The sequence below is a fragment of the Juglans microcarpa x Juglans regia genome, chromosome 1D (genome assembly GCF_004785595.1).
Source record: "Juglans microcarpa x Juglans regia isolate MS1-56 chromosome 1D, Jm3101_v1.0, whole genome shotgun sequence".
NCBI classification, from domain to species: Eukaryota; Viridiplantae; Streptophyta; class Magnoliopsida; order Fagales; family Juglandaceae; genus Juglans; species Juglans microcarpa x Juglans regia.
Window position 1 is genome coordinate 17,656,904 of NC_054594.1, and position 58,602 is coordinate 17,715,505.

The 58,602-nt window shown below is 37.2% G+C and overlaps 4 protein-coding genes across 5 annotated transcripts; 3 read left to right on the plus strand and 1 right to left on the minus strand.

Annotated features, from left to right (window-relative positions):
* Window positions 1–26,570: 26,570 nt before the first annotated feature.
* On the plus strand, window positions 26,571–31,326 carry LOC121237712 (CBL-interacting serine/threonine-protein kinase 1-like). Of its 2 annotated transcripts, XM_041134569.1 has the most exons (12): window positions 26,571–27,194; window positions 27,438–27,500; window positions 28,806–28,877; window positions 28,987–29,094; window positions 29,243–29,323; window positions 29,440–29,619; window positions 29,746–29,955; window positions 30,065–30,172; window positions 30,279–30,395; window positions 30,559–30,621; window positions 30,711–30,785; window positions 31,046–31,326. In XM_041134569.1, exons 1-12 carry the CDS (start codon window positions 27,015–27,017, stop codon window positions 31,112–31,114), a joined length of 1,326 nt encoding a protein of 441 aa, XP_040990503.1. In that variant the 5' UTR covers window positions 26,571–27,014; the 3' UTR covers window positions 31,115–31,326. The 2 variants fall into 2 exon arrangements, with proteins under 2 accessions (XP_040990503.1, XP_040990511.1); XM_041134577.1 differs by lacking the exons at window positions 30,711–30,785; window positions 31,046–31,326 and having other exon boundaries at window positions 30,483–30,623.
* Window positions 31,327–37,836: 6,510 nt separating this feature from the next.
* On the minus strand, window positions 37,837–41,056 carry LOC121237640 (probable GTP diphosphokinase CRSH, chloroplastic). The gene is made up of 4 exons (XM_041134484.1): window positions 40,624–41,056; window positions 39,614–40,543; window positions 38,698–38,982; window positions 37,837–38,136 (listed from the first exon to the last, which is right to left on the minus strand). The coding sequence occupies exons 1-4, from the start codon at window positions 41,020–41,022 to the stop codon at window positions 38,002–38,004; spliced, it is 1,749 nt and encodes a 582-aa protein (XP_040990418.1). The 5' UTR covers window positions 41,023–41,056; the 3' UTR covers window positions 37,837–38,001.
* Window positions 41,057–41,095: 39 nt separating this feature from the next.
* LOC121237865 (50S ribosomal protein L3-2, mitochondrial-like) lies at window positions 41,096–44,817 on the plus strand. Its single transcript, XM_041134775.1, has 5 exons — window positions 41,096–41,556; window positions 41,913–42,122; window positions 42,229–42,333; window positions 43,819–43,932; window positions 44,454–44,817. The coding sequence occupies exons 1-5, from the start codon at window positions 41,206–41,208 to the stop codon at window positions 44,625–44,627; spliced, it is 954 nt and encodes a 317-aa protein (XP_040990709.1). The 5' UTR covers window positions 41,096–41,205; the 3' UTR covers window positions 44,628–44,817.
* A 911-nt stretch (window positions 44,818–45,728) lies between these two features.
* LOC121237949 lies at window positions 45,729–46,815 on the plus strand. The gene has a single exon (XM_041134889.1). The coding sequence runs from the start codon at window positions 45,863–45,865 to the stop codon at window positions 46,571–46,573; it is 711 nt and encodes a 236-aa protein (XP_040990823.1). The 5' UTR covers window positions 45,729–45,862; the 3' UTR covers window positions 46,574–46,815.
* The last annotated feature ends 11,787 nt before the right edge of the window (window positions 46,816–58,602 follow it).

Below are 58,602 nucleotides of genomic sequence, written 5' to 3' on the forward strand. Positions count from 1 at the left end.
TAGTTATATATATATATATATATATGAATTAATAAATCACTACAAAAAAAACGGGCTTTTGTGATTAATTTATTACAAATAAAAAATTATTCGTAATTAATTTTAGTTACAAATAGTCATTTCGTTAGAATTAACTGGTCGTAAATAGGCAATTTTCTTGTAATGAATTAAAGAAAAATTTCCAAATCCAAACTATTCAAGCTGGTAATTAATTATATCTACTTATATAAGGATAATATTGCATGTAAGCCGGCCATGTATATATGTATTTACACATACATGCATGGTCCACAAATTATTTCTAGAAAACAACGGAAAATAGCTGGCTAGGACCTTCCAAGTTCCGCGGCCACTAGGTAATTAGGGGCATGCATGCAATTGAATTCATTACATTCTACGTCATTATACAAATATATAAGATGAGATGGCTTGAATAAGTTAATATATGTGTGTGTGTGGGCCCACTAGCCTTAATTTATGATGTTTTAATAAATACGAAATTACCGATTTCAGGAAACTACTGTAAGGATGTGTTGGGATAGTGAGAGTACGTTATTATTTTTTATTTTATTATTATTTTTTATCTATTTTTTTATTATTTATTATTTTTTACCTACTTTTTAGTACTATTTAATATTTTATTATTAATTTTTTATTACTTTTTTATAGTTATTTATAAATATTCTCAATACTTCTCAGATATTTTCACTATCCAAATCAGACTCATTCAAAAAGAAAGTGAAGAACCAGAATCAATATTTTATTCTATCCAATCAAAATGAAATGACAGGATACACTAATTACTTTACATAAATTAAAGTTATTTTATCCATTTTGTTTGTCTTTCATTTTAATACTTAATTTCTTTTAATTTTTTTTATTTAATAATTAAGAAAATAGCTATTAATATATTAATATTTTTTTATACTTTTTAATAATATTTTAAAATGATAAAAAAATATAAATTAAAAAATTGAACAACAGTAAAAATTAAAAATTAAACTAACGGTAAGATAAGGCAGTATACTGCTCATATATATATATATATATATATATAATATAGATCTTTGGTAAATATTCATAAAATCTGTTAATAATAATATATAATAAAAAAAGCGAATGAGAGTATGCATTAATAAATGGAAAAATAAGGACCACATGGTGATAAAGTTATACATACACGATGTGATATATACAACGTGGATCCCATGCATGCGTACAATGATTGGTGCACATTAATTGTCAAAGAAGGTAAATAAAAAAGAGGATCATGTAGTACCATTAATGCGCGCGCGTGACTAATATCGAAGGAACACACACACATATATCTATATAGCTATGCATCTCATAATATACAAAATAACATCGAATGAGTATGCATTAAAAATGGAAAAATAAGGACCACATGATGATAAAGTTATCCACAAACGATATGATACAACGTGGATCCCATGCATGCGGGCAATGATTGCTGCACATCAACGGTTAAAGAAGGTAATTAATAAAATATGAAAAAAAAAATATTTATTGAATTGTACATGGCATAATTATTTTAAAATAAATAAATAAAATATGAAATTCACATTAAAAAAATTAATTTTTTTAATAATAGACTTTGCTCTTTTTAAAATAATTATGTAATATTTATATATTTTACAGTTATATATAGAATTATTCAAAAAATATATACACTTACATTAACTCTTTTTATAACTTTTATACGATTATATTATGTTAAATGAATGATATTTTTATAAAATAACAACACTTTATATAAATATCTTCAATTTAGCATATGGCTATATAAAAATTGTAAAAATAAAAAAGTTGTAAGTGTCACACCAAATTAATGAGCATCCCAAATTATATGCACATTAGTGCAAATGAGTTTTTTTTTTCTATTTTTTAAGTATTTTTTAATCATCATTAACCATTAAAAAAAATATATATAAATTCATTATTAGCCAATTCCTTAACTATTAAGAAAAATAAAAAATAAAATAAAATAAAAATATATGAGTGGACACATTTGGGATGAGTCACATTATCATTTTCCTAAAAAAATGCTATGAAGAAGCCTTATATCATACAACTCATTTATCATTTTTATCATTCTATTTAAACACATATATATTTAAATATTTAAATAAAAAAATAAAAATAACAAATCATATATCATAATTAAGCGAATTTGTGTGACGTAAGACTTGCATAAAACACGTGAACGTAGACGTAAGAGGGTACTATTGAGGGCGAGAAAGGTAAATATGCATGCGTAGTAGTTGATATAGGGTACGTATCATCGGCTAATTAATTAAAATTATGTCCCCAGCCCCAGTCCAGAGGCCGAAGTCATCGGCTACATACTAATTTGTGGGATTTACTAGACGAAGACAACAACCGGCCTACGGGCAAATTTGGCGGGATGCAGCATGGGCACCTTTTAAATTATTTCCATCCACACCTACCTCCCCACCTACCACCCTCTGCCCATCGTTTTCCTTTAAATTAAGGCAGCGTGAAATCAAATGTTAATGCATATAGACATATTTACAGAACGTGAGAAAATTAAAGCCCACAACCATATATATATATATATATATATATAATATTGAAGCAATAATATTGGTATTTATTATCTATTTTTTTCATCATCATTTTATAATATAACATCAATAATTAATAATTATTTATTATATTTTATTTATAAATTTATTATTTAATATTACGTTATAAATGATAAAAAAATAAATAATAAATATCACGTCATGGGAGTCAGTTCATATGTTGGGTTAGGTTGGTACTGAATGTGATCAGCATTGAATGATTATTAGACTCTCTGACGAAGACACATGAGATATCAATGTATTTTGTTTTAATATGTATTACGGAACAATATATTTCAAGTGTATTTTATAATTCTTAATCAAGATAATAAGATCTTTTGCAACTTTTTAAATATAGGAACGTTGTCGAATTACATAAATCTTTATATCGTGTAATTGAAATATTTTTTATTTATTTACTTTTCTATATACATGACCCGAAGCCAAGTTGGTTTAGCCAAATGTGAATGAAATCTAAAATTTAATTAATAATACTTTAAAATCGTCTGCATTAGATCAGAAGGCAAAAGGCATATTAATATGAAGATATAAATTAAACTGTTAGAATGCACAGTAGAAAAGTACCTCAAACTCAGCTGAAAGAATTGCTCCACAAGTTTTTTCAGATTGATAAACTCCAAGCGTTTCCTCTTAGTGGCGAAAGTGTACTACGTAGTATGGAACTAGAGTAACACTTAACAAATCCACAGCCTAAGTATTTTATCAAGAGAGAACAAAATGAGAGAGAGTCTTTTTTTACTTTTCAGATGGTACCAAAAACACAATTGAGGAGGACTATATATAGTCCTCCTATGCACAGCTGGCCTTAAAGGCCAGCCTTCAATTGGATGGAAACGGCAGTAACGCATGGCATAATGCCATGCGTTACAAGTAACAGCAGGAGGGGTCAGCCCCACGTGGACCCCCTCCATCTGACATCTCCCACTCGCACACAGTGGGCATGACCCCAGGTCAGCATCTCTCTAATGTTCTCAATCTTGTTCATACAAATAAATAGGCCGTGCGACCACCAAGCACATCTGTAGAAAAGGAGGGAGTACATATACCAAATCTCTCCCAGAAAAGACCAGCATAGTAACATCCCTAAAGTGTCTAGTCATGTCCTAGATTGATTCGATTGCATCAAAATCAAGCATTTTCGAACCCTCTTGAGTTTAAAAAACTCAAAACAATGCTTGACTACCTCCAAATATTTCAATGTGTTCACAACCTTTAGCCGCTACCAAGATGTAGCGTCATTCGTATGACGTCAGCAAACACTATCGAAGATACGATATCGAATAGTCTTCCCTCTACACTCATATCACTCAATTTTGGTCAAACTGCTTTCCCAACAATGCCTCTTTAGACCGTATCTATCATGGCCATAGACAGCATACCAAAGTAGCAAACATCACAACCTCCATCTCGTGACATAGTCAAAAGTAAATGATATTTTTTTAATAAATGAGACTCACACAGTGAGAAAGAGGGAAACATTTTACTCACTTACTCATATGGTCGTATAAGCACATATAGTATGAAACACATGCTACGGTGGATTTCTCTTTCTTAAAGAGCATATGTCTATATCAACACCGTACAGATCTTAGTCTAGCCGCTCCTTAAACGTATAACCCGAATTCCTCTATTTGCACGTCTCTAAAGCGTCAAAGAGGAACTCGCATCTGGCTTACTACAGGCTACATGGATGGTGGGGTAACCCATGCATAGTCCTATCAATAGACCTCATCTTAGCTCCCACTAAGGCGACATAATTTTGTGTCAACCTACTTATCCCTTTGGACAAGTACCTAGGGATACAATGTCTCATCTCTACTCGCTACTTAAGCGCTAGAGGCGATCGCTCGTGTGAGTGAGCCGATCTAAGCCTGTTGACATATCTTGTGTGTGTGTATTAAAAACAATACGATAAAGACAAAAACTGAATCATATTGTATTAATATCCCAAAGGAAATGTTACATCTTTATGTCATTTGAAACACAAATTATATTTATAGTCTACGCAGTCCTAGATTCCTAACATGAGCCTCGAAGACATCTCTTGCTATAGGCTTCGTTAAGGGATCAGCAACCATGCGACTCATAGAAAGATGTTTCAGAGCCACTTCCTTTTGCGTTATCATGTCTCTGATGTAGTGATATCTGATATCTATGTGTTTGGTTCTTCCATGATACTTTGAGTCCTTAGCATATGCGAGGGCTGCCATGCTATCGCAGAATATTGTCACCGGATCTGATGTATCCGTGCCAATTTCTAAATGCTTGAGGAACCTCCGTAACCAAACAACTTCTTGAACTGCTGTGGAACAAGCTATGTATTCTGCCTCCATGGTGGATAAAGCTATACAGGGTTGTTTCTTGCTGCTCCATGTAATGGCGCCTTGGTTGAGCAGAAAGACATACCCAGTGGTTGATTTGCGCTCATCTACGTCGCTGCCCCAATCGGCATCACTGTAACCTCTTAGCAGCGAATCTGAACCCTGATAGCACATCACATAGTCCGCAGTTCCCTTGAGATATCGCATAATCCTTTTGACCGCTTTCCAGTGAGCTAGTCCGGGGTTTGATTGGAATCTACTCACTAAGCCAACTGCATAGCATATGTCAGGTCGAGTACACATCATTGCGTACATCAAACTACCCACAGCATTAGCATAAGGGACACGGGCCATCTTTTCCTTTTCTTTTTGAGTCTTAGGACACATCACTTTAGACAAGTTCTCGCTCCTTGCAACAGGAGTGTCAATGGGTTTACATCCATTCATTAGGAAGCGTTCAAGGACTTTCTTTATGTAAGTCTGTTGAGACAAACACAAAAGTCTCTTTGAGCGATCTCTGTAGATCTTAACTCCCAAAATGTATTCTGCCTCACCTATATCCTTCATCTCAAAATTGAAGGATAACCACTCTTTTGTGGCGACTATCAACCCTTTATTATTTCCAGCTAGTAGTATGTCGTCAACATATAATGACAACATAATGAAACTCTTTCTAGACCTTTTGACATAAACACAATGATCCTCTGTGATCATCGTAAACCCATTCGAGAGAATGGCTCGAATGGAATCTGAGGTACCATTGTCTAGATGATTGCTTTAGGCCATATATAGAGATCGTTTGAGCTTGCACACTTTGCGCTCTTGACCTTTGACCACAAAACCCGTTGGTTGATCCATATAGATCTCCTCATCTAGTTCTCCATTGAGAAATGCCGTCTTAACTTCCATTTGATAGAGTTCCAAATCCATATTTGCTACTATAGCTAGAATCAGGCGAATTGAGGCAAACCTCACCACTGGTGAAAAAGTTTCCTCATAGTCTATACCCTCCTGTTGGGTATATCCTTTCGCCACTAAGCGAGCTTTGTACTTATCTATTGATCCATCCGACTTGCATTTGACCTTAAGAACCCATTTGTTCCTAATAGTCTTACGCCCTGTCGGTAGATCAACTAGATCTCAGACCTGGTTTGTCTTCATAGACTCAATCTCATCATTAAGAGCTTTCATCTACTCATCTTTAGTAGAAGATGAGAGAGCTTCATGAATCGTCCGAGGCTCATCATCATCATGCGGAGCTACCATAAAAGCTTCCCCTTCAATCTCAAAACAACGATGGGGAATCCTTTCACGTGTGCTTCTACGCGGCTGAGGTTGTTGTGATTGATTGACAAGTGATGTGCTCTCACTTAGATTCAAATCCTTTTTATAATTTGTAGGAGCTTGAAGAATTTCTTCCTCATTCTCAACTAAATTCCTTGGAGCACTTTCTGCTTGTTCTACAATCTCATGAAGTTCTAAATTCCTATCAACCTCACCTCTACTTAGAAACTCATCTTCAATGAAATCCACATCTCGTGACTCAATCTCAGTCACACACTCATCAGATTGTTCACCTATTAACACATACCCTTTAGAGTGTTCTGAGTACCTTATAAAGATACACTTCTTCCCTCTAAGGCCTAACTTCCCATAATTATGAGAAAGATCGTGAACAAAACCCGTTGAACCCCATGGCCACAAGTTACTCAAACTGGGTTTCTTGCCAGTCCATAGCTCATATGGGGTGAAAGTTACTGATTTGGAAGGCACTCGGTTAAGAATGTAGGCAGCAGTCAAAAGTGCATCCCCCCAAAAAGAAATTGGTAGGTTTGCTTGCGCTATCATTGACCTGACCATCTCAAGCAGTGTTCGATTTCTCCTTTCCACCACGCCATTTTGCTGCGGCGTACTTGGCATCGTCAACTGTCTTTTGATTCCTTTTTCATCACAAAGCCTTTTAAATTGCTCAGAGAGATATTCTCGTCCTCGGTCAGTTCTTAGAGTTTTTAAACTCTTGTCTAACTGATTCTCAACCATTCTTAAATATCGCCTAAAGCATTCCAATGCTTCAGATTTGTGGGAGATTAAGTAGACATGACCGTAACATGAAAAATCATCTATAAATGTGATGAAGTAGACACCTCCGTGTCTTGCCCTCACACTCATTGGACCACAGATGTCAGAGTGGACTAATTGCAGTGGAAAATATGCCCTAGTGGCACTTTTCCAAACGGTTTTCTCTTAGCTTTTCCCATTAGACAATGTTCACATGTGGGCAAGATAACCTTAGCGAGATTGCCTATAAGGCCTTCTCTAGCTAACCTAGTCATTCTATCTTGCCCTATATGGCCAAGCCTAGCATGCCATTTATATGAATCCAAATTATCAGATGTAGAAAGAAAAGCAATTGACTCATTTATATTTGAATAATCTAAATTCAATATCATAAAACCGTCTTGTAAAAAAGCATTATCATAAAACACATGGCCCAAATAAAAGGAAACATAATTGTTTTCAAATACAATACGAAAACCAAGTCTTAATAGAGTGACTACAGAAAGTAAGTTTCGTCGGATCTCTGGAGCGTATAGCACATTGTGAAGGAAAAGAGTGCGGCCACCCCGCAAGTCCAGCTTGTAGGTACCAAGTCCCAGTACCTCAACGCTAGCTCCATTCCCCACCTTGATATCACGGCTCCCAGCTGGAATCCGGCGATACTCCACAAATCCAACTCTATCTCGCGCTATGTGTTCGGTCGCTCCTGAATCAACGGTCCACACATGATAGGAGTGAGCAACCATCACATGGCTAGTTACAAAAATAATGCGAGAAAAGTCAGAGTGTACCTTCTTCGGCTCAGTGCAGTCACGAGCGAAGTGGCCATTCTCTCCACAGTTGAAGCACTCTAATTTTGATTTGTTCTTCCCGCGCTTGCCCCTCTTGCTGCGCTGAGAAGTTCCTGACACCTTCTTAATTTGTCCAGCAGCTACGCCATTCTTGGACTTCTTGCGTTTAGGCCTTGATGCCTTACGCGAACCAGAATCAGCCACATAGGCCGTATGATTGGGCTTAGCAGCCTCTAGGCGCTCAGCCTCCAATTCCAAGTGACGCGAGACATCATCAAAGTCTTTGATATTCTCGTTATGCGTCAGGTTCTGGCTCATATTCTCCCAAGAATTTGGCAGTGATTTAATCACTGCTTGGACTTGCTGTTCATCAGTCAGGTTGTTTCCTACCTACTTAAGTTCGCGGATCATGGTCGACATAGCCCTAAGATGCTGCTTCATCGTGTGGTCAAAGCGCATCTTATAGGAGTCAAACCTCATGGTTAACCCATACAACCTAGTGGCTGAAGTTCCACCAAACTTCAACTTCAAAGCCTCCCACATGCTTTGGGCAGTGTCATAGATCTCGAACTCACACATTAGATCATTGTGCATGCTGCTTAACATTATTATGCGCGCGCACCGACTCTTTTTAGCCCATTGAGTATAGGCTAGTTGATCTATCTTGTATTGTTCCGAGGTTCCTTCCCCGGGCTCAGTAAGGGAGTGAGATAAGGCCTCCAAGACCTCTTGCTCATCTAAGACATATTGGATCTTCCGATGCCAAATGTCGTAGTTCTCCCCATCCAATTTCTCCCCTTTGTTTAAATCGGTAACTATACTCTTGGATGCCATTTCACTACAATACGCATAGAAATGATATAACACACCTAAGAAATCTGCCGCGTCCATCCAAGCTAGAAAAAGAATAATTTAGACATGTCGCAAGATCGAAAAATCGCTAGGCTTCAGAATCATCTCTTGCGCCACAATATCCAATTATTAAAATTTTAACCTAATTCCCGCGCAAATTTAAAAAAATATGGGAGAATTAATCATCATAAATCTCAACTATACTCCCACTATTTTAAGTAGTCATCTAGTCCTAGTCACATGTAAAGACATAACCTACTAAAATCGCAGTAACCTTTTGGGCCAGTCTACAAGGACAGCTACTCCAACCACAACAACCTGTTGGGCCAGTCTACAAAGATGGTTCATATAAGACCATTACAGTCCATTTTTCTTGTTCCATCAGTGCATTTACAGTTCTTACTGGGGTCACTGTGGTCTTTTGGCTATACAGTGCATTTACAGTTCTTACTGGGGTCACTGCAATTTTTTCAGCCTATCATTTACACTGACAATTCTAACTAAGACTACTTAGTGGAAACTTTTTCTATTTTATCATTAAAGATTAATGTATAAACATTCAAGCCTAACATTCATAGATGATAAAATAATCACATATCCACATGTTCAATTCACATATACATGTAATCACATTTAATCTAAACAATAAAAGATCACATGTAATATTAACATAATGGAATAAAACAAATAGCATGAATATAACTATATATTCACATGTGATCAAATTTAATCAAAAACATTAAATAAAAAATCACATGTAATATAACAATATATCATAGCATATATTAAGTCATGCAAATTTCATCCCCTCCTTTTATTTTCTGTTAAAAAAAAATGGGCTTGATAAAGTTGGGCTTTTAAAAAAAAATTGCCCAGTTTTTTTTTTTTTTTAATTAAACCCTAAAGGGCCGAATGGCCCAAAAACAAATTGGGCCAAGCCCAGCCCGAGTCATCAGAAAAAAAAAACAAAAACGTTTGAGCTGGGCCGTGAGGCCCAAGCCCATGGAAGTCAAATGACCTAACGGTCATCTTCTTCCTCCATCGGCTACTGTTCACGTGAACAGTAGCCGTTCCACAGCAGCACGCCGCTGCACCTCTGTGGTGAGCGCAGCACCTCTCTGGTGCACGCAGCACCTCGCTGGTGCGCACTGCACCGCAATGGTGCGAGCTGCACCATGCGGTGGTGCGCGTAGCACCACTGCATTGGTGCTTGCAGCACCACCTGGTGCGCGCAGCACCTTGCGATGGTGCTCGCAGCACAACCTGGTGGGCATTTTTTTTTTAAACAGATAAAAAAAAGAGAGGATAAAAAAAAAACACCATACAATCTCAAGCATATGCGAGAAAATATTATAAACTGGAAGCAATTTAAAAAATAGCTCTGATACCAATGTTAGAATGCCCAGCGGAAAAGTACCTCAAACTCAGCTTAAAGAATTGCTCCACAAGTTTTTCCAGATTGATAAACTCCAAGCGTTTCCTCTTAGTGGCGAAAGTGTACTACGTAGTATGGAACTAGAGTAACACTTAACAAATCCACAGCCTAAGTATTTTATCAAGAGAGAACAAAAAGAGAGAGTCTTTTTTCTACTTTTCAGATGGTACCAAAAACACAATTGAGGAGGACTATATATAGTCCTCCTCTGCACGGCTGGCCTTAAAGGCCAGCCTTCAATTGGATGGAAACGGCAGTAACGCATGGTATTAAGCCATGCGTTACATGCATTACAAGTAACAGCAGGAGGGGTCAGCCCCACGTGGGCGCCCCTCCATCTAACATAAACCAAGCATGAAAATTTAATAACAAACAAATCATGTCTGAAGAGATCTTATGTTATGATCATTGCTTACAATTATCAGGGGTGGTGACTTAGGTTAGGTTTGGATAGTGAGTTGAGATGGAAGTTAAAAGTTAAATAAAATATTATTAGAATATTATTTTTTAATATTATTATTATTTTAAGATTTAAAAAAGTTGAATTGTTTATTGTATTTTATGTAAAAATTTGTAAAAATTATAATGATAAGATGAAACGAGATGAGATGAAATTAGTTGAGAGTATTTTTCAATCCAAATTGAGCCAATTGGTTCTTGGACTGCTCCTAACTGATTTAACAATTACTGGAATTTGAGTTCAAATCCAAATATAGAGTCACCTTAGACTAGTGTTGGTAATAGACTACTAGCCACTTAGAAATATCCTTAGTGAAGCTGAGATCAAAAGTATGACTCAACTTCGACTTGAGAAATTGCCTGCGACTTCGGCCTATTGTCAAGGTCTCTCTGGTTCGATTTCTATCTGGTAGCTAGCTAGGTGCTATTATGGTCATGCCCAGGTATGAAGGGTGTTCGTTTACACCCTCCTACCATTTTTTTTTTTCTTTTTCATAAAAAAGTTATTGCTAACTATTAGACTAAAGTTCTTTCATAAATATGAATAAAGAGAAAAAAAAATGTTTCGATTTCTTTATGCATTCTAGATTCTAATTATAAAGAAACACATGAGATATCAATGGTTTTTAACAGTGTTTTCATTTGGCTCCGTTTGGATTTAAAGTTGATCTCAACTCATCTTATCTAATCATTATAATTTTTCTAAATTTCTACACAAAATATAATAAACAATTCAACTTTTTCAAATCTCTAAACAATAATAATATTAATAAATAATATTTTAATAATAATTTATTCAACTTTTAACTTTTATATCAACTTATCTTATCTCATCTCAACTTATGACCTCATCTCAAATTTCCAACCCCTTGTTATTTCTTTTTCTAAATTGGAGGCGTCAACATGAATTAATTACAAAGGAAATTAGAGGAGAAATTTCTTTTAATTAGTAACTTGTGACTTTAAGAAAATTCCTCTATTAGCCTTTTTGTAAAAAAGAAAGAGGTGAGAGTTAAAGTTTTGTTAGTGGGGAAACTTTGTGGGTGTCATTTGGGGTGAGGAGAAAAATTGTGTGATTGTAATAATTTTTCACATAATGTTTTTTCTCCTCTGAGTCTGGTGGTTTTTCTCCTATTTTTGAGAGTTTCTACGTAAATTCTTGTGTTGTTATTATTTCTCTATTTTTCTTTATATTTGACCAAAAAGTAGATCCTGTGGGTCAATTTGGGAGGTTCAAATTCCTAACAAGTGGTATCAGAGCCACTAGGTTCTTTTTTGTGGGTGGAGCTTTGGTGTGGTAGTGTGGATACGTACGATCTAATGAGGTTCTATCTAGGAGATTAGTATTTAAGTGGTCCAGTGTGACCCTCCAATTTTTCCTGAGAACCTTGAAGTTCTGTCTAAAAAAGAATAATCTTTCCTGAAAACTTACTTAGTGAGTACCATTCATTTCTACGGTAAAATTCATCGAGGCAATGTCAGGAAGTAAGGATTCAAATCCTATAAGATATGAGGTGGAGAAATTTGATGAGAGAATCAATTTTAGCTTGTGGCAAGTTCAAGTCAATGATGTTTTGATTCAATCAGGATTACACAAGGCGTTGAAGGGAAGACCAATCCCTGAAGTCAGCAGTGATACTAGCGTGATTGGTGAAATAAAGAGCATATCTGTAATGAGCGATGAAGATTAGGAAGATCTGGATTTGAGAGCGGCAAGTGTGATACGTCTGTGCTTGGCCAATAATGTTCTTGCAAATGTACATAGAATATCTACGACAAATGAACTCTTGGAAAAGATCGAAAAGTTGTATCAGAGAAAGAGCATCTCAAATCGGGTGTACCTGAAGGAGCAATTTCATACACTATAGATGAGTGAAGGTACGACTATTTCAGATCATTTAAGTGCTCTCAATGGCATTGTTTCTGACCTAGAATCTATTGGAGTTAAAATTGATGATGAAGATCAAGCCTTGAGGCTCATCTGATCTCTTCCACCTTCCTATGAGCATATGAAGCTTATTTTGATACATGGGAATGAGAAAATAATTTTTTCAGAGGTTACCAGTAAACTCTTTTCTGAAGAAAGAAGGCTATGTGGTGGAAGAAATGGTCTACCAGGAAACTTAGCACTGCTAGTAACTGGTAATGGGAAGAAGAAGAACTCTATGAAGATGAAAGTAGTCTGCTGGGGGTGTGGACAATCTGGGCACGTCAAAAAAAATTGTCCAGGAGCAGATTCGGCAAGTGGCTCCAAGTCAGTAAATGGAGATACTAGTAATGAAACTAATGTTGTATCTCTCTCCATGGAAGACGATGTCTGTTAAAGGGACATGTACATCCTCATGGCATGCCGATAATTCCCAAAGTTGCCATGATAGAGGATGTTGCTCACAAGTTTGCACACAAGCATTGGTTTGACATTAATGCAGGGTGTGTGGTGAAAATTCATGTTGATGATTGATAAATTTTCAGGAAAGTCAAACGTAGAAGTTGCACCATAATTTTCAGCAATGTTATTTTCAACAAGGGCCAAAATTGAAATGTTTGGAATTTGTTTATTTTGAGTGGGTATGCTTTTATAGTGGAGCATGATAGCAGAAGTTATGAAGATCTTTATTGCTGTGGAGCGTGGCTGTGGGACCAGCCAAAGTCGCAAGGTGAAGATTGTTGGGTTTACTCCTTTGGAGTCCCACATCGGTGGGAGAGAATTGAAGAGCAGGCCTCAAGGCCTATAAATAAGGTGCTTGGCCTCTTAGTTAATTACATCAAGTCATAAGCTTAATTAGTAACTTTTGACTCTAAGAAAATTCCTCTATTAGCTTTTTTGTAAAAAGGAAAGAGGTGAGAGTTAAAGTTTTGTTAGTGGGGAAGGTTTGTGTGTGTCATTTGGGGTAAGGAGAAAAATTGTGTGATTGTAATAATTTTTTACAGTGTATTTTCTTCTCTGAGTCTGATGGTTTTTCTCCTGTTTTTAGGAGTCTCCATGTAAATTATTGTGTTATTATTTCTCTGTTTTTCTTCATATTCAAAAAATAGATCCTGAGAGTGAATTTAAGAGATCCAAATTCCTAACAAAATAGATACGGTATATAGACTAACTCTTTCTTTTAACTACTGCAAATACTATAATATGGCGTTTGTTCAAGGTCTTATACCTCTGTTTTTAATTTAATATAATTTGCTTATAAAGAAAATTAAACACTTTTGGAATATTGTGAAGACCAGATCATCATGATATCATACTTCATGATGATGTATCTTAATAATTACGATCGAATTGATCATGATATATTTTAGAATTTCGATTGGAATGAAAAGATAAATGGATCGATATGGGTCTACATGATAATCCTTATTGTAGTAGTAGTAGTTATCCACGCGAGTAGTGTGAATATATATTAAATATTCATTAAACTCCAAAAATACATAGGTGGACTCCAATTAAAGAGGAGGTTATACGTATCACTAGTCATGATCAGATTTGAAACATCATATTATTTAATGGAGTTGGTAGGTATCATTTAAGTTTGTCTATTTTTAAGTTATATATGATGTAATATTATTTGACCTCCACATGCATGTAGATCAGTCGTTTGTGCATATTATATGCTCTGATATCCACTCAATCAATCAAAATCACGATAAATATAACAACTATATATATCACAATTAGTCATTATTTATAATTAAGCATTAAAAACTTACTATTTTTTTTTTTTTATCTATTTTAAACTCATGTTACTACGACAGTATTTTCGAATTAAAGTAAAAAAAAATTAAATTAAATTAAATATAAAAGTGTAGATAAGTTGCGGCTCAGTAGTACTTATTTACACTACAATAGAAATGGTCTTTTGAAACGAAAATTTTCGTCCCAAAAGACCCCAATTTCGTTCCAAAAAAATTTTTGGGACGAAAAAAATTCGTCCCAAAGTCGTTCCAATATCACTGTGCCAAAAGGTATTTTGGGACGAAAATCACCATTTCGTCCCAAAAAATTTCTTTTGGGACGAAATTGAAGGAAACCGTTCGAACACGTTCGAACGAAAATTTTTTTTGTCACGGTTTAAATTCGTCCTAGAAAATAGTTCGAATGGAAAAAATTTTAAGTTCGAACAGTAGTGACGTGTTTGAACGATTTCAAAATATGTTCGAACACACATGAATTCGTTCGAACGTTATGAATTATTTATATTATGTATATTTACACACCTAAGTATATTATGTATAATTAGCTGCTTTAATATTTTGATCAATGCATGCATGCATGCTAGGGACATATGCATGAACGTCGAGACTCAGTAAAAAATATTATTCACATTAGATAGAGGTATGTGTATATGACACATGCATGAGCAAGTCACAACTAATTTGGACCCACTACCTCACATGGAATAGGTGGAAATTATTTTTTAATATATATATATATATATTCTTGATCTTCTTATATATAGCTAGCTCCAAAGATTTGATCTGATCCCAAATAACATTTCATATTTTATATTTACTTAGTTTTTCATCTTCTCGATCTCATTATTTCGTTCTTAATTTGTATTTTTTCGTTTTGTTAAAATAGAACATTAATGTTGCATCTTCTTATATATAAACTTCAAATTTTCGATCTATAAATTCAAGAAAAAAGTAAAACCTATGAATTATATATATAAGCTACATAGGTGGACTCCACATAACGAGTCTTCTCTCTATCGTCCCTCCCGAGTGGCGATTCTGGTGAAGTGTGAGATTCTGCTCTACTCCCTGAGTAGGAACGAGTGCGGTTTTCGTCAGAAGGACGTGGCAGTGATGGATGACATTGAAGAGATCTGTGAACGTCTGAATTTGAATGAAGATGAGGAGGCTCCCATCGAGGTTGTTTTAGGTGATATGGAAGAAGTAAAGAAGAGAGGAGACAGGAGCCTGGTGGGAAAAGTATTTGCTGAGAGGAAGATCGAGAAGGAGGTAGTGAGAGCTATGATGGTGAAAATTTGGAGAGTGAGTAAACACATGGATTTCTGTGAGATTGGAGTGAATTGTTTTGTAATCACTTTTGCATCTCAAGGAGATAGGAATAGAGTGCTGAATAGGTGTCCATGGCTATTTGATAATTATCTTTTTGTACTGGGAGTGTTTGATGGATGTACCCAACCAAACCAGTTTGATTTTTCGACTGAGCAATTTTGGATCCAGTTGCATAATTTGCCTCTAAGTGGGATGAATCTGAAAATGGGCAAGACGATAGGGAAATCAATAGGGAAAGTGGTTGAAGTGGATATACAAGGGGATGGGATGGCATGGCGTCGATGTCTTAGGGTGAAAGTGGAGTGTGAGTTGACGAGGGTGCTTGCATGAGGAAGAACAATTATGCTGGAGGGCAAAAGAATGTGGATACCAGTGAAATACGAGAAGCTACCAAAAATTTGTTTCCGGTGTGGATGTATTTTACATGATAAAACAGGCTGTAAAGGGGAGGAAGATTCGGGAGGGCCTTTTCAGTTCGGATCCTGGCTGAGAGCTCCTGCAGTAATAAAAAAGAGGGAGATGAGAGAAGGGGATCTCAAAAAACAAAGCCAATTTGCTGAGGAGGGGGGACCTAATGTGAGGGATGAGGGGAGTGAACTGAGAGGGGGGAAGGAGTGGAAGAAATAGGAGGAGAAATTACTACTCAGAGGAATAGGGATGAGGGCTTGGGGGATCCTGGAAAGAGAAAAGAAGAAACTAGGCCAGTCACTCTATGTGAGGGTAAGGGAGCAGTGGTGTTTCAAGAAAGTCATATGGATGAGCATGATGAAGATAATTCTGGATTTTCCAAGCAGGTCATCACACAGAAGGGGAGGGGATGGAAGATGAGGGCTCGTGGTAAAGGCACTTCAGGTGAGATTTCTAACTCTGTCCATTGTTTAAAAAGAAGTTGTGATGGTGGGAAGGAGGGGGTGAATGTTGCTGGTGGAAGAGAAAAGAAGTTGAAGTTAGATTTGGGAATGTAGGGGCAATTGATGGAGGATGTAGTGGCAGAGGCTGGGATGCAGCCCTGCCAGCAGCTATGAATCTATTATGCTGGAAATGTCGAGGGCTTGGGAACCCTCGAACAGTTTAGGACCTTAACATCTTGGTTAAGGATAAGTCTCCCAAAGTTGTGTTCCTTACAGAAACTATGATAAAGGCTAGTAGAGTAGAAGTTTTAAAAAACAGAATGAGAATGGAGGGATGTTTCGTGGTGGATCCTATAGGAAGGAAAGGGGGTTTAGTGCTGTTTTGGAAAAATATGAAAGAGGTGGAAATAATTAGCTATTCTTAATGGCATGTGAGTGCAATTATTCATGAAGAGGATGGTAAAGTCTGGGGGTTTACTGGGTTTTATGGGCATCCAGAGGTGGGGAAAATGAAGCTTTCGTGGGAACTTTTATCTAGACTTGAGCCATTAGAGGGGTTTGCATGGTGTGTAGCAGGTGATTTTAATGAAATTCTGACTCAAAATGAGAAAGTTGGAAGGTGTTTGAGAGCTGAAAGTCAGATGGTGCAATTCAGAGAAGCTTTAGAGATGAATGGTTTGTTTGATGTTGGGTGTGTGGGGAATCCTTTCACGTGGAGTAATGGTCACTCTGATCATACTTTTACTAAAGAAAGACTTGACAGATTTGTAGTAAATGGTGAATGGAGGGCCATGTTCCAAGATGCTTGGGTGGAGAGTATGGTAGCTAGATGCTCGGATCACAAACCAGTGGTTCTATCTGTCACAAGGGCAAAGAATTTGAGGAAGAGAAGGAAGCATATGTTCAGATTTGAGGCAAGTTGGCTGAAGGAGGATGAATGTGAAAGGGTAGTGGCAAAGGTGTGGTCTGAAAACAAGTGACTCTTGACCCTATGAAGGATGTGCAAAAGCTGCTAAGGAGGTGTAGTGGCAAATTGGCAAATGGATTCAGGAAGATTGACAAGGAAAGAAATGTAAATATAGAAGTGTTAACTAAAAAAATTAAAAAGTTACAAGAGAGGGAAGGGCCACATAACATTGCTGAATTACACGAGCTACAAGTGGAAGTAGGAAAGCTGTTGGAGCGGGAGGATATAAGGTGGAAGCAAAGGGCAAAAAGAAATTGGTATTGTTTAGGTGATAAAAATACGAAGTTCTTCCACGCTTGTGCTAGTCAAAGGAAAAAGAAAAACCAGATTTTTTTGTTGTGGATGCCCAATCTGAAGTGAAAGATGATCAAGAGGGGATTTCTGAGGCGTTTAGAGGGCACTTTGCTGAAGTATATAGGTCAAGTCAACCTTCTAGAGCAATGATTGAAGAATGTGTGCACTCAATGGGATCACGGGTTACAAGTAGCATGGTGGAGGAGCTAGAGAAGAGTTTTACTAGAGAAAAGGTAGAAGTTGCTTTAAAACAAATGGGGCCATACAAGTCTCCTGGGCTCGATGGGTTTAGTGCATGCTTTTACCAATCATTTTGGAGTACAGTGGGGGAGGAGGTTTGCGAGGCAGCTTTGAGTGTCTTAAATGGTGGTAAGATTGTGGAATCTGTGAATTTCACGTATGTGGCATTGATTCCAAAGGTTGAACAGCCAATGAAAGTGGGGGATTATAGGCCAATAAGCCTATGCAATGTGTTGTATAAATTGATTGCTAAATCTATTGCCAACAGATTGAAGAGGGTGCTGAATGCAGTAATCTCAAAGCATCAAAGTGCTTTTGTACCGGAAAGAATGATAGTAGACAACATAATTGCGGCCTATGAGACCTTGCACACTATGAAAACTAGACTTAAAGGAAAGGAGGGTAGCATGGCACTAAAATTAGATATTTCCAAAACCTCGATAGGGTGGAGTGGCCCTTTCTGAAAAGGGTAATGGAGAAGTTGGGGTTTGGAGCTAGATGGATTAAGCTGATAATGGAGTGTGTCACTACGGTTGCATATATTGTATTGGTTAATGGGGAGCCAGAAAAAGTGATTAAACCAACAAGATGACTAAGGCATGGGGATCCCCTTTCCCCCTACCTCTTCCTTTTATATGCTGAAGGGCTGAGTAATCTCATTAATGGGGCTGAAGAAAGGGGTGAGCTAAGGGGAGTAGGAGTGGCTAGAGGGGGTGTTAGACTTACTTACCTTCTCTTTGCAGATGATTGCATCATTTTTGGGAGAGCTTGTTGGGATGAATGGCAGAAAATCAGCGGTATTTTGAACAAGTATGAGATGGCTTCTGGGCAATGTTTAAACAAGCAGAAAACTTCTATCATGTTTAGCTCCAATGGGAGGAATGGAGATTGGGACAGAATAGTGAAGGAGCTTGGAGGTAGGGTGCAAAACAATTATGAAAGATACTTAGGTTTGCCTACTCTAGTGGGAAGATCAAAGTATAACTCTTTTCGAGGCATAAAAGACAAGATTTGGCTCAAAATAAATAACTGAAAAAATCACTTCCTTTCACCTGCTGGAAAGGAGGTTCTTCTAAAGGCAGTAATTCAGGCTATTCCATCTTACCACATGAATGTCTTTGCTCTACCAAAAAATTTGTGCAAGGAGATTGTTGTTCTCATGTCTAAATTCTGGTTGGGTTATAAGGACAATGACAAGAAGATTAATTGGATGAAGTGGAGTAGAATGGGAGAGTCAAAACTCAATGGGGGATTAGGTTTCAGAGAGCTAGAGAGTTTTAATAAAGCTCTTTTAGCAAAACAGTATTGGAGAGTTTTAATTAATCCTAATTCCTTGGCTGCAAGAGTTTTGAAAGATAAATACCACAAGCATTCTAGCATGCTGGAAGCAAAGCTTGGGATTAACCCGTCACTGATTTGGAGGAGTTTATGGGGTTCGCTTGAGCTTCTGAGGGATGGATTGGTGTGGAGAGTTGGAAATGGCAAGAAAATAAGAGTATGGGAGGATAGATGGATTCCCAAGTTGTCCTCGTATAAAGTACAGTCTCCAATAAGGATACTAGCAGCAGAGGCTCGAGTAGACCAGCTAATTGAAGAAGGGGGCGGTGGGTGGAATGAGGGGTTAGTGAAGGAGGTGTTTAATGAAGAAGAAGCTGGTATTATATGTAGCATTCCTATAAGCTCAATAGGTTTAGAAGATAAACAGATTTGGGCTCCATCCAAGAAAGGGGTCTTTAGTGTTAAATCAACATATCATTTTGAGATGGAGAGGAGGAGAATGATAAGTGGGGAGCCTTCGTGTGGGTCTGGGAGAGGTGGAGGAAGGAGAGAGTTATGGGGTTTGAATATCCTTGGTGTGATCAAAATGTTTGTCTGGAAAGCCATTAAAAATTGTTTGCCAACAAGAGGTAATTTGTTTAAAAGAAGGGTGGTAGACAAGTTTATATGCCCCATCTGTGAGAGAGAAGAAGAGACCCTGTGCCATGTTTTATAGAGGTGCCCTGCAGCAGTGGATGTATGGGCTGAGGAAGGGAGTCCAGTGCAGAAATGAGTTTATGGATAAGAGGATATTGGGGTAGTATGGAGGAAAATGGCAGAGAAGTTGAATGAAGAAGAGCTGGGCCTTGTAGCTACTGTGTTTCGAAACATGTGGTTGAGGATAAACAAATTTGTTTTTGAAAATGGTTTTTCTGACCCAAAAGCCATTTTTTCCCAAGCCAAACATAGCATAGAAGAGTATCAAAGTGCTCAAAGACAACAAGTAGCAGCAAGTAGCAACAGAACTACAAGCAACGACAGAGGAGAAAGAGAGCTTGCAAAGTGGAAGGCACCAAGGGAAGGAGTAGTGAAAGTAAATTGGGACGCAGCTTTTGATAAGAAAAACATGATGATAGGAGCTGGTGTGATTATAAGAGATGCAGCAGGGGATGTTCTTGTTTCTCTTTGCCTGAAAAAAAAATACTTGTTAATTCTTCTGTGGTTGCAGAGACAATAGCTTTGTGGAGAGCTTTGAAGCTGTGCTTAGAACTCAATATTGGGGAGGCTGTGTTTGAAGTGGATGTTTTGGAGGTTGTCAAGGCTGTTAATTGTGCAGATGAAAATTGGGAGTGGAATGGTCAGGTGATAGCAGATTGCAGAGAGCTGTTAGTACATACACCTATGTGGTCAGTTACACATACATACAGAGAAGCTAACAAGGTAGCATATTTTTTAGCAAATTTTGCATACAATGTAAATGAGGAGGTAGTTTGGATAGAAGATGGTCCTGAAGGCCATTTTAGTTTTATACTCCAGGACAAGATTGTATTGTTAACGGTTGATGAAGAGAAGCAGATTTGTTTTATTTCAAAATATATATATATATATATATATAAGCTACATATATATAATGTGACCATGTGAATTAATAAGGTGTTTCTTTCCTTAAAAATAGCTTGAATATATATGTGTGTATATATGTTATGAATATGTTAATTTTTGTAAAATATTTCCCCTTTTTTATCTAAGATTGGTGTGTTCCTTGAACCAAGAAAATGAACAGTACCTCGATTTCTTAGTTTTGACCACCCGTATTTACGTCGACATTTGGTCAATAATATTATTATCAAAATAAAAAAAGTTAGGTTGTTTTAATTTTTAAAGGAATGGCTAGCTCGATCATCCGCATGCGGATTAATAGTGCAGCTAGCTAGCTAGCATTAATATTATTTGAATTTTGATGTCGCAGCACAGCTACACTCATCATGATGATGTTGATCGATTAGAATGGAATAATGGAATTAAGTCGCAGATCATTTTCACTTCATAATCATGATCTGGTTTTGCATCATTAATTGTCACTTCATGATCATGAGAATTCTGCATGTTCCACATGATGATGATAAGAACTTCGATCGGTTGCTAGCTATAATATATGAACGTCCTCAAAAGGCTTGAAAATTACAAAAATGATCATGGTCCTGTGTGTGTATATATATATATATTGAAAGAAATCAAAATTGTTCTGGAAAAGCTTACCAGAGGCAGAGTGCATATGCGTATATTTATATACAGAACCGTTACATTTGCATGAGAACAAACTTAAGAGATTCTAAGGTTGTTACAAATGATTAACAAAATATATTACAAACATTCAAATATAAGATAAGCCGTTAGAGATAAATTTAGAGACACGGCTCACTGGGTTGACGGAAACAACGCAGTTTACTGGTTTGTCATTGGGTTGGCTTGAATATTTGAAAGATCAATATTATCTTTAACATTCTCCCGCAAACTAGCGGGAAGATCAGAGATGGCCAGTTTGTCACGAAGAAAACAAAATCTATCAGCTGTATGTCATTTGGTGAAAATGTCTACAGGTTGGATAGAAGTTGAAATATGCTGCAAAATAATGTCTCGGTGAGCTACTTTTTCACAAACAAAATGGTAGTCCACCTCGATATGTTTCGATCGTGCATGAAAGATAGGATTGGAGGCAAGTGCTAGAGCACTAACATTATCACACCAGATCACAGGAAGAGAATCAAGGGAGATTTTCAGTTCACATAGTAGCATGCGTAACCAATACACTTCAACTGTTACTAGCGCCAGACATCTATATTCAGCCTCAGTACTAGATTTAGAGACCATTGGTTGTTTCTTTGCTGACCACGAGATGAGATTGGAACCAACAAAAACTCCGTAGCTACACGTGGAACGTCTATCATTGGGATCACCTGCCCAATCCGAGTCACAATATGCATTGATTGAGAAAGAACCAGGTTTGTAAAGAGGCCAAAATCCAGAGTGTTTTTCAAATAACATAGAACACGCTTGGCTGCTGTCCAATGAGCAGTAGTTGGTGCTTGCATATGTTGGCAAAGTTGATTTACGGAGTAAGCGATATCTGGACGAGAAAGAGTTACATATTGCAAAGCACCGACTGTGTGACGATATTCGGAAGGATCAAGCAGGGGATCTCCATCAAATTTAGACAGTTTAGTACCCGAAACCCATGGAGCCTGATACAGTTGTATGCCGATGAGACTGACACGATCCAATAGATCAATAATATATCTCGTCTGCTGAAGGTGCAAACCGGAAGAGTCACGGGTAGCTTCAATACCCAGAAAATATGATAGTTGCCCAAGATCCTTCATAGCAAAATCCAGCTGAAGCTTAGAGATCAGCTTGTCAATAGAAGACCGATCATTAGATGTCACGAGAATATCATCTACGTAAACGAGCAGAAACACATGTATAGATTCACGGTGATAGGTGAACAAAGAAGGATCAACTTGAGAGCTTACAAATCCGAGAGATAACAGGGCAGTGGATAATCGATTAAACCAAGTCCGAGGGGCTTGTTTTAAACTGTAAATAGATTTGTGCAATTTACACAAACTATGGATTTGTAAGATCTTCAAAACCTTTAGGTTGAGTCATATAGACTTCTTCCTCCAAAATTCTATGAAGGAAAGTGTTAGACACATCGAGTTGCCGAATGTCCCAATTGAATGACACAGCAAGTGCGAGTACCATGCAAACAGTGGATGGTTTAATAACGGGGCTGAAAGTGTCGTAGAAATCAACACCACTTCGTTGGAGGTAGCCAACAGCAACTAGCCGTGCTTTGAGTCTTTCAACACTCCCATCTAGACGGTGTTTAGTTTTAAACACCCACTTGGAACAACATTCTTGCCATGAGGACGAGGGCATAAAGTCCAGGTTTCATTCTTAATCAACGCCTGGAATTCACTTGCCATGGCAGCATGCCATTCAGGTAATGCAGCGGCTTGAGCGTAGGAATGAGGCTCAGAATTAATAACACCTGCATGCAAAACTCGAAAGGGGTGACGTGTTGAATAATAAAGATGAAAATCAGGATAGGTACGGGGCTTAAGATGGCCAGTTTGGAGAGCTTTTATATATATATATATATATATATATATATATATATATATATATATTAGTACTCGTATATTTCTTAGATAACAACGTGCAGTAGTACTTAGGTCTCGTTTTGGATTGCATGATCTGATTCCATTTCATTTCATCTTAATATGTAAATATTATAAACACAAATACTTTTCAATTTCAAATGATTTTTAATTTTTTTATCTAATTATTACCTAATTATTATTACTTTTCCAAACTTCTAAACAAAACACAAAAAATAATTTAATTTTTTCAAATTCATAAATAAAATTATATTATATATAACAATAATTTAATTTTATAATATTTTTATTCAATTTTTTTTTCTCTCGTTTCTTAAAACTCCATAAAACATCTTATAAACTCAAATCATTTTACTATTATGTACAAATCATGATCTCATTTTATTTAATGTGATCACCATCCAAGCAAATCCAAACAAGTCCTTAAATGACTGACCGAGATATATATCCCACGTTAAACTCGCGGTAAGTTGGTAACACTATTAATGCCCTAAAAAAAAAGAGAAAAGCTATTTTGCCTCCCTCATTTGACCGTTCAAGTTGATCGCTGATTAAATTTTTTTTATTTAATTATTAAAGATGTGATTTTAAGTGTATTGATATATTTTTTTTATTTTTTAAAAATATTTAAATGTATTAAAAAAATGTGAAATTAAAAATTAAAAAAAAAGTTAGGCGGTATGGTAAAGGTGGAACGGTATAGTAGCTCTATTCTAAAAAAATTGCATATATAATTATATATTTGATGGTACAGTATTACATGATGATTTAAATATCAGCAAATCGAAACGTACGTATAGCTATGTATATATATATTATATATATGCATAATATAAATATATATATGTTTTGTTTGGGTGTCTTGTGTATTATTAGTTTATTCTCTAAAGAACTTCTTTTTATTATTTTATTTCTATTCAGTAATGAGAAACAGTTAGTTTTCTTTTTCTTTTTCTTTTTTTTCTTTTTCTTCTTATTCTTCTTCTTTTAAAGCTAGCTAGCTAGCAAGGAGTTCCGCGAGAAAGTACTACATATGTATAAAAGAAAAACGATTAATGAATTATATAATATAATCAAGCAGATACGCACGGAGATGCATATGCATGATCTTATTGGATGTTAATTAATTTCTCACATAATATATATATATATATATATGTAAATTAAGCAAAACCGCGGCCTAGTACTAGGCCGAGTACTAGTCAAGTGTTCAAAGATACGAGACATTAATTTTGGAACCAAAATACGTCAAATAATAGTAGTGTGAAATCGCGCTTAACGACCATGCATGAATGTGGGGCATATATAATTATTAACGTGGGAGCAATTAAAAGTAGGTCATAAATTATAAAATGCTGCTGCTGCTGCTTCCTGCAGGTGGGTTGATCACTAGGGTTACCCATTAAATTAGTATATAGTTCGAACCATCTAATTTGAATTAATATTACTATATAATAATTTGATTGATGATCTATCTGTACTTGATCATGTTGATGATCAATTGGTCACAGCAATATATTTATATATATATATATATATATTTATATATATATATAATGTGCTGTATGTACGTACTACCACGTGGGGATTTAATTAATTAAATTGTGTTGAAAGTTTCTTAATTAATTTTACCAAAAGTTGCAAAATAATTGATCGAACATGTTTAAATATTAGAACGTCGTATATACGTACGTATCAGCTTTTATATATATATATATATATATATATATATATATATAAAATATACATACATAGTAGTACTTATATTTATATTTAATATTTCTTAAAGAAGTTAGATGCATGATTGGCGACTATGTCCTGAATTAGTACTACTTCAACCTTCAGATGATCATGATCATCAGTTGACATCTAAATTAATTAATTAATTAAAATTATAAAGTATATTATATAGTCAACATGAATATATGATCGGACTGACTCATGCAAGAATCAAATTAAGTTTTCAATTAATACAAGTTTATTAAGGTAATTAAGCTTAATAATAATTTTCAAATGCAAAACTTTTCGAGTTATAAGCTATAAATAAATAAATATATATATATATATATATTTATATGGATAATGTGAGCCAGAATATATAAAAGCTAGACTAGTATTAATAGTACTACATGCAGCTAGCATGGTCAACAAATTATAATTTCTAGAAAACTACGAGAAATAGGAAACTACTTCTTCCAAGATCTACGTTCTGGCCACCATTAAGATATGATCCAGCTGGGACATGGAATATTCTCCATGCTACGTCATTATTCACATAGGATAAGATACGAGCTTGAATTAATAATTTTTCAGGTCATTGACAGCATATAATATTAAAAAGTAAATAATTCTAACCAATGAAAATAAAATGCATTAATTAATATAATTGTGCCAAGTCAATAGAAGCATGCACTGATCTCTAACTACAGGTTGATTTATATATATATATATATATGATATACATCCAAGCTACTGAATTAATTAACCCATTCATTTATCATCCCCGCGATTATAAGAAACACGTACACAAATGACGACATCATCATTTCAACTATTTCGACCATGGTTAAAATCGATAAAAATAAAATAAATAAATGACTTGACACAAATATTATATATAATAAAACCTTAATAAAGCTTTTTTTTTTATTATTATTAGAGCACATATATTTATCAAAATTAACCGTTTTATATATAAGAAATAACTTTTCCTGAAAATAATCTTTAACTTTTTGATAATTTGAAAATAAAAGATCGAATTAATATATGAATTAATTCGTTATGTATGGTTGATGTGATGCTACGTGAACCCCATGCAATGATAATTAGAGTTTAGCTAGCTATCACACGATTAATTGCCAAAGAAGGTAAATCCAAAGAGGAAAATGCTAATTACATAAAACCGTGTAATATAAGAAGAAAGAACAGTGCAGATAAGGTAAAACGAAAGCGTGCACGTAAACGTAGGCGTACGTGTAATGTTGGGAGGCAGATAAAAAAGAATGAATAGTTTGTCTGACTTGTACAGGGTAGACCGGATGTGGGGTTTGACACGAGAAATGTGTGCGTTCAAGATTAGTGTCATTATCATCTTGTTTCCGTGTGGATTATCCCTTATTTTTACTAATTTTTTTATTATATATATTTATGTATTTTGTACTAATTAATCATGATTAAATATTATTATTAGTACTATAAATATGAGATGACATTGATTATGAAACAATCCAGTTGTGTTCTGTTTTTGTTGAAGGAGGACGAAGAGAAAGTTCGGCTTTTGCTATAGCTGTGGCCCTGTGGCTTCGGCCTTTACAAATTAATCATCTTTGTCATTTAAAGCCAGGAGGACCTCCCATCATTTTTGTGTCTCTGCTACCTCGGTCGTTACCTCGTCTCTCTGATCAACCGGTAACGGTTGCTCGAGATTTCAAGTACGTTTTAACGGTTTCGGAAAGCCAGAAGATTTAAGAGACAGAAAAACAGCCTCGGATTTTGGTTGTTGCTCTCTTTCCGGCCTTATAAATCTTCGTTTTTTTATTGGATAAGCAATTAGTGCTTGACATATAAATAAACAGAGAGAAAGAGAGAGACAGAGAAGGAAAAAAAAAAAAAAGAGAGAGAGAGAGAGAGACAGGGAGAGGTTTGTGACTAGGGGGGTTTACATGGTGAAAAAGGAGGTGGAAAGGGAGGGAATGCGACTGGGGAAGTACGAGCTGGGAAGGACTCTGGGAGAAGGCAATTTCGGAAAGGTCAAATTGGCCAAGAACATCGAGACAGGCCAATCGTTCGCTGTTAAGATCTTGGAGAAGACTAAAATCATCAACCTCAAGATCACCGATCAGGTTTCATCTCTCTCTCCTCTCTCTCTCTCTCTCTCTGTTCCTATTGATCTCCTACAAACATCATTATTCCTTTCGTTTCTCAATTAATGGGTATTCAAATTTTCTATCTTTCTGCTTGTTTAAAATCGCTTATATACCCAGCATTTTTGTTTCGGTTCTTCAATTAATGGGTTCCTCTGTTCGGTGTCTTTCTGGGTGTCCTTGTGTTGTCTATGTTAATGCTGTACATATAATATGTTGCAGATAAAGAGGGAGATTGCCACCTTGAAGCTCCTCAAACATCCTAACGTTGTCAGATTACATGAGGTATATACATACATGGCTTTGCTTTTGCTTCTTATTTCCTTTCTGCATATAAAGTGCATGCATCCCTCTCTTATCTTTCCTTTTCACCTTGATTTTGTACCATAATGTTTCGATTTGTTTTATGTTCTTGGGGTCCTTTGCCCCTTCTCTTTTTTTCTTCCTTTATTCTTTCGTCTCCTACAAGGAAAGGATGAAATATCATCCCCCCAGTAAAACAATATATACCGGTATATGTTACAGCAATAATCACCGAAGCGTTTAGAGTCTCTTATCCCTTAAGTTTGGTCATTATTCCATAAAATGCAAAGACAATGCCATTGACATCCTGTCAATGCAACCAAATTCTCTTTTTTTTGTTTCTTTATCCGCAGAGATCTGCATACTCCCTGATCTCCCTCCCTCGTGAACAGAGTCAGAGACTGTTTTGGCGGCATCATCTCAATAATCAGGACCATTGAATTATGTGTCATCATCCTCAATAATTATAGAAAAAATAGTGGGCCCCACGTTCATGTGGAAAAAATTGGGTCCAGATATGATCGTGTGGTCACAATCTCATGTTCTGAAATTCAACCCATAATTCTAAAAGTCATCTTCATCAGCGACTATCCCTGCTTTGAGCCAGCTCATTTGCCCATTCATCAAGTCTTTCTTTTTCTACAAGTTCTGATCTACTTCACCAGCAACGTGTATTGCACGATTACCGTATGTTATCAATAATGCTTAATTACTAATTAATAATATCTATCAATCATGAGTAAACAAAATTAATCACCCCTGACCAAACAACTTTATACCTTAAAATTGGGCGCATAATTTGCGGTATCTTTTGTTTGAATATGATGGATATGATAATCGATCGGGAATAATGCCGAGTACTATGATGCATCATCACCTTGCACATGTTTAGCTGTGTATACGTACCTTAATGCTGCTAACGATGCTCCTCTTTTCTTTATCCTCCGGCATGACATGATTGATTGATTGATTGATTGATATGGACTTGATTTGTATACATGAGCTGCTCCCCCCTTGACTTTAATCTATTCGATCGAGGAACATGTAATTTCATTAGTTTAGAAGCTTCGACTTTGGACCACATGACTTGTAGTAGTTATACAAGGTTAATTTCCTGTTTCGTCAACCGGCCTATATAATATGCATGTTGATGCGTTACATACAATACTCTAATAAATAGTTTTATATATATAGAAGTAACTTTAATAAAAAGCAAATTAAAATATGACATGTCATTATGTTCTTGCACTTATGCTTTACAGTAATATCACAATTACTCATGTGCAGGTGTTGGCAAGCAAAACCAAGATTTATATGGTGTTAGAGTATGTGACTGGCGGGGAATTGTTCGACAGAATTGTAAGCAGCTTCAGCTAGCCATGCATGCATTTATATATTGATCAAGGGTTTCTTTCGATCGTCTGTTTACTTTTAATATTTACTGAGTTTGTCGTTTAATTTATTACAGGCTTCAAAGGGGAGACTTAAAGAAAATGTAGGCAGGAAGGTCTTTCAGCAGTTAATTGACGGAGTGAGCTACTGCCACACTAAAGGCGTTTTTCACAGAGATCTCAAGGTACGTTACTTCCTGCATATATAAGCTTTACCACGGGCCAGAAAAATGCATGCTACGTATTAATGTTATTATTATTTCCAGATTATCACATGACTTTAATGCCAGCTTGTAATTTTGATACCGTTATTGCACTTATTCTGAATTGTAGCTAGAGAACGTTCTCGTTGATGCTAGAGGGAACATAAAGATATCTGATTTTGGCCTCAGCGCCTTGCCTCAGCATTTTCGGGTACATAGCTTATGATCTCCCAATCCGAACTTTCTTGTCTGTTTTTTACAAGATGTCTTGAGAATCATGGAGGGTTATCTTTTTAGTAAATTTGTCTTTCACTTAAAAAAAAACAGGGTGATGGTTTACTGCATACAACCTGTGGAAGTCCCAACTATGTTGCTCCTGAGATTCTTGCAAACAGAGGGTATGATGGTGCCACCTCAGATATATGGTCGTGTGGCGTTATCTTGTACGTGATTCTCACAGGACAGCTTCCTTTTGATGATAGAAATCTCGCAGTTCTCTATCAAAAGGTATGGTGGATAATTGGGTCAGTACTGCATGATCTTTTGCATGGGTTACACCATAACTGAAACCTTTTATTATTTTGTGTTTCGTTCGTTAATTTTGATGTTGTCATTCTTTTTATGGGATTTCAGATCTTCAAAGGGGATACTCAGATACCCACATGGCTGTCACCGGGCGCTCAGAACATGATAAGGAGAATTCTTGATCCCAATCCCCTTACCCGGATAACTACGGCAGATATCAAAGCAGATGAGTGGTTTAAGCAGGGCTATTCTCCTGCAAATCCAGATGATGATGAAGATATACACATTGACGATGAAGCATTCTCAATTCATGAAGTGGTATGATGTTGGAAATTCTCTCCTCTTTTTGCACCACTCTTTTGGGCTATTTAATTTAATGCTTCGTACTATATATATACTGATAAGGATTTATTCTTGCCATACATAGCCGTCAGAAGGAGATCAGAAGAGTCCTGGCTCGCCAACTCTCATTAATGCCTTTCAATTGATTGGAATGTCGTCGTGCTTAGATCTCTCTGGCTTCTTTGAGAAAGAGGTGAGATTGGAAGTCGCAAACGCTCTGAAATTAAGTACAATGTTTATACCAATCATTTCAGAAAAAAACTGAATGCCATATATGCAACATTTTTGGGTTATTGTAGGATGTCTCTGAGAGGAAGATCCGATTTACATCCAATCACACCGCGAAGGATTTGCTCGAGAAGATTGAGAATATCGTGACAGAAATGGGATTTAGCGTTCTTAAGAAAAATGGAAGGGTATGTTTTCTTTGTACTAGATTGTTAATTTCTCTCTCTTTTTATTTTTAATTTTTGATCCATCTAAATTATTAATGTAAATGACAGGATTCGCAAGATATTTCTAAAAAGTCTGATAAAAAGTGATGCCTTATGTTTCTGTCCATCCTTTTCTTTTCTTCAGTTGAAAGTGATGCAAGAGCACAAGGGGCTGAAAAGTATGGGTAGTCTTTCAGTTGCAGCAGAGGTATGGGATTGAAAAACTGGATCTAGTTTTTTTTTTTTTTCTTTCCTAGTTGTCTCAAGTTATCATTGTCTCTATATTTATGTAAACAGGTGTTTGAGATAAGTCCATCCTTGTATGTAGTTGAATTAAGAAAATCATATGGAGATTCTTCAGTTTATAGACAGGTACTCTCTCTCTCTCTCTCTCTCTCTCTCTCATTTGTGTTTGTATTTAGAGAAATAATAGTTGCAGTAATGAGTGTGCAAGCGCCACATAATCACTTTGAAAAAAATTTAATAAAAACGGGACTCACATGAAAAAAATTAATTTTTTAATAGTGAACTCCACTCTTTTTCAAAGTGACTGAACGATACTTGTACACTTCACAATTGCATGTAGCATTACTTTTGTATTTAATCGGCCTTATTTTTGATATGTTGTGCAGCTGTGTAAAAAGCTATCGAATGATTTAGGAGTTAGCCCAAACCGAGAGTTGTTGACTACCGATTTGTGAAGGGTTGCTTGCTAGGTCAAACAACATGGGATGGTCAGCCTTTGCAGAGAAATGAACTTAAAGCCCAAACAGTGTAATTTGTAGATTTTTAACTTTCTGTTACATCTCAAAAGGCAAGTAAATATCGAGTGTATACATTGGAAGAATCGATCGACTCTGTTGCCTGCCTAAAACCCATGGGGACGATATAAGAGCAACTCTTATACCAACTATTTTGATGTTTCTGACAAAGGAAAGAAACATCAACTGCAGATACAACAAATTACCAACTTCAATCGTCACTACCATTCTCTCTACAACTTCAGATTCTAATCAAAGAACAAAATATGAATATCCTTGCGATTGAGAGCCTGTGTAACAATTTTCTTTCAAGGCAAGTAGTGCAGCCTAAGCTTCTGCATAAGAGCAGATCAATGCTTTTTGAGGTCATTAGTGTCCATGCTTGAATGAACTTCGCCTACTGGCAAAGGATGGTCTAATAGTTGCATCATAATTCAGCAGAAAGATGATGCCACCGCCGGGGGTCAGTGTCATTGGGATGGGCTTTTAAGATCATTGGCAATGGAGCCAAACGCTAATGCAAGTCCAAACTTTAACTAGATGTGAGAAAAAGCATCCACATTGGATTAGCCAATAGTCCAAAGCTCAACACTTGAACTACAGTAATTCTTGAGTGCTCTCCAAATTTGACGAGTTACTGTTCACACTGGATAAGTGTATTTTATTATTTCATCTATCTCCCGCTCTCTTTCCTTCGTTCTTTTCTCTTTCTTCATCCCGAAAGCTGCCCATTTCCCTTGTTCTTTCCTTCTTTATCCAAAAGCCCCCCAGCACAAGCTACCTCACAGGCTCTTCTTCAACCTGCAAGCCCCCTTCTCCCCGTCAATCGTCCACATTGTCGTCGTCTTCCAGCCCAAATGGTACTCTCTCTTCCTCTCTCCTCTCTCCTCTCTCTCTCTCTTCTTTGTGTAGGCTTTCCTCTCCCTCTTCTCTTTCTATTTTCTCTCATTTTCTCTTCATCAAGTGATTGAATTACCAAGTGTTTTGCTTTGCAAGGACCATTGATGTGTTAAACCCCTTTCCTTACTGGTGAATAGTCGTCTAGAAGGTTGCACGATTTCCTCCACAAATCTGTCACAAGAAAATCGCGATTTGGGTAACTGGTTTGCTACATATCATTTTGAGTATGAAATTAGCTAAACTTTCGTTCATAGATCTGCAGTTATCAAAAATTTGGTATTGCTTATTTGGGTATTGTGATGGTGTTGCATATTTGGGTATTGCGATGAGTATTGCGTATTTGGGTATTGCGATGTGTATTGCGTATTTGGATATTGCGATGGTGGACTATATATTATCTTTTGTACTAGAAACTAAACTGGAACTTTTAGTTTTATGGAATGTGTTGGTCTCTTGTGGACTGTGTTAGTATTTTTATGGATTATGTTGGTATTGATATGGACTATTTTGATAATTTGTGGACCGTTCTTGCACTTTTATGTACAAAAGCATCAATAAAACAAGCATGAAACTAATATAGAATTATAGGAAAATTAACTTGTCCTGCCAAAAAGAAGAAAGATCGAAAAAAATACAAACTTTCCTCTTCAAATATTGAAGTAAACCTACAACCTTTGCTAAAAGAAGAGATTCCTTGCCAGTTTTATGTTGTGTTCAAACTCTTTCTTTGTAGAATTTAGTAATAAATCTCTTGATATATACCTTAGAGAGTGCATGACTATTGTTTCACATGCAAAATCTTGCACAGATTCATGTCAACCAGCTCTATATGTATTAAAAGAATGGGTAATTCTCTCCAACTTTGAGATATAACCAGTTCTTGCACCTTATTTCTCATTGTGCACCTTGGCTATTATTTCTCTTGTTCTTTTTGGTTTAAGCATTTCAAGGCCTTGTTGTTGCCTTAAGCAAAATCAATGGAGCTTACCCAAGATATTAAAGCTTTGTTGATTTCAATTCTTTATTTTTGAATCGTAGATCTTTGTTCATGTTGAATTGCTATAATCCACTCACCTTAATCTATATCTAAGAAGCTACGTAAATCTTTATATGTCTTCATTGTCCATATTGAATTGCTATATGTCTTCATTGTCCATGTTGAATTACTTTATTGGACTTGAAAATTAGATAACTTTTGTAACTCCTTGAGAATTTAATACTTTTCAAGGATGGACACACAATTTGATGATGACCCCTTCTTCACCACTCACTTACAGAGTAGTGGAGGAGAAAGTTATAATAACACCTCCAACGCAACATTCATGGAACTAATATAGTATTTGTTAGTCTTTAGAGTTATAGATGTGATTGTTGGGTAGAAGAAAAGTTGGCATCATGTGTGTTTGTTAGTTTCGCAAAATTCTAATTTGATCTTTAACTATTAGCTACAACTAAAAAAGTTGGCAAAAAAAGAAGGGTTGACAAAATTTAGTTTATTAGCTTCAAGAATTTTTATTAGAGTTTCGTCTTCTTTATACTCATAAATATTACCAACTTCAATCGTCACTACCATCCTCTCTACGACTTCAGATTCTAATCAAAGAACAAAAGATGAATATCCTTGCGGTTGAGAGCCTGTGTGACAATTTTCTTTTAAGGCAAGTAGTGCAGCCTAAGCTTTTGCATAAGAGCGGATCAATGCTTTGTGAGGTCATTAGTGTCCATGCTTGAATGAACTTCGCCTGCTAGCAAAGGATGGTCTAATAGTTGCATCATAATTCACCAAAAAGATGTTGCCACTGCCGGGGGTCAGTGTCATTGGGATGGGCTTTTAAGAGCATTAACAATGGAGCCAAATGCTAATGCAAGGCCAAACTTTAGCTAGATGTGAGAAAAAGCCTCCATATTGGACTAGTCAATGGTCCAAAGCTCAACACTTGAGCTACAGTAATTCTTGAGTGCTCTCCAAATTTGATGAGTTACTGTTCACACTGGATAAGTGTGTTTTATTATTTCATCTACCTCCCACTCTCTTTCCTTCGTTCTTTTATCTTTCTTCATTCCGAAAGCTGCCCATTTGCCTTGTTCTTTTCTTTCTTTATCCCAAAAGCTCCCAGCACAAGCTACCTCGCAGGCTCTTCTTCAACTCGCAAGCCCCTTTCTCTCTGTCGATCGTTCACATTGATGTCGTCTTCTAGCGCAAATGTTAATCTCTCTTCCTCGCTCCTCTCTCCCTCTTCTCTATGTAGGCTTTCCTCTCTCTCTTCTCTTTCTATTTTTTCTTATTTTCTCTTCATCGAGTGATTGAATCCCGGTGTGTTTTGCTTTGCAAGGACCATTGATGTGTTAAACCCCTTTCCTTACTTGTGAATTTTCGTCCAGAAGGTTGCTCGATTTCCTCTACAAATCTGTCACAAGAAAATCACGATTTGTGTAATTGGTTTGCTACATATCATTTTGAGTATGAAATTAGCTAAACTTTCATTCACAGATTAGCGGTTGTGTCAAAAATCTGGAATTGCGTATTTAGATATTGTGATGGCGTTGCATATTTGGGTATTGCGATGAGTATTGCATATTTGGCTATTGCTATGAGTATGTTTATGTTCATGCATATTTGGATATTGTAATGGTGGACTGTATATTATCTTTTGTACTAGAAACTGAACTGAAACTTTTAGTTTTATGGAATGTGTTGGTATCTTGTGGACTGTGTTAGTATTTTTTATGAATTATGTTGATATTTATATGGACTATTTTGGTAATTTGTGGATTGTTGTTCTTGCACTTTTATGTACAAAAGCATGAATAAAACAAGCGCGGAACTAATATATAATTATAGGAAAATTAACTTGTCCTGCCAAAAAGAAGAAAGATTGGAAAAAATACAAACTTTCCTCTTCAAATGTTGCATGTAAACTTAACACCTTTGCTAAAAGAAGAGATTCCTCGCCTGTTTTATGTTGTGTTCAAACTCTTTCTTTGTAGAATTTAGTAATAAATCTCTTGATATATACCTTAGATGGTGCATGACTATTGTCTCACATGCAAAATCTTGCACAGATTCATGTCAACCAGCTCTATATGTATGAAAAGAATGGATAATTCTCTCCAAGTTTGAGATAGAACCAATTCTTGCACCTTATTTCTCACTGTGCACCTTGACTATTATTTCTCTTGTTCTTTTTGGTTTAAGCATTTCAAAGCCTTGTTGTTGCCTTAAGCACAATCAATGAAGCTTACCCGAGATATCAAGGCTTTGTTGATTTTAGTTCTTCATTTTTTAATTATAGATCATTGTTCATGTTGAATTACTATAATCCACTCACCTTAATCTATATCTAAGAAGCTACGTAAATATTTATATGTCTTCATTGTCCATGTTGAATTGCTATATGTCTTCATTGTCCATGTTGAATTACTTTATTGGACTTGAAAATTGGGCAACTTTTGTAACTCCTTGAGAATTTGATATTTTTCTAGGAAAGACACACAATTTGATGATGATCCATTATTTACTACTCACTTACAGAGTGATGGAGGAGAAGGTTGTAATAGCACATCAACGCAACATTCATGGAACTAATATAGTATTTGTTAGTCTTTAGAGTTATAGATGTGATTGTTGGGTAGAAGAAAAAGAGTTTGTGAAAGTATTTGTTAGTTTAAAGATATCTAGTTGTGATTGTTGGGTAAAAAAAAGGTTAGCGTCATGTGTGTTTGTTAGCTTCACAAAATTCTAACTTGATCCTTAACTATTAGATATAACTAAAAAAGTTGGCAAAAGAAGAAGGGTTGAAAAAAATTAGTTTATTAGTTTCAAGAATTGCAAATGATGATTGGTTCGTACAAGAAGTTGTGAGAACTTGTATTTGTTAGTCTTTTAGAATTATAGATATAATTGTTAGGTAGAAAAAGAAGAGTTTGTGAAAGTATTTGTTAGTTTAAAGATATCTAGTTGTGATTGTAGGATAGAAGAAAAGTTGGCATCATTAGGAATGTAAATTTAAACCGAGAAAACAGAAAATCGGACCGAAAACAGGTTTCAATTTTCAGTTTCGGAACCAAAAACCGGTTCCTATATTATGAAAACTGGTCGGACCCGATCCGGTTTCCATTCCGTAGTTTCGGGGACCGGACCTGTTGGAAAAAAAATATATAAAAATTAATTTTATATATTATACAAAATATTTATATATATAAGTTTTATATATAATATAATTAAATATTAATTTTTTATATATAATGTATATAATTATATATCATATATGAAATAATTTAATATTATATTATAACATAAAATGTTAATCTTAAATATGAACATTTGTAATTTGTTTTATCATATGTTATTAATATAATTATATATAAGATATTGTTATTATAATTTATAAAATAAAAGTTTAATCTTAAAGATGAAAATTTAATTGATCATATGCTTTAAACATAATATATATATATATATATATTAAATTATCAATAATATTTTATCATAAGAAGTAACACTTTATTATATGTTTTTTACATTTTACAAAAATCGAAAAATCGGACCAGACTGGACTGAAAATCGATAAAACCGAAGGTACCGGTTTAGGAGAGTAACCGAGGCATTATCGTTTTTGAAAAATGTAAAACCAGTATGTACCGATTTGATCCTAGATTTTGTCTAAAGCAAGACCGGACCGGACCGATTATACCCCTAAGCATCATGTGTTTGTTGACTTCACAAAATTCTAATTTAATCGTTAACTATTAGCTACAACTAAAAAAGTGAGCAAAAAAAGAACGGTTGATAAAAATTAGTTTGTTGATTTGAAGAATCGTTGTATAAATTTTTTTTTTTTTGTCAAATATTATTAAAATATATAAAGTGTATTTGCAAAATATATATATATATAAAGAAAGATTTGTCAAATATTATTAAAATATATATTATTATATTATTATTTTGACTTTAATATAGTTAGTCCAATCTCACATAACCAAAAGTTGATGCTATAGTTAAAAATTGAGATTCTAACCAAACTTTAGACTTAACAATGGAAATTGCCAATGCTCTAAGGCCTCTTTTGCATTTAAAACTCACTTCAACTCATCTCATCATTATAATTTTTTCAAATTTTCACATAAAATATAATAAACAATTCAATTTTTTTAAATCTCAAAACAATTTTTCTAAATTTTTACACAAAATATAATAAATAATTCAACTTTTATTCTACTATTTATAAACCATCTCAACTCATCTCACAATCCAAATCACTCTTAGGTTTTAAAACACATCATCGGTGTGGAAGGTAAATAGTTATCAAGGGCCACCTCTAACCTTCCACACCGGCTTACTTGTACTATCATTTTCTCATGACAAAGTTATCATCAGGAGATAGCTTGCAGCATATCAGAAATTCCGCTCCGGGTAGGGAGAATATTTCAAGCAATTTTCCACTTAGTTGTTTCATTCTTTTTGGAGCGCCTCCCCCCCCCCCCCCCCCCCCCCCCCCCCCCCCCCCCCCCCCCCCCCCCCCCCCCCCCCCCCCCCCACAAAAAAAAAAAAACAAACAAAAATACAGGAAGATGAGAGAGGGCAGTTCAGATTTGCTTTAAGCTCCCAGTCAATGAGCATATTTCACTGTGAATTACCAGAATCGGGGGTCCAGATAAGTTTGTATTTTTATAGCTATCTGACCAGTAATAACTGATCTTGGACCCTCTGGTTAAGATGTGGTGAATCGTTTATAATGTGCAGAATTCAGAACCTTTTAGTAAAGACCTATAACTATAGCACGTTCTATAATTAGTGACCATGTAACAAGGTTACATTCCATGAGAATATCACTATGTACATTATCCCTGGAATACAGTGTGTGCTTGTACAACTATAACACGGCATAAGATTTTCCGAGCCATCCTTAGATAATAAGCAGGCAAGTCTAATTTGCAAGCCTGTTACCCAGCTCTTTGCTATACACTTGAATTAATCCACTGCTGTCAGCAATTTGAAGTTTATCATTTAATATGGTCTTGTATTCATCATCTTTGACCTCTAAATGGCGTATAAGTCCAACCTGCAGAAACAAGAACAAAACTCTTAAATAGATGGAGAAGAGGAAACTTGAAAAAAATTTCAGAATTATATATTATGTAACCTACTTTCCATGTTAGTCTCAACTACAATTCTAATTCAGGCCAAAACAAGAATAATATTTCCAAAAGTTTGAGAAGCTAACACAAAATGGAGAACAAAAATCAATTTTCAAACGATCAAATGTGAAACAAGCTCCAAGCTTCCAACCAGAATCATTACTTTTGACAAAGTGCCAATTTTCATTGCTTCAGAAAAATAATATGGATAAGATTTTTCATATCCAATAACTTCAAAAACAGTCCAAAAAGTCGATAACCTTACCATCAAGCATGTCCCATGTGTAACGAGTGTGATAATTGTATCCTGACCTTTACATTAACATCACTTCTCCCTCAAAAGGATCAACACACTAACGAAATTTTAAACATGTATATGCTATGTTATCAATCCAATGCAATAGAAAGACCAAAAAAGGGGGAGGGGATACAACTTCCGATTGAGATTCCAGGTTACTTCCGTAATGACATATGTCAATATTTACCTTTTCCTGAAACAAATCAAATTCATCAGAGCTCAGAGAACCATCACTATTTGAATCAAGAAGCTGCATCATCTCGCAGGCATCTTCGCCTGGGGCACCGAGCTCTTCCATCACCTCCATGAGTTCCTCAATGCTAATCCTACCATCTCCATTCTTGTCAAGAAGGCGGAAGACCCGATCTCTCTGGTCAATCTCAATACCTTTATGATTTGCGGATGGAAGATCTTTGAGGCGCAACGCTGCAAGTTCAGCTGCAGCCACCATTATGGCCTTGAGCCGCTTAGTCTGAGAATCAACAATTGAATGAATCAGTTTCCTTTACATGCCTGGATTAAGAAATGCCGAATTATAAGATTCATGCACTTGACTAGAAAAGTAAAACAATTAAGAGCATGCATGGTTATGAGAGAAATCAGCTTTCCCTTTCTCCTGACTTCATATATGATGCATAGAATGCAGAATCCCTCTTATTTAGGATTCTAAAAGAAAATCAAGAGGAACAACAAGCAAGGCCTTGAGGAGCAAAAAACGAGCCATTAAAGGATAGCAACTCATGTATTACCTATGGGCTGAGGATCAAGGTATGGCTGGATTTAGGTTCATGAACCTCAGAACGAAGTGGTCAGATAATCACTGAGAATGGGAATGCTTCTTCCCCTTTACCTTCTAGGTAAGAGAACAAGGAGTTGCACCTCATATATGAGATTAAGATTATTTACTTCCAAAAATATATATCATAAACGTATCACAGTCAAATTTGCCACAACCAAACAGTGGATTTTTACAAATATTTAGCATCTTTTCTTTAAGGACCAGATAAGGAGGTTAGGTGCTCACAGTTGTGGTCAATAAGATAATCCTTGGAAAGCAAAAGAATGAAGTTTCTTGATTCAATCACATAAGCAAAAATGCTAACCTCTTCAGGATCAGTAAGACCACCCTTGTACAAGGAATGCGACGCCGTTCCAGCATCTGCTAACATGTCCATCTCCGTCGTCCGTATTTGTATCTCCATAAGCGGTCTAGCCCTGTCATTCTCACTCACATTAACCGCCATGTGTAAACTCCTATATCCATTGGGTTTGGGCTTGACAATATAGTCTTTCGTCCGGTGAGGCATCTCTTCCCACAACGACCTGATGATTTCACGAGCCCTGTAGCATGCTCTCTCGCCCACATCCGATCCAGACCTAGGTTTCAATACGATTCGCAATCCCAGGACATCGTTTACCTCTTCCGGCCTCCGACCATCTCTCAAGAGCTTCTTCATTGTACTGTAACGACTTTTATAGCGACCCTTGACCGAGATATCTTCCACCATGTCCGCCAACAAGGAATCGGTCTCCAAGGAATGAAGCAGCCGTTCCTTGTACGCGTCAATCAGAGGCTCATAAGTTGCACCTCTCTCGTGATTTCGTAACCACGTATCAACATAAAGATACGAACAAGGAAACAAGTACCGGAAAGCGAGGTCCTCTAGCTCCAAGGACAAGATGTTGGTTCCCACAGCGTGAGCTAAAGGGGCATGTATCTTCATAACCTCGAGAGAAAGCATTTGCTGTTGATATCTGGGCAGGTAATCGAGATGTCTCATGGTATCAAGCTTGAGAGCCAAGTCTAGAATCAAGGCCCTTATGTCGTAGAACGTGAGGCAGAACTTTCTCAAAGCAGCGGCGGTTTCATCATCCAAAACCTCAACTTTGGCAGACATATTCTTCACGCGCAAGCTTTCGTGCAGTAGATAGGCAGTTCCGGCACTGATCCGATCTCTCACTTCCACTATGGATACCGCACCATCCTCCAGAACTTGTCTCAGTATGCCGGCCGAAATAACCTCCGCATCCATCTGCAAAACCTTTTTTTTTTTTTTTACTTACCAAGAATTCAAGCTAACGGAGCTAAAATTGAAGGGGAATTAACAAGCACCTGAAGATGGGCAAGAAGAAGAGCGAGGGAGAGAGCCTTGGAGAGGGGAGAGCGGCCATCGGGAGCGAGAGGCAAGGAGTGGAGGATGGGGATGGAGAGCTTGAGTGACTTGAAGAGGAGGGTTTGAGAGGAGGTGGTAGAGGAGTGAACGTTCTTCATGGTCCCGGTGAGCTCGTTGAACGCACCCACAAGCTCCACCACCCTCTTTCCCCCGGCCTGCTCCACGAGCGCTCCCACCTCTGCACTGGCCACCGCCACCACAAAATTCCGACGACGACGACGAATGAACCGGCTCCAAAGGAACGCCGTTGTTGGTGCCGGATTGGAAGGGAATAGGAACCTAATCTTCGGGGTTGGGTCTCGAAGAAGGAGCTTCTGGGCGCACCAAGCCAGCTCCATCACCACAAAAAAATTAAGCTCAATAAAAAAATTTCCCCTTTAATATCTATATTCAACTCCCAAAATACCCCCATCACTTTTACATAACCCCAACCGTGCCACTACCTAAACCCTGCTTTTCCCTCTCGTCTCGAATCAGAGCAAACAGTCGCCACTTTGTGGTTTTTGCTATCGACTGGAACCATGTCGGCCGTATCGAGAGGCCTGATTTCCATTCTCCGAATCCTCGCAGCCATTCCAAAGATAACCACTACCTCAGCGTCAACCCCAGCGCCCAACCAATTCTGCTTCTTCTTGAGAAGATTGAGCACCGCCAATGCCTTGGCGGATGAGGCACCCAAGACCAGCAGTGAACAACTTAATCGGATGATGAGCCCGAACTCTAAGCGGACTGGTGTTATTGCCGTAAAATGTGGGATGACCGCTCTATGGGATAAATGGGGTGCTAGGGTTCCCATCACCATCCTCTGGGTCGATGACAATATTGTGTCTCAGGTCAAGACCATTGAAAAGGAAGGTATCACTGCTCTACAGGTACTATCTCAAAGTCCCTGACTTTCTTTCCACTGTAACGACTATGATTTCGTCTTTATAATGCTGTATGTGTTTGTTTGTTTGGTTCATTCATTTTTGTTTTGTGAGTTACTCGCTTTTCGTCATTTGGGAACCCTCGCAAACACCAAGGGGCCTTCTTTGCATTTTGATAAGCGAAAGATCTTTTTTTTTTTTTCGTACTTATGAAAAGTAAAGCTTTTATGTATTTCCGCATCTTTTGCTCAGTTCTCCTGGCGACCAAACAGAGTGTTGCGTTAAGCTTATTCTGTTAGATAATTGCATCTGTGTACGTATATAATGATGTGGGGTTGGTGTTCGTTTGCTGTGTTAGTTAGATTGGTTGCGGCCAGAAGAAGGCAAAGCATTTGACGAAACCGGAAGTGGGCCATTTTAGAGCTCAAGGTGTTCCATTGAAGAGAAAGTTGAGGGAGTTTCCGGTGACCGAAGATGCACTTCTGCCTGTTGGTACATCAATTGGTGTTCGCCATTTTGTTCCTGGCCAGTTTGTGGACGTCGCAGGAATCACAAGAGGGAAAGGTTTCCAGGTAAATTAATTTTGTTTTCAGCTCCCTCGCGTCATCGGCTTGTCATTTGAGTGTTATCTATTGAACTATGTTCCATGAAATTGCTTCTGCTCTATTTTATGTCTAGGGCGTGATGAAAAGGCATGGTTTTAAAGGAATGCCGGCATCTCATGGTGCATCACTGTCACATCGAAGTCTTGGTTCTACAGGTCAGAGGGATGCTCCTGGAAAGGTACACGTGACGAGCTTGAAATTTTCGAGTCATCTAGTTTTTATGCAATACTTTATCATATTGGACATTGTCTACCGTCTGTCTCCTTGTGCATTTATCTTCTTCTTGTTTTTGGCAACGAAACTTCATTATTTTCCTTTGTTAAGTGTTTGAAAATCTCATAATTAAAATGCTGATCGTGATGCTATTCACCGTATGATGTTATGTATGTAATATGCTGTTAACTCTCCCACAGATGATATATATATATTTTTTTTTTTGATAGGTTCCCACAGATGATATATTGGGGTTACCTGACTTAGCTTTCTTCTCTTAAAGAGTGGGTTCTGTCTCTCTTTGACAATAGGATGTTATTATTTTGTAACCCTGTCGTGTAGATTGACTAGATTCTTTTATGGATGTATCAGAACATATCAAAACCAAAACCTCTTGAGTATCATTAATATCTGAGTAAACGGGATTATTTTGGTTGATAAGAATCAGGTTGAATAGAGTGCGTGAAGAAAGCTCTACATTATAAATTTTTTTCTATCTTTTTCTACTCCTTGATAGGTGGCTCTCTTGTATGATCCTTTGTAGTTGAATGCACCTTATGCAAATGATATTCTAGTACTTTAATTAAAAAGACAGATCTACATTATCTCATCTGGCCACATCACCAAATTAAATTTGGTTGGTTGATTGTGGCTTATCAGCAATTAGCTCTGCATTGTGGTTTATTGTTTTCAGATTCTCTTTTTCTGTTTTTAATTAGATGTTTCTCTTGTCTATGTTCAGTGTACGTGAGCTATGTCTTTTTCATTTTCAATTAAATTTTCTTTTACATGTTAAAAAGTTTCGATTTCTCTGTTTTCACCATTTTTGTAAATAATGGGATCATTTATAGAAAATATCGAAGGGGGTTTTGTGACTGAGGAAATAGACACTGGAAAGGGTAAAAATATTCAAATTTAGTTGTATGTTGAAGGCTAGTTCTCATTCTTAAGGACCAGTTCTGTTACCATTCTTAAGCTGGTAGAGCTTAAACTTCCCATGACAAGGTGGATCGTTCCTGTGATGCAGTGTGAAACTTGGTTCCACGACAGATTTTACAGAACCAGAGGAAGCCATGGTTTGGGTTTTGGTGTGGTTACCTAGTTTATGTGGCTACCACAATGGCAATTACGTTTTGGGTCCTTGACTACAATGGTTTGCTTTCAACATGTTTTTTTTTTTTTCTTTCTTTTTTAATCGGTAACTAAGAATTTTGTTGATGAGAACTAGGCATAGTCAGGTTTGCTTTCAAGATGTAACCTTTTACCTGTCTGTCTAGTGTCTGTGTCCTGTCTCCCTCTCGTTGATTCTAAGGGAGAGAGCAAGAGTGAGAGGTAGAGAAAATGGCAAGGGTTAACTATAAAATAATATTGTATCGTTTTATATTTTAGAGAAATTATATTCCCACTGCCTTTAGTTTTTAATTTTCAAAACCGCATTTTTACTGGACAGGTATTTAAAGGCAAAAAAATGCCTGGGCGCATGGGAGCGCAGCAGAGAACAGTTAAAAATGTGTGGGTTTATAAAATTGAGCCTGCGAGGAATCTAATGTGGGTAAAAGGCCAAGTATGTTTCTCTTACCATTTTATTTTTAAGCTTTCAGTGATTTAAATCTCAATTGATAAGAATGGTGCTTGAACTGCCCATTTGAAATACTTGCACAAAGATCCGTCAATGAGCTTTTTCAGCTCAATCACACATCCTGCCCCCTAAAAAACCAAGGTGGTGCTCACTTGTGGGTTCAAGATCCATGGGATGTGTATGTAAATTTTTGATTAAAAAAAAAAAAAGCTTGCATTCATATGCTCTTAATATACGACAGAATAGATATTAGGAGACTAGCTCAGGATTCTCTTGAAGTGAGCTTAGTTGTCATCAAAACTGTTCTGACCCGTATTTTTTCTTTTTTTGAAAGAAAATTTATACTCGATTATTCGCTTGAGAATTGGATGTATGAATTTGGTGATGCACACTTACAACCACATCCCATGTGATTAAGCATGGGGATGAATGCGTGTCTGGAGTCTTAGTAGGTTGTATGTTGGTGCTTCTCGGTCAGATTGTTTGAAGTTTGCTATTCTTTACAGGTTCCTGGTGCCGAGGGAAACTTTGTGTTTGTAAAAGATGCTGTCTACAAGAAACCCGATATTTCACTGCTTCCATTTCCTACTTACTTTGCCGACGAAGATGAGGACATGGCAGAGTTGGAACCACTGGTCGCTGATCTCGGCGAAGTAGACCCATTCATGGAAGCAGATTAATATGGAGAAAACTTAAAAGTATGAGAACTGGTTGCTTATTCACATGATATGCATTATCTATTGCCTTGCTGTGTTTTCTTCATTTTTGCATTTTGTGCCTTAAGAACCAACCATCGGAAGATTTTGATTTTCAAGTAATGATTCTGAGGATAGAATAGAGTGTGGATTGCAGGAGCTGGAAGGCATGTAATTTTTACTGGGTTCATTCAACCTTACCAGTCTCTTTTCTAATATGTAAAATGTGTGGTGTGGGATGATGAGTAGCATCCCTCTTTCAAATAATAGTGTTAGAATTTTGGATATTCAATTATAATCAATCAGCAATGCAAAAATGATGTATTCAGTTCATGCATATTGATTATCTCCAACTGGGTAGTGCCAATATTGCTAAAGAGCATCACAATTTATATCTATATATATATATATATATATTATGTAGAGAGAGAGAGAGAGAGAGAGTTTTTGGATAAGCTTCCATATTTTCTCATTAACTTTATTTATAAGCTTTTTATTTATTATTTTCATTATTTATTAATGCGACCTCAAATAATTGATTGAAAAATTATTTATAATTATTTGAGGGAACAAAAACAAGACTGATGGTTTTAAGGATTATCATTTTTTTTTATCTTGTCTGATATATCAATTTATTTAAATAAAAAAAATGACATCAGTATTAGAACAGAGTAATATTTAGAAGTTCAGGAAATAAATATTGAGACGAATTTCTCTACCTTTTATTAAATGTAATATTATTGTTTTTTTTTTTTTTAATCTGAATATGTCATAAAATATCTATAGATATAGTATAAAGGGTTGGAGAAAATTGAAATAATAAAAAAGTGGTTTTGCTACTTATTATTTTTACACATTATAAATTATACTTATTTTTATTTTTATAATTTTTATAATTTTAATTTTATTAAATTAATTAAATTATTCTACGTATTATTTATATATTATATATTTGATAAGTGAAAAAAATAAAAAAATTGTGTGTATAATTTATAGAATGATGGATGAATTTTTTTTTAAAAGAGTAGTAGTCACACGTGGCCACAGATGGAAAAGACCGAAATAAATTGACGAAAAAGTCGTAAAAACTCCATTTCAATTGGCAAACAACTTTACAGCAGAATCCGCAATCGTTGAGCATTATCAGTATATTACGTCCAAAACCCTAATTCCGTATCCCAGGGTTACCGTTGGAATCGCACCGGCACCCACGCCAGCTTATGAATGCAAACCCTCCTCCTCCAATGCAAGCAGGAGTTCCATGCGGTGGATGCGGGTCGTCGGACCGTTGGATCCTCCACACTTTGCGCCACCGAGCGAGCTACAGGCGTCTGTGCACGGACTGCGTCCTGAAGAATCACCAGTCTCTGTTCTGCCCGCTTTGCTTGGCGGTTTTCGACAAGGACTCGTCCCCTTTGCCTCCGCCGGCCGATCGCCTTATCTGCCTCAACTGCCCCTCCATTTCTCACCGCTCCTGCGTCCCTCCGAACGAATCCGCTGTTCCTTCCTTCCTCTGCCCTCCCTGCTCCAACCCGAGTTTCACTTTCTTCAATCCCAATGGAAGTGGTGATAACAAAAGGGTGATCGACAAGAACTTGGCCAAGGTGCTATTGGCCGCGGCCCGGATCTCCGCTGCGTCCATGAACAAAGCGGCAGCCACAGCTAGGCTTGACGCCGAGAGGCGTGCCAAGGAGGCTGCTTTCGCCAAGAAGAAAGCTAGGGAAGCTTTGGACCGACTCGCTCTTCTTTTCTTGAAAGAGAATGAGAACGGCGAGGACAAGAAACCGATTCGCTTATCCCAAAATGGCGTTGGCTTAGCTGTTGAGGGCATCGTGCAAGGAGTGAACAAGGCAACCAACGGCTTGCTTTCTCTTTCTGCCGTTGCCACAGCCTCCGCCCCACAACGAAGTTCTCATTCTAGCAAGGAATGAAAGATGAGAAAAAGTTGGGAATCGGGTGTCTTTTATCTTTGATATTGCTTTGAATGTCTTCACCGAGTTGTTAGTTTCTAAATTTGTAAAATCTTGTTTTCATTGGGTACCCAGAAAATCTTGTAGAGTAGAAATCATGGGTTTTGACCAGTGTTGTTGTGTAGATTGCTGTTTCGTGTTCGATCTTCATCTGTAACTTTATCTTAAATCCCTGCCAGTTCAAAATTTCATTTTACCCTTAACTGCAATCTACTACTTCTTGATATATCCTACATTTTTTTATTCTTTTGAGCAATTGCCTGTATGTCTGACGAAAGATATCTATGGTGGGGGATTGATGATACCATCTCACTTCCTGATTGGCTTTTTTATTGAATAGGAGAAGATTCCAGTCGATCTGCTACTTTATGGGATCATGTGTCTCGTTATTCTGATTCTAGTCAGTTTTATTTTAGCGGGTTTTGAAGTCAGCAGATGTACCGTCTTCCTACTTGTCAAAAAAAAAAAAAAAAAAAAACAGATGTACCATCTTCCTCTGAATTGCTGCAAGCTCTTTGGCGAATGATATGGTTGGTGTATGACTAGTTCGTAAGTACATTGCTTTGTGGGAGCATCACTATGTTCTATGCTATAACATTGGTGGTTCTTTGTTCTAAGGCGGTGTTGCTGTTTTTCGATGACTATTTTTAGATTGGGTTGCTTGAACTAGTTGAATCACAAACTGGCCTCCGCTCCATTTTTCATACACGGGTTCATACTACAAAGGGGTTCATGCTTTCCTAGTAGTGAATATACTGCTTCCATTCCTAGTGTTATTCTCTTCTTAATAGGGAAATACTATTGGGAATACTGTGGTTTCTGCTTATTTCAATTCTACGAACAGTTTGATGACAGTATCTCAAGAAATTATCTTACTCGCCATTTCCTAATCTGGTTAGTACCGCCCTGACTAAGATTTCAGAGAAACACAGGTGCCAGATGACGGTCTTATAGTATATGAATCTCTATGATCTCTTTGAAATCCACTTAAAATTGTAAATGCCAAGTGGTTGATGCTTTGCGGAAGAGGGATAATAACCCGGTTCTTTGTCATTGCCGCATTGTTTGCCCCTTTCGGGCGTGTCTTGGATGAGAAAGTTCAGCTTTTTTAATGTCTGGCTCATATTTGATTGCTCGATGGCAAAGCTGTTTCCAAATAGCGGTGTTGTTAGTGCATTCTGTGTGTATTCTAAAAGAGTACGACAATAGGAAATCATTTAGCAAAAAAATGAACAAGCTGAAAAACACTAGGTGCGATATAGGAAGGGAGCTATGGCAAAACATGCAGTAATAAAAAAAGTAACCAGTTAGTCGACAGAGAACCGGTCAACATCCATTCTACCACTCCGAGAAGGCCGACATGTCCGACTGTTGTTGATAAAAGGGTATCCAGTTATTATTGATTGCCCGTGTGTGTAAAAGAAATGGTGAATTTGTGAACCATTTTGTCAGAGTTAATGGAAATGGAGTCTAGTAGAACTCCTATTCAGTGAGAGGAAATGGAAAGGCAAGCATGAAGACACAAGCAATAAAACGTAGTGGTGCATTTCATCAAGTGTATTTTCTGTATGCTGTACAGTGTGCTATTTATACAAAAGAATGGAATATTCTATAGAAGAATGGTTGTACTAAATTGCCCCCTGAATAATTATATACATCACAGACTATGATTGGAAAGTTTGTTGAGAATGCTGGTGCATGCATTCTTCTTGATTCTTCCCTTGTGCATGAGACATGTCAATTGGTAATATTCCCACAAGATGGAGAATATATATTTTCTATTATCATCTTAGATAGAAGAGATAAAAACTGAGAAGAAAGTAGGGCCTTTGTGAAAACATCTACAAGCTGGAGAAGAACAGGCGTGGCAGGTGCATAGAAAACCAGCGTGAATTTTGTCTCGGATAAGGTGGCTGTTTATCTCAATATGTTTCATACGTTCGAGGAAGACTGGATTTGCAACAATATACAGAGTTGCTTGGTCGTCACAGTATAAGTCAACGGGAAGCGAGGGGTAGATGTGCAAATCCTTGAGAATGTAAGAAAGCCACTGTAACTCACAAGAAGTTGTTGTCATGGCCTTATACTCAGCTTTAGCAGAGGAGCAAGATACCACAGATTACTTCTTTGATCACCATGAGACGAGTGAAGTGTCGAGGAAGATGCAAAAACCTGTTACTAAGCGTCAAGAATCAGGGCAAGATGCCCAGTCCGAGTCAAAATAAGCACGAAGAAGTAGTGGAGAAAAGGAGGAAAATAAAAGACCTTGGCCAGGGTCATTCTTAATGTAGCGAAGAACCTAATGGGCTGTGTGAATATGGGAAGAAGAATGTGCTATCATGAACTGGCTTAGAGTATGTAAAAAGTAGTTGATGTTAGGGCAAGTGATTGTGAGGTAGAGGAGTCGACCAACCAGTCATTGATAAGGAAGAGGGTCAGAGAGAGGTTGGCCATCATCTTGTGAAGCTTCATATTCTGATCCATTGGCAACTTAAGGGGACGAGTGTCAAGGAAACTAGCATCGGCAAAGATGTCTAAAGCGTATTTCCTTTTACATATAGAGATACCCTTGGAGGAACGAGCGACTTCGATACCAAGGATGCAGCGGAGGTCTCCAAAACATTTGATGCAGAAGTGATGATTGGGGAAAGTCTTGAGGACAACAATGGAATCCAAGTGAGAGCTAGCAACGATTATGTCATCAACGTACACGAGGAGAGTAGTAAAAGAACCATTGTCCAAGCGAGTGAATAGGTTGTAGTCAGTTTTGGACTACTAAAAACCAAAAGCAAGTAAAGCATTAGAAAACTTTGAATACTATTGTCTTGAGGCTTGTTTCAAGCTATAGAGACTTCTGTTCAATTAGCAAACTTGAGTTGGAGAGCCTTGTAAATAGCCAAGAGGCTTGCACATGAAAACTTCCTTCTCTAAGTCCCTGCGAAGAAAGACATTTTAAACATCAAATTGTCATAGGAACCAGCCTTGATAGAAGCTACAGCCAACAAAGTGCGGACAGTGACCAATTTGGTCACGGGAGAAAAAGTTACATTGTAGTCGAGGCCTTCCTGCTGTGTGAAGCCTTTGGCGACCAACCGCACCTTGTAGTGTTCTATACTATCATCGGAGTGATACTTAACTTTGAAGACCCATTTGCAGCAGATAGTATGTTTAACAAGAGGCAACTCAACTACAGTCCAAGTATTGTTGAGTTCTAAAGCAGATATTTCAGAGTGCATAGCCTTGCACCAGTTAGGATTCTTAATAGTTTCACCATAAGAGGTTCAGTAGTGGAGAAAATAGCAGATGCAAAAGAATGGTAAGATGAAGATATTTTATGGAAAGAAAAAGTAGAAGAAAGTGGGAATGCTTTACCTGAGGTAACTTGCAAGGGGAAGAGTGCATAGTTTGGGAAAGTGGTAGAGTGAGTGGGAGGGACAAATATAATTTTTGAGATAAGGAAGAGGGTGACAGGGACGAGTGGAGCATTGAAGTAGTGGAAGGGAGGTGGGTGAAGGGTCTTTTATAGGAGTTAAGGAAACAAAGAGGTCAGATTGTGTTTCGGTGGAAGTGGGAGAAAAGATATTGGTGGTGGCAGGAAGGCAATCAGGGCCAGGTAGAGTGATAAGTGGAGATATAGAAGAAAGGGGGGGATGGAGATGGGACAGGAAGTAGAGAGGGAGTATGAGATGGGAAAAACGACTCATGAAAAATAACGTCCCAAGAAAGAATTATGTGATGAGTGTCAAGGTCAAGTAATTTATAACCTTTGACGCCAAATGGGTATCCGAGAAAAGCACATCTTCTATTACAAGGATCAAATTTGTGGCGGTGTTGAGAGATTGTAGAAGCAAAATCGAGACACCCAAATACTCGAAGATGAAAGTAGAGAGAGGTTTATGAAAAAGTATTTCGTAGGGAGTCCTGTTTTGTAGGAGAGGAGTGGGTATTCGATTTATTAAATAGGTCATAATGAGCACACAATCTGACCAAAATGGCAAGGGTACACTAGATTGCAATCAAAGGGCGCAAGCCACCTGAAGAAGGTGCCTATGTTTGCGCTTCTCCAAACCGGGGGGAGGGGGGTCTTGACACAAGATTTTTTGTGGATGATGCCGTGGTCAAAATAGAAATCAGCCATACAAAATTATAGTCCATTGACACTACGAAAGATTTTTACTCTGAGTGTTAAATTAATTGGCTACTAGGTGACAAAGGTCTTGATACAAGTGCATGCATCCGATTTCTTTTTCAAAAGGTATACTCAGGTGCAGCTTGATAAGTCGTCAACAATGGTAAGAAAAAAACGAGAGTCATCATGGGTTGTAATAGAATGTGGCCCCCATAGATCACAGTGCACTAACTCAAAACAAGCAATAGTAGAGTGAGTGCTAGAAGGAAAAGGTAAGCGTGTCTGTTTGCCGAGAGGGCAAACTAAACAAGGCAAAATATTCTTGGTATTCATTTGTGTGATTACATGAGTATCATGTATAAGTTGCATTCGGGAATGTGAGGGATGACCTAAATGACAGTACTATAAATCAAAAGAACTGTCAGAGGGTCGTGCAGAAGCAAAAATAAAATTTTGATGATGAAAATTTTGAGATAAGGTATGAACTAAGGCTTGAGGCAAGATGGTGTCTAGGAGTAAATGGTAGAGTCTGTGTGCCATGCTACCCTTCCCAATCGTTGTCCAGGGAGAAAAGCCCTGTATAAAGCACGAGTGAGAGAAATATTAGACAACAATTAAGTTGTTTGGCAAGTTTGCCAGCAGATAACAAATTACAAGTAAAAGTGGGTACACACAGGACATTATGAAGGAGAATAGTTGTTGTCACTTGCACAGTACCAATATGAGTGACAGGAGCTAATTCTCCATTTGGTAGTTTGACAGAATAAGAAGCCGTGACAGTAATGTGAGTGAAGAGAGAGGGGCTACAGATCATGTGATCGGTAGTACCGATGTCAATGATCCAAGGGGTAGAGGTGTTAGAGAAAGATGACAAGCAATATGAAATACTAAAAATGGAAGAAGTGTGAAGATAAGAAGATAGAACTGCCCGAAGCTGGTTGGTGGATGGAGAAGTAATGGAATGTTTGTTGTGCAACAAGGTTATGAGCTCTTGGTACTGCTCCTTAGTCAACGACATATTTGGCTTAGAATGATCTTCAAAATTAGAGGACCCATGTGAAACTGCATTGCCTCTTGGTTTGTGGAACTTGTGGCCAAGAGGATAACCATGGAGCTTGTAGCAACGATTGACTATGTGGCTAGTCATCTCGCAGTGAGTGTAGACGGGAGCTTTGGCATTTCCAGATTTAAAACAATGAGCCAAGGTGTGGCTCGTAATCTTGCAGTGAGAACAAGAGGACTTGTCCCTATTGCCATAAGAATTGGAAGATATAGGAGGAAATTTTCGAGTTGCCAGAGCAACAAAATCAAGATTAAGAGCAAACGAAGTCATCAGCCAATGACGCTCTTGTTGCTGAATGTAGGAGAACACTTTGCCGACTGGGGGTAGAGGGTCTATGAGCATGATCTGGTCACATACATTAGTGAAGGAGTCATGTAAACCCATGAGAAATTGAATCACACGGTCCCTTTGGTAGCGGTCATAGAGAATCTTTGTTGAGCCACAAGAAAAAAAAAAGTAATGGGTCATAAAAAAATAATTCATCCCAAAGAGATTTGAGTTTACCGTAGTAGATATTAACGGTATCATCGTCTTGGGATAAATTGGCAAGTGTTCTTTTTAGTTCGTATATGAGAGGTCCATTTTGCGGTGAGAAGCGCTCTTGTAATTCAACCCATATTTCATGGGCATCATCGACAAAGACAATAGAGGGGCGGAGAGGGAAGCTGATGGAATTCTGGATCCATGACACAATCATGTCATTGCATCGTTCCCAGAGGTCAAAAATAGGATCATCAGTTGAGAAAGGTTTGGAGATGGTTCCATTTAGGAATCCCAGTTTGGTTTTGGCTCGGAGAGCACATTGAATGGAACGGGACCAAGTAGAATAATTATCGATGGTGAGGAGGTTTATGACAAGCATGGTACCAGGGTTGTCTGAGGTTTCAAGTCGGTAAGGATTTGTTGGGTCACTAAGGTTAGTATATTTGGTGATGGAAGGATCGACAGTCATTTTCATCTCTCTGATACCATGTCAGAGTTAATGGAAATGGAGTCTAGCAAAGCTCCTACTTAGTGAGAGGAAAATGCAAGGCAAGCATGAAGACACAAGGAGTAAAACGTAGTGGTGTATTTCATCAAGAGTGTATTTTCTGTATGTTATGCAGTGTGCTATTTATACAAAAGAATGGGATATTCTATACAAGAATGGTTGTACTAAATTGCCCCTAAATTATCATATACATCACATACTGTTATTGAAAAGTTTGTTGAGAATTATGGTGCATGCATTCTTCTTGATTCTTCCCTTGTGCATGAGACATGTCAATCGGTAATACATTTATTAATTCATTGTAGCAAAGGCCGCTGGATGGGATGACATTTTCAGCAAGATTGGACTCACGTGAGCAATGTCCAAGAGGGTGATGGATCTCTTTGCCAACGGAGGAGGTCTTCAAGGCAATCTTAAATTGCAGTGGTATGAAAGATCACTCTCTTGTGTCTAATGTGGTGCATATGGTAAAATTCAAAAGATTCCTTTCAATATTTTCTCTTACGTGCATCTGTCATTGAGTTCAATAGAGTTAGTTTTCATTATTTGCTTATTTCAATTTCAAGCACCTAATGTTTAACTAAGTGCTTTGTATTTTGGTTACAACTATTTAAATTTAATGAAGTTTTATTTTTCCTATAAAAGCATTGTCCAACTATGGTCGGATTGCCACAGCCTAGTATACCTCAGAACTCTTTGTCCCAACCGTTGTTGTGAGATCAATGTTCATGAACTGTCATTGGAGGCATGGATTAAAATAAATATCTAATCTGTTATAGATATTTATCAAATGAAACCAACAATCAAAATGTTACTAAGTCCACGGATTAATTCATAGAAGTGGCACTATGGTATGGGGACACATCATCTTGGGAGGAGTTTTAGAGAGATAGAAGAGAAGCGCAAATGATATGGATGGGAGTGAGTTTATTGAGTTCTACTAAAAGATGTTGGAATTTCATAGGGAAGTCTAAAAATGGCAGTCGTCTAAGGTGTTTTTATTTTAAAACGTCGCACTACGTATTGAAAGACAAGCTAGTAAAATATACATACAAACTAAATGGTTAATGCTTCAACCGTCATTACTCCTTGGGCAACATCTCAAAGAACATGACCTCACTCTAGCTCCTTCAAGCTCACCTAGTTCCCATGTTTCACCGTCTACCATGGCTAAGCTCAACTAGTATCACTCCCAACTCATTAGGCAGACTTTCTCGGCCAACATCAATGCCTTGGGCCATGTTGTCAAGTTTTGTGCAATCTACGAAAGTGGATGGGTTTTCACCAAAGCAAGAAGGATCTTTGATATGATGCTTCTGCGGAATGTTGTGGGGATTTTTTTTAAGGGGCTTTTGGAGTTTTTTAGCTTATGCCTGAAAGGACCTAGAGTGCCATGATTGCTATCAATATCCAGAGCGATCGTTTTCAGATGCATTTGCTTTGTTTGATAGTGTTAAATTTCTGAAACATGAACCTTTTTTATTTTTGGAACATATTTTTACAATGAAAGAATTTACATATAAATAGATACATGAGGTTAAGCTGTCTATGGTAACAAATAAAATATGGAAAGAATGTACAATTCCTAGAATCATGGCGAATTCCTAAAATCATGGTGTTGTTGATTTGGTTGCTGATTTGGTGCCAAGTATCCTGAAAATTCTCCCCCTCAAGTTGGTGCATGGAAATCCGTAATACCCAACTTGCATGAAAAATGATGAAAGAGTTCCCATCCTAATGTTTTGGCAAAGATATCGGCAACTTGCTGATGGGAGGATGTATGAACGGTTGTAAGGAGGCCTGACCAGATCTTATCACGAATGATGTGGCAGTCAATTTCAATATGTTTGGTGCGTTCGTGAAACATAGGATTATGAGCAATGTGGAAAGCAGGTTGATTGTCACAATGTAAGTTGATGGGTTCAAAATGAGGAACACCAAGATCATTGAGGAGCTGTTTCAACAAGTTCGCAAGTGGTGACGACAATGGCGCAATATTCAGCTTCAACAGAAGATCATGCCACTATCGTCTGTCTTTTTGTATGCCAAGAAATGGGGCTCGTGCCTAGCTGAATAAAGTATCCTGTGGTGGGACAACTGGCCCAATCCGAATTAGTGTAGGCGGTAACATGTAAACCACTAGAGGAGGAGAAAAAGATGTCTTGTCCTGGACTACCTTTGATGTAACTAAGAACATGAGTGGCAGCTTGCATGTGAGGAACACGAGGAGCATGCATGAACTAACTGAGAATGTTCACTGCAAATACAATATCAGGGCGAGTGATAGTCAGGTAGATAAGACATCCAACAAGTCGTCGATAGGTGTAAGGATCAGGAAGAAGAATGCCGTCATGATTGGTGAGCTTCAAGTTTTGTTCCATGGAAAAATGGGCAATCCGGGCACCAAGTTGTCCATTATCAGATAAAATATCAAGAGCATGTTTTCGTTGATTGAGGAAGATGCTTTGTGAGAATGAGCAACTTCAAGACCAAGAAAATATTTGTGAGGACCAAGATCTTTGGTTTTGAAGTGCGTGGAGAAAGCGCCTTTGAAAACCTCAATTTGTGAGAGATCATTGCCAGCAAGCAGAATATCATCAACATAGACGAGGACAATAGTGATACTGGTGGAAGTGACCAAGGTGAATAAAGAATGATCTGCTTGAGATTGAGAAAAACCTACAGCAAGAAGCATAATGGTTAGTTTAAAATACCAGTTGCAAGATGCTTGTTTAAGACCATAAAGGAATTTGCAGAGGCAACGAACATGAGTCTCCCCCTTAGAACAATAACCGAGAGGAGGGGTCATGTATACTTTTCTCATCAAGGTCACCATGTAAAAAAATATTGTTGTGTCACCATGTAAAAAAACATTGTTGACGTTGAGTTGATGGATGGTCCATTGTTGTGTAGCAGCAAAGGCCAACAAACACTGAATAGTGATCATTTGGCAACATGGGCAAAAGTCTCACGATAGTCAAGACCTTTAACTTGAATGTGGCCTTTGGCGACTAACCGAGCTTTGTATCTTTCGACGAAGCCATCCGCTTTAAGCTTAGTTTTAAATACTCATTTGCAACCAATGAATTTTTTACCAGGAGATAGTAGCTCAAGTGTCCAAGTGGAATTGTCTTCAAGAGCACGAAATGCAATAGACATAGCTTCGAGCCAATGAGAATGGCGTAGCTCAGTAAAATAATAGGAAGGTTCAACGGAAGTAGCGAGGGCAGTAAAAAAATTAAGGTTAGCAGGTGAGAAACGAGAATATGAGGAAAGCAGATAAAGGATAAGCAATACCTGAGGGATGTGTAGCAAGTGAGGATGCCATAGGCTTCGTGTGTAGGTTCGGGCAGACATAATCTTGAAGATATGTTGGTCGGGTAGTTGTGCGGCGAAGGCGAAGAGAAGTGAGAGGAAGAGGTGGATCGAGAGAGTTAATGGAAGAAGTGGGAGGAGGGGATGGTAAGATAGGCACGGGGGCAGGGAGAGATGTAGGTGTAAGATTGGGAATTTTCTGAAAGAGAAACTGGTGTTCATGAAATGTGACATCACGAGAATAAAAGATGGCTTGAGTGTCGAAATTATAAAATTTGTAGGCTTTATGAGTGCTAGGATAGCCAAGAAAAACACATTTAAAGGCACGGGGAGAAAATTTATCACAAGAAGCATTGAGAGTTTGAGCATAACAAAGGCAACCGAACACACAAATGTGATCATAGGTGGGAAAAGCATTCAACAGAAGTTCAAAATGAGATTTATTTTGGAGAATACGGCTTGGTGCACGGTTGATGAGATAGGTCGCGATGAGGATACATTCACCTCCAAAAATTAAAGGCAAATGGGCTTGAAAACAAAGACTACGAGCAACATTTAGGAGGTGCCGATATTTTCGTTCCATAACACCATTTTGTTGTGGAGTTTCAACACAAGCATGTTCATGAATAATGTCATGATCATGGAGATAGGTTTGAAATTTATGACAAATATATTCTTGTCCATTATTAGTTCTAATTATTTTAATCATGGTGTTGAACTAATTTTGTATAAGTGCAAAAAAAATGCATGAGATTACTATAAGCCTCAGATTTATAACGCATAAGATAGATCCTAGTAGTGCGTGAAGAATTATCAACTATTGTAAGAAAGTAATGAGCATCACAGAGTGAAGAAGTATGATAACCACCCCATATATCACATAAAATGTAATTAAGAGCAGAAGTAATTTTATTAGCATGGAGAAGGAAAAGATAGTCTTGTGTGCTTAGAACAACCACAAACATCACAATAAAAAAGAACACAAGGATTATTGAAAAGACTAAGAATAATTAAGCAGGAAGGATGACCAAGGTGTTGGTGCCATGAGGTTTTATTCGCAGTAGACTGCGCGGAGAGAGCTATAATGGGTTTGGGCCGATACACATAAAGCTCACCCGCTCCAATCAGCCTCGTCGAGTGTGGTCCTAAAAAAATTTGTAAAGGGAAAAGAAACAATGCAAGAATGATTAATCGTAAGCTGAGAGACTGAGAGAAGATTAAAAGTAAAATGAGGGACATAGAAGACATTTTGTAAAATTAGGTTAGGGCTAAAATTCAAGTGCTGACACCTTCTATGCGAAGGGTGTGGCTGATGGGCAATGTAACACTGCGCTCAGGAGAAGATAAAAAAGAAATAGAGGTGAAGAGTGTTCAGTCGTGGCACTGGCACATGTGGTCACTGGCACCACTCTCCACAACCCAGTCACGGTGGCTATCGAAAAGAGGGGAGGAAAAAGCGTTACACAAGAAGTTGGCTGAGAAGGTGGTCAGAGTGAGCAGGTCGAGCAGTTTTAGGTAGAGATCCAGCATCAAACCAAGCACCAGTGATGAGGAAGAGGAGATGTAGGCGTTGTTCACGGTGGGCGACAAACCAGAGGGTGATTTGTAGAGCAGAGAGGGTCGCGATTTGGATCGTGGGGCTCGGCCAGCGGGATAGCCAATGATCCACCAGCAACGGTCACGCAGGTCGTGTTTGCCACATTCCGAGCAGCAGAGGCAGGGCTTCAAACTTTCCAAAACTTTCCGCTCAGATAGCCATCTTGGTTTGGCACCACCACATAGTTTATTAAAAACACAAAAACAAAAAAAATTATATTCAAACCAAAAAGATTCTAAATTATATCCTGTCTTCGCATTTGGATTTGAGTAATGATAAACACACAACACTTTACACAATACTTTTCATAACACATGTTATAAAATAAGAGTATTTTTGTAAAATAATGTTAGTTTTATAAGATATTTTATAAAAATACCCCTCCTTTTAAAATATTGTTGTAGAAAGTATTGTATAAAATGTTGTGTGTTTATCATTTTTCTTTGGATTTATAGGTAATCCAAAAATGTTGGGTACATTAAGTAACTCTATTAACTATTTACTAGTTTGTGGCCAGTACCACTACATATATGTAGTCTACAATGCAAGGGATATTTATTTAAGGGTGTTAAAAAAATGCAGTGGCTGTAGTGCCGCCCTTATTCCTTTTGCAGTGGAGATACAGATAGAAGAGTAGCAGTAACTCAACTAGATACGCATTGAGCAAGCTTGGATTGCGTATTCTTTAAGATTGGACTCCCTGGTACAGCCATAAGCAGGTAAATTAGTTCTTAATTTGAAGAAAAGGTAAAACTATTTTCATGAGTTTTCTCAAGTTTGGAGATAGAAACACGTTCGACTGGTATGTTTTATATGTATGTTGTTGGATTGAATAGGTTGGCTGCTGGACAGACGGGTTGCTGCAAATAATTAGGTTGAACGTTCAATTCAAGGA

Coding starts and splice junctions, on each gene's coding strand:
- LOC121237712 (XM_041134569.1), top strand. CDS start 27,015: ATGGTGAAAAAGGAGGTGGAAAGGGAGGGAATGCGACTGGGGAAGTAC. Junction 29,324..29,439: donor CCTTGCCTCAGCATTTTCGG/GTACATAGCTTA, acceptor AAAAAAAAACAG/GGTGATGGTTTACTGCATAC. Junction 30,396..30,558: donor TTCTTAAGAAAAATGGAAGG/GTATGTTTTCTT, acceptor TCTTTTCTTCAG/TTGAAAGTGATGCAAGAGCA.
- LOC121237640 (XM_041134484.1), bottom strand. CDS start 41,022: ATGGAGCTGGCTTGGTGCGCCCAGAAGCTCCTTCTTCGAGACCCAACC. Junction 38,983..39,613: donor GTCTTACTGATCCTGAAGAG/GTTAGCATTTTT, acceptor GTTGATTCTCAG/ACTAAGCGGCTCAAGGCCAT. Junction 38,137..38,697: donor TTGATTTGTTTCAGGAAAAG/GTAAATATTGAC, acceptor TTGTTTCTGCAG/GTTGGACTTATACGCCATTT.
- LOC121237865 (XM_041134775.1), top strand. CDS start 41,206: ATGTCGGCCGTATCGAGAGGCCTGATTTCCATTCTCCGAATCCTCGCA. Junction 41,557..41,912: donor AAGGTATCACTGCTCTACAG/GTACTATCTCAA, acceptor TGTGTTAGTTAG/ATTGGTTGCGGCCAGAAGAA. Junction 43,933..44,453: donor TAATGTGGGTAAAAGGCCAA/GTATGTTTCTCT, acceptor TATTCTTTACAG/GTTCCTGGTGCCGAGGGAAA.
- LOC121237949 (XM_041134889.1), top strand. CDS start 45,863: ATGAATGCAAACCCTCCTCCTCCAATGCAAGCAGGAGTTCCATGCGGT.